The sequence below is a fragment of the Amblyomma maculatum genome, chromosome 5 (genome assembly GCF_055883805.1).
Source record: "Amblyomma maculatum isolate TAMU_Amacu chromosome 5, ASM5588380v1, whole genome shotgun sequence".
Classification (NCBI taxonomy): domain Eukaryota; kingdom Metazoa; phylum Arthropoda; class Arachnida; order Ixodida; family Ixodidae; genus Amblyomma; species Amblyomma maculatum.
Window position 1 is genome coordinate 60,305,848 of NC_139348.1, and position 72,089 is coordinate 60,377,936.

Consider the following 72,089-nt stretch of genomic DNA (forward strand, 5'->3'; position numbering starts at 1 on the left):
ACTCGACCGCCATATTGAAGCGTACACTCTAGGCCTGCACGAAAAACAATGGGAGGAAATCTGTGATAATATGAACGTTCAGCTTGGAGGCAAAAAGACGGTTCTTCCTCCGACACCCCACACAGACGAAGTGCATGCAACGAGACCTGCTCACGAAATTATTTCCCCAATACCAGGGTACGGGCGCTTAGCTACTCGCCGAACTGCGAACACTACCTGAAAACGTCCCACACAGACCTACTACCCGCGTATGAGGGTCTCCCCAACGACACCCTGGATGCCGACATTTCAGATGGCGAGATGTGGTTTGCTCTCAGTCAGCTCCGTACCACCACCGCGGCGGGACGTGACGGAGTGTCAAACAAAACGCTTAGAAACATAGACCAGACGTCTTTCGCGGCCCTGACGGAACTAATGAATACCTACTAGAGGTAAGGCGACATCCTCCAGGAATGGAGGCACGCGCGGGCAACCTTCACACCAAAGCCGGGTCCGAAACGTTAGATCGAGAATCTGCGGCCCATTTGTCTCATGTATTGCATCACAAAGTTAATGGAACATGTCATCCTTAACCGACTACAAAATTATGCGGAAGACCGCGACTTTTCCAAAAATGATTGGCTTTAGGGCAAACTTTACTAAGTAGGACGTGATGCTCCGGCTAAAGAAGGACGTGCTTGACCCTCAATGTGGAACCAGGACGAAGGCGGTACTCGGGCTACACCTGAGCAAAGCCTTCGACAACGTCTTGTACAAGGCAATCCTTACTAATCTATCTATATGGGCCCCTGGTGAACGGATACTTAATTATGTCCTATCATTCCTATCCGAGCGGACAGCAGAGCTCATTCTAGGTAGTCATAAATCAGATCCATTTCCTTCGGGAAGCCGAGGCACACTACAAGGCTCGGTCTCTCGCCTTTCCTCTTTAATCTTGCATTAATTACACTTGCCCTCAAGCCCACTGCCCTGTCAGGGCTGCAGCACACCTACTATGCATACGGCATCCCCCTGTGGGTAACCACGGGGAATGCCGTCAAAATGGAGGGTACGCCGCAGCAGGCAGTCGACATAATCGAAACTTAAGCGGTGAGAGCGAGTCTTGAATGCTCGCACGTGAAATTGGAACTGCTTGTTTTCAGGGCCAAGCCGGCGGAAGAAATGCAAACCAGCCCCCCCCCCCCCCCCCCGATCCCCTTGAATGTGCGAGGCCAACAGTCAGGGAAGTTCAAACTATGCGCATACTGGGATGTACATAGAGAAATATCACAAAAACACCGAAGCAATCAACAGACTTACTGCCACGGTCACTCAAACTGTAGGACTCATCAGATGAATCGCCAACAAACGAAAATGAATGAAATAACAAATATATCTGTCGATTAGTCCATGTTTTCGAACTGAAAAGGATTGTCTACACTATCCCATTACTGAAAGTACAATTGGCGGTGAGAATGAAGGTCGAAGGCAAAATCCGACAGGCCTACAAGGCTGCCCTTGGGCTCCCACACAGCACGTCTATGGAAAGGTTGCTGGCCTTTGGGATATGCAACACGCTATCGGAGCTGTGAGAGGCACACCTTGTCTCCCAGCTCGGATGAATCACTCGCAAGAACGCGGGTGGGGCCATTCTGTATAGACTACACTTGTGCGAGCAACTTCTAGAGAAGGACGCGAAAACAGTCACCTACACACACTAGGATAGCTCTATTCATTAAACCGTTACCCAAGAACATGCACCCCACGCATGACGAAGGTCGACGCATGGCGAGCGCTCGCGCCCTACATGCCAAGTACGGCCGACACGTCAATGCAGCGTACGTGGACGCGGCAGAATATTGCATACACAGAGACAAGCGTTTGCACTGGCCGCTGTGAATGGGAATGGTTTCCCGTTATCGGCCGCATCAATCGCAGCCATCTTCACCGAGCAAACACGTCCGATAATATTATGTTCAGTGATTCTAAAACAGCCATTCGCAATTTCGAGGGAGGCCGCATCACGTCTACCTCCCTCCGCATCCTCCAAAGCACCCCTGCCCCGATTAGAGAAATTGAACTAATCTGAGTCCCGGCCCACTCGTCTAATCCAGGAAACGAGGCGGCTTACGCGCAAGCCCGAGGTTTCGTCGACCGGGCAGTGAGCGTGCCCTCAGACCCGAATTTTACGAGGGACGGGCGAATTTCTTTACATGATATTACCCACCACTTCAGGCTAGGAGGGCGCAGATATCCGCCTCCCCACAAATCCTTAACAAAGGAACAGGAAGTTACCTGGCGCCGACTACACACGCGCTCCCTCCTAAATCCGGCGGTGCCTGCCTCGATGTACCTAGGCCAATACAACCCCAAACTGCAATAAATGCGGTGAAAGCGCGAGATACGACCACATTCTGTGGAACTGCGCAAATGATCTGCCACCGGCGGAATTAATACAGCTCCCTTCTCCCGAGCAGTGGGAAGCCGTGCTAGTCAGCTCGGACTCGAAGATTCAACTACGGGCCATCGAGCGGGCTATTGAGGTCGCCGCCAGCCATGGTCTAGTCTAGTACGTCTCTCCATGGACCTGCTTAAGCAACGAAATAAATGTTTTGCAATCCAATCCAATTCTCTTACAGCACGTTTTAGGTGTCCACAGAACACGTGTGAAATATAGTTCCCTTTTCTTTACCTGTGATTCAATTTATGAAACACCGCGGTTTAAATACCGGGTGTTAAAGAGGCTATCGCTGCAACACTTACAGGTTTAACACTCGATGAGTTGCACTATCACTAGGTTAGAGCAATGCTTAAACGCCCACAATTATTTTACAGAGGTTCCAGGCCGGTTTCGATTACTTGAGAAAGCCAATAATAATTGCTTTTTGAATCTAACTTTCTCTGTATGACAGCTTTTTTTATGCTACATAATAAAAGGTTGCTTTTTTATTAACCGAAGAACTTCGCCATTATGTATTGCAGGTGCCATAAAGTTGCAGTCCGCTTGGAACAAATGATGTGCATCCAAAATGAGTGCCGCAGCATCAATTTGAATGCAGAATTGAACTGCAGGCATTGCTTGGATAAATCACGGGGCTTGAAACAGTAGACCATTTCCCTGGCATAGATAAACCAATGCAATCAAGGCAGGAAGCTGGGCAAATTGGTGTATATTAAATAGAAAAAGACAGGACAATGCTCATCCTGTCTTTTTTGTGCCCTCGTTATATGCGGCAGTCTTTGATTAATGATGGATGAACCATCAGGCAGCGGGTACCGCCGACGTGGCCGGGATGTGACTATGATTTACCGTGCTTGAGAAAGCCATGACTCATGCATGACCAGACAGCGGGAGTAGGCTGGCAAAGTCTGCCATATTCGTCGGCCCGTGGTCGAATGCCGATTATCGGCCTTCTTAAAGAGGTCAATCCCCAACCTAGGGCCGAGCTGGGCGACCGAACTCGGCCCGATGAGTTTAGAGTGGCCATAATGGTAAGAGCGAAGCGCGGGTTGACCACAGGCTTGCCGCTTTGGAAGTCGGCCTGAAGTCTCCCAAAATGAGCTCCCTCACCCTTTCATCCGCAAGGGAGTACACAGTACACTACAAGAACGACTTAAACTTAGAGCACGGCTCAATAGACTTTCCTCCACAAATGCAGGCACCATTCTCGTCGCCTCGCTAAATGTTCAGACGACACGTGCATCCACAACAGTCACCTCATCCCATCACTAATCAGGGATAAACGCCTAGTTCACCCGCTGCCCAAAACGTTCTTCCAGTTCACAATCAAGCTAGATGCTAAACTTTTGTCAAGGCATTGCATAAAGCTCATGCAAGTGAGAACGACGTGGTCTACGTGGACGCAGCAGAATACAGCCTCAGTGTGGCCCACGTCATCATTATAGCATCTCACGACCCCAAACATAGCATTATGCTCGATAAAGATCAAAACTTCATTGTGGCCGAAGAAGCAGTCATGCCTAGTGTCATATTCTCCTTTGCTGTCACTCTCAATCTGAGTGAATCGAAAGCCAGAAATAAAATTTTTCGCAAGCAGAAAGATTATTTCTGTACCGCAAAAATTTACAATTCTTGCTCCACAGAGTTCAGAGAAATTCAAATAGTTTCAGGTAGCCCAGGCAACAAAGTGTTCTATTCTCTTTCTTGGCAATATGTCAGCACCGCAAGGTACTCCGTAGGCGAAGGCGCGATCGGGCTCGTCACCTGCAATGACATTATGCTCCAGGACAGTCAGCAAACTCTTCTATCCCCAAACAAACGTCTCCATCTGGACAGTAATATAAGCGTGCAACGAAGACGTGAAGACAACGGCAGCGCAATAATTGCAGTGTGCATTGTGTGACATTATGTTTCCTGTGCCTTTGTACAGAGGCTTGTATAATGGAGGCCCAGGTGAAGATGTATTAAAAAGGGTAAAAAGAAGGCAGGTGACGCCAGGAGCAAAAAACCTTGTTTAAATTGTATACCGAAACCTCCCCGGTAAAGCAGTTTTGTAGGAAGTGATTATTTATATTCTGGGGATCACACTTTTTAATACGCAGGAAGCCCGAAACAATCGACCACGTTTTTTACACTGCTGGAAAGGGATATATTTTTGGGAGGCATTGCAAAGAACCCTAAATAAAGATTTTCCGCTAGACCCGCATTGCATGCGGTATTTATGCGTAGAAGGTGAGGAGGGGGTACAAATTGATTTAATTATGCTCATGGGCATCCACTGTAAATGGCGCTCACGAATGGCGGGTTACCATTGCGATAAAGTTTCACTGCTGCCAGAATTTATTTTTGGAAAGCTAGGACGGGGGTTTTTGGCAATCCAGAAAGCTGGAGCAGAAGCTTCCGAATGACTCTCAAGGCTAGAGCTAATGTTGTGTATGCGTGAATTTTAGTCTGTCATATGTAAATAGCATTTGTGGCATTTTTGTTGATTTTGTTTTCGTTAAATGCAATGTGTCAAGACCGGGCAATAAAGAAAAAAAATCACGAGATAGGAGCAAAAACCGAGAGAGAGAGGTGAAGTAGTGGTGGGCTTCGGACCACCTTCCGATAGGGGCTTTCCGCTCATCACAGTTTAGGGATCCAAAGCGCCCCCTAAAATTTTTTATTTCATTCTACTATAGTTTCTCATTTGCCCGCATAAGGTAGCGGAGGTGGCTTATCTACACAGCCAGTAGCAGGCCCGTGGACTTTCTTTTTCTTCTTCCTGCAGTCGAAAAAACAAGAAAGATGGCAGTGAACGCGGAAAGAATGAAAGGTTTGCCTATAGTAGAGCGCTTCATAGCAATTTCTACCTGATGGGAATCTTTACTGTGCATTGACATCGCACAGCACACGGACGCCTCTTTGTTTCACATCCATTAAAATTTAATTAGAGCTAATTAGACTGACTGTATAGGTGGTGGCTGTAGTCAGTATATCGAATGTCTGTAAGTTTCTGTCGGTACTCTGAATGAACATGCCTAGGATTTGGATGGTGTCTACTTCTTTGATTGGTAGCCTTTGAGCTCTACCTTTGATTGCCGGAGGCGAAGATCTGTTCTTTCGATTGGGGCCTTCTCGGACTACAAGGAGTTCGGATTTAAGGTGTGAACATTCAAGACACGTCCGTAGAGCATAAGTCTCGGTGGTGTCGACTGCTTCCTAAAGCACACTTTTTTGGGCATCACTTCCCCTCTTTACCCACAGGCTAATTTCGTCCGCGTATGGCGTATGCTGTGGCCTCTGGATGGCGATGAGTCTCGACGGCAGTGTTATTAGTGCAATGAAGTGAATAGCCAACAAGAGACAGGGCACGAAAGAATGCGACACCTGTCAACTCATTCAGGCGTTCGTATTCACTAGGCTAGTCCATACCCTGCCCTATCCGCACCTTTACCAAGACGAAAAGCAGCGGGTTGAGTGTTGTATCCGGCAAGTATACAGCACTAGGACTCCCGAGAAACACCTCAACCGGTCAGCGCTTAGCGCTTGGAATGCACAACATATTTGATGAACTCAAGGAAGCGCATTTAATAACGCAGTACTCAAGACTGGAGCGCACCAAAGCCGAGAGGCTTGGCTTGCTAAAGCTAGGCATCAATTCCGAACCCACGGAGGAGGACCGCAGGCAAATACCTACAGCAATCAGGAAGGAGCGTGTTATCAAGCCCACTCCCGCTCTCCCTAAGAATATTTATTTATTTACAATACCTTACAGGCCTCCATGGAGGCATTGTGCAAGGGGGGTACAAGATGAAGTGTAGATACATATAATAGTGCCCAAAAAAGCAGCAAAATCAGCAGGAATAAACAGTGTTAAATATGAAAATATATTAAGCAATCATTGCAAATATAACAACCACGCAAAAGAAAAAGCGCAACATGAACAAATTAATTAACAAGAAAACATACATATAAATTAACCTGGCAGAAAAACAGATGCATATATTTCAGATGGGAAAATAAAAAATAGTAACAACGTAGCAACCACATGTGATGCGACAGCAAAATAAAGTGAAAACAAAGTCATGGCTGCCTGATACAGATGAGAACGTCCTAAGTACAGTTGTCGATAAAATGTTTGACTAGATGATCATGGAAAATTTCACGATTGCGCTGAGAGGCGATGTGGTTTGGAAGGTCATTCCACAGGCGTATAACACGTGGCAGGGCCGAAAAGTTAAAGGCATGAGTACTGCCATAAATTCGTGTAAAACTGTAGTTATAGTGGGATCTGGTTGACGAATAAGAGGGTCGTTGCAGGTGCGATAACGGTGAATGAGTGGCATGGATTAATTGGTGAAATAGAGATAGAAGGGCAATATCTCGACGCAGTATTAACGGAGGGAGCGAAAGTTCCACCTTTATTTGTGTTACGCTTGAATGAGAACTATAATTCCGTGTAATGAAACGACTGGCCCTGTTTTGGATCGATTCTATTATATCGACTAAGTATTTTTCATGGGGAGACCAAATGGAAGAGGCGTATTCTAGTTGAGATCTAACAAATGTATAATTGGCTTGCTTACGCACATTGGAAGGAGCGCTATGTAAGTTGCGGCGCAGGAAACCTAAAGACCGGGAAGCATTAGCTGAAATGGTAATTATGTGATTCACCCACGAGAGATTCGGTGTTAGGTGAACACCTAAGTATTTATATTCATTTTTCCGCGCCAATATGTTGTTACTAATGGTGTAAGGAAGGTGAAAAGTAGCTGGCTTACGAGTAAAAGAGATTATGTTACACTTGGAGACATTCAAGGTCATTAGCCATGTGTTACACCAATTGTTAATTATATACAACTCGCATTGAAGTGCGCTATGGTCACCAGTACTTTCTATTACTCTATATATATGGCAGTCATCAGCAAATATTCGCATTTTGGATGAAATGTTGTTCGGTAAGTCATTGATATAAATTAAGAAGAGTAACGGACCAAGGACACTTCCTTGCCGTACACCCGACGTAACATCTGAGAGAGGAGAGGAATAATGATTAACAACTGTGAATTGCTGGTGATTAGAAAGGAAGTTGCGAATCCATGACAAAGTTAGAGAGTCTAAGCTAAGAGCAGAAATCTTCGTTATTAGACGACAGTGTGCTACGCGATCAAATGCTTTTGAGAAGTCTAGAAAGGCGCAGTCAATTTGTAAGTTGTTCATATTGGAATGAAGGTCAGTAGTGAATTCGAAAAGCTGTGACTCGCAAGAAAAGTCCTTTCTAAAGCCATGTTGATTGGGAAAGAAGAAAGTATTAGATTCCAGGTGACCATAAATATTAGACGCAATAATGTGCGCAAGCATCTTGCAGCAGATGCATGTTAGTGAAATGGGGCGGTAGTTTGCGCGGGAGCGTTTATTGCCACTTTTGTAAACTGGTACTACTTTTGCTATCTTCCAATCGTCAGGGAGCATGCCCGTTAATAATGATTGCCGAAATATATGAAGTAAGAGAGTACTAGACACATAAATAGTGTTTTTTAATATTTTGGAATTGATCTCATCAATGCCACTTGAAGAGGATACCTTAAGGCTAGTGATCAAATGGACTATGCCATCTAATGTAATGTCAATCGGAGCCATATACGGGCTCCGAATATGCACCCAATTCACCACGAAGGCAGACAACGAGCGCGCGCACGAGCCCTACACAGCAAATACAAAGGAATCCAATCGGTTTCTTACGTAGATGAAGTCGAATATGAAGTGAAAGATCGAGGTTTGCAAGATTTGTGCGGTGACTGGGGCCCGTGAGTTCACGCCATTCCAAAAATCTTAGCTTTAGCTACGGTACGCACAAGAACCTCCAAATCTGCAAAGGAAGCAGCCATCGCGCTGGCTGTCGCTTCTACCGAAGCAGAGGTTATAGTCAGTGACCCCAAAACAGTCATACAGATTTTCGGGAGGGTCGTGGTGGTTAAAACATTCATTAACAATTAAATGGTCACAGAGAAGTGTTTGGGTTAGTAACGTATCAATCTCCTCCCCTAACAATACTAAGTGGAGCCCCTATTCCGGGGACCCATTGGCAAGCAACACCGCCCGCGTCCGTTGAACTAAGGCCTTTTGAGCCTTGAGGTTTTGAAAGCCGAGCAGGGCCGCCTCTCAGACCTCTCTAGTTGGATTGGGGTTGGGGCGAATGGGTGGCTTTGAATGGCACGCCCTGACCATGTGGAAGGTGTCAGCCACCTGCCTACAGTACTGGCACGTACCATCAAAGGTTGGGTTTAGATGTTTAAGCACCACCGGGCGAAGTACAGTATTGGTAAAACTTTTGATGAGGAGGCGCTCGTCAACGCGATCCAGTCCCTTACAAGGGGCCGGGTAGCGCCTGTGCTGCTCCTTGTAGTAATTGGTAATGTTTTTGAATGTAAGGGCCCGATTGTCTGATTGGGAGTAGGCATCCAAGGACAGGGAGATAGCCCGGGGAGAGAGTGCCCAGGGAGAGAGAGCCCGGGCGGCCTGATCGGCCTGCTCATTTCCCGCGAGTCCCTGGTGACCGGGTGCCCAAATGAGGTTATGCGGAGTTGGATCTATGCATCGGCAGCTAGATTGCAGTATACGCCGGGCAAGCGGGGGAGCCCACCAGCCTATAGTTCCGACAGGCCCCTCGCGAATCGGTGAGGATGTGTTTCAACTTGGGAATACTGAGAGCCAGAGCGACAGAAAAATCCTCCGCGTGCGTTGGGCTGTAGGCTTTGAAAGTTAGCCCGTTAACCGTGTTTGTGGTTTGTGCGATTGCAGCCGTATACCATCCCCTATGGTATGGGCCAGCCACATCCACATAATACTCTTGTTGCTGGTGGCTATAGTATCGCTCCAACGCTTTCATGAGTGCCTGGCGACGACCGTTAAAGTCTTATTTGGACCTGTTGCGGGGAAGGTGTCGGACCCGGAGGGCGCGTCTCCGTAGTTCTGGCACTCTCACCCCTTTCTCAATGTGGTAATCGTGTTTGATGTGTAGTCGGTCTAAGAGGCGGTGACCGGACGTGGTCTGTGTAAGACGCGTGTATTGGCTTACTAAGTAGGTTTCTCGTAGCTCCCGGAAGGTGTTCACCACGCCCACAGCCAGAAGTATCTGGTTGGACGGGCTGACCGGAAGAGCGATAGCCCGCTTGATGACATTCTGGTGGATGGCTTCCAATTGATCATCATCGTGTTTACGCAGGTACAAGTAGGGGTTCGATTAGAGGATTCTGCTCGTTACAAAGGCATAGGCAAGCTGCAGTGCATCCTTGCTTCGTAATCCGCCCGCTGTTGGAGACCCGGCGGACCATGCGAGACCCGGCCTCCCACCATGAGAAGTTTGGCCGGAGTGGTGTCAACCCTGCGTTGATGACGTATAAAGAGGCCAAGGACACGGATCAAGGCTTCCCGGATCGGTCCCGAGTTGAGACTGGTGCGAAGCTCTGTTGTGTTTCGAAAGGAGGGACGTACGTCCACAGATCCAAACTTAGCTGGGGTACCCTAAAGTCCGCAGCAGGTCACGTAGTCGTCGACTACGGTTGTCGCTGCCTGCAGGCAGGACTCCATGTCGACCAGGCTGCCTTGCAGGACCCCGATTGTGATATTGTCACGTATTAGTGACAAGGCCGTTGACATCAAAAGAAGACACAGGCTTTATGGTACTGAAATTAACTCTTTATTGGGCTAACTGGCGCCCCCAAAAGAACTTAACAACTTGGCTGCAGTGATAGCAACAAACGTGCTCGTCGATCGTCGAACAAAGAATGCCGTCACACTCCTCAACGCTACATTTAAAGACTGCTCAGAACAATCTAGATAACATCACAAACTGCTACTAGCACAACCTGGAACATTGTAGAAACATACGAAAGTGATTGGAATTTTCGAGACATACCTCGGCGCATCATTCGTGACAAAGAAAGTGATAACGCGTCGTATCGCGACAACGAGCATGAACAAACACGAAATACAGAACCGATACGCGTGCTAGAATCACAGTGCCAGCGCCGCACGCCGGCGGCGGCCAAAAAAAAGCAACAACAACAAATACAGTTTTGAAGGTTTCGCGGCATTACTCCCCCCTTACACAACATCGCCTCGATGTTCCGAAATAAGGAAAGAAACCTACATAGAAAAATTACAAAGTTTAAACACCACGGATTCTTTAACGGGCGTAATAGAGCCTCTGACGTACATGTACGATTTTTAGGGCGCGCGTCGTCGCTGTGATGCTGTTGTACCGTCGGGAATGACTTCACAGTAAAGTTGTCCGACGCGGCGAACGATTTTATATGGCCCAAAGTATCGACGCAGCAGCTTCTCACTCAGTCCACGGCGGCGAAGTGGAGTCCAGACTCACACTTGGTCTCCTGCAGTATACTCTGCGTGGCGCCGTCGTAAGCTGTATCGTCGGGTGTCGGTGCACTTTTGGTCTTTGATACGCAGCCGCGCGAGTCATCGGGCTTCCTTTGAACGCTGCAGGTAGGCGTCGTCGTCAAAGTTGTCCTCGTTGGTTACGCGTGGCAACATTGCGTCGAGCGTCGTCGTAGGCTCCCTGCCGTACACAAGTTTGAACGGGGTCGCTCTGGTCATCTCTTGGACTGCCGTGTTATACGCGAAAATCACGTACGGCAAAATGGTGTCACAGGTCTTGCGTTCAGCGTCGACATACATGGTGATCATGTCTGCGATCATTTTCTTCAGGCACTCCGTAAGGCCATTGGTCTGGGGATGGTATGCAGTTGTTCGTCGATGGCTTGTATGACTGTATTCCAGGATGGCTTGCGTCAGCTTTGCCGTAAACGCCGTTACCCTGTCCGCGATGAGCACTTCTGGGGCACTATGTCGCAAGAAAATTTGCTCGACAAAAAATTGGCAACTTCTGCCACGGTACCATTGGGCAGTGCTTTTGCTTCGGTGTAACGGGTAAGGTAGTCAGTGGCCACGATAATTTACTTGTTACCCAAACACGAAGCTGCAAAGGAGCCGAGGAGATCCGTCCCAATTTGTTGAAAGGGCAGGTCAGGGGGCGGAATTGGATTTTGTAGTTATGCTGGTCTGATCGGCGGCGTCTTGCGTCGTTGGCACGCACGACATGTCTTCACGTAGTGGGCAACTTCGGCAGGCAGTCGCGGCCGTAGTACTTCTCCTGGATTCGACGCAACGTGTGGGCGAACCCGAGGTGGCCGGCTGTGGGCTCATCGTGCAACGCCTGCAGAATTTTCATTCGGAGGATTTTCGGCACAAGAAGCTGCGCGGTCTTGTTGGGTGCGAAGTTCTTAACGAGGCGGCCATTGCTTAACGCGAACGATGACAAATGTCGCCTCAAGACAGCAAGAGGGGAAGTGGTCTTTTCTTCTAGGTAATCGGCTAGCTCTTTCAGCTCAGTGTCTGATCTATGTTGTTCTGCGAAACTGATGGCGCTTCTTCTTCTTCCTCTTCTTCTGCTTTGAATATATGGCACATACGCACGAAGGAGGATTGGCCAGGGTTCAGTGTGGACTGCGAAGTTTCCTACACAAACTAAATTAGTGTAATAAAGCAATTGCCAACTAAAAAAAGCATAAGATTTAAGGTCACAAAATTGATTGAAAGGAAAAATACGAAGCAAAAATTTGGAAGTTAGTAAATTTGGAATACAATTAGCAAGGGAATCTATCCGTAGCTGTGATGTAGTTATGTAAGTAGTGACAAATTTGAGGCAACGCAAATCCTTTCGCACTCGCACCTAAGAAGAGTAGAAGTTGACCGACAACATAAATCCCAAGCCTGCAATTGGAGTTTCTAAATGTACCATCCTCTGATGTGAAAACCTTCAGCAAGCGAGAAGGAAGGGATTATATTTTCAATCTCACCGCAAGCCTCACCAAGGTTTGTGGAGCTGATCCCGCATCTACATAAATAAAGATTTAGGCGAGGAATCCTGCATCTCATGAGCGTCATCGTTACCTCACACTGCCGTGATTTACATGGACGAACTTTCCATGAGATATGACATGCTGGTATTAGGCTGTAGAAGCAAGGGATCATTGCATGAAGCAGCTAGGTATTGATACCGCGGAAAACAGGACATTGCAAAAATAGTGATATTAGGGATGGTACATGAAACAGATGCATCAAGAGCGGATTTAGCCAGGAACTTTGCCGCTTCGTTCTGGAAAATACCGCTGTGACCGGGGATCCAGAGGAAGCGTATTTCTTTCACCCACTCCGGTATGAAATACTTTAGTGAGCGGCTCAAACGAGCATCCCGTGCCGACTCCAGTGAAAAAAAAACAGAAAGAGAGTCTGATAGAAAAATTATTTTTGATTGACTGCAGGGAACTTTTAGTAGTGCTAGTCCAATTGCCATACACTCTGCTAAAAATCAGTTCAGTTTAGTCGTTCAGTTGTGTCCGACTCTTCGTGACCCTATGGACCATGTCACGCCACGCTTTCCGGTCTCTCACTATCTTCCTAACATCACATAACTTCATCTGCAGTGCCTCGAGGACGCCATCTAACCATCGCGTTCACTGCCTACCCCTTCTCCGGCAACCCTCAACCTTTCCCAACATCAAACCTTTCTCAAGCGACTCCTCTCTTCTCATCAGATGACCAAAGTAGCTGAGCTTTAACTTTAGAATTTGACCCTCCAATGAGTAATTTGACTGAAGATGAAGCGCACGGGAAGACGCACACAAGAGAAGAAGACACAGGACACGCGCTAACTCACATCCCTCTAACCGAGCCGCGACTGGCTGACATTAAGATTCTGGGCAGAGGCCGTGACAAGACAGCGCGTGAGCTGTTGGAGGCATTCCATATCGGGAAAAGGGGAGATAGGTGTGTCAGCGATTCGTCGGTGCGGCTCTGGAAGGCAGAGATCAGTTTTCTTGATCGGGTTTTGTGATATTCCTTGATAATGTTTTGTAATATTCCTTATATTTTTTTCCTCTGTCTTTATGGGATTTTTATGTACTGCGCATGAACCCTTTTCAGCATATATTTGCTGTTATTGCTGCAATAAACCAGATGTGAGTTAGCGCGTGTCCTGTGTCTTCTTCTCTTGTGTGCGTCTTCCCGTGCGCTTCATCTTCAGTCAAATTACAATGCACCATCTAGCCCAACTTCAAGTTTTGTTAAACTACCTCCAATGAGCAGTCAGGGTTTATGGTCGACAATATCGACTGATTTGACCTACTGGCAGTCCAAGCAACTTTCAAGAGTCTTCGCCAGCACCACAATTCAAACGCGTCAATTCTTCGGCGGTCAGCCTTTTTCACAGTCCAACTCTTGCATCCATACATCACAACTGGGGAGACCATAGCACGAGTTATACGGGTCTTGATTGGCAGACTAATGTCTCTGCTCTTTACTAGGCGGTCAAGGCTAACCATTGCTCTCTTTCCCAGAAGCCGGCGTCTCCTAATTTCATGGCTGCAGTCTCCTTCAGAGGTAATCTTGGAGCCCAAGAACAGAAAATCTGTCACAGCTTCCACTTCTTGTCCATTGATGCTCCAGGACTTGATAGGGCAAGACGCCATGATCTTTGTATTTTAATGTTCAGTTTAAGCCCGAACTTCTCACTCTCTTCTTGTACGCGCATCAGAAGTCTCGTGAGTTCCACTTCACTTTCTGCCATTAAAGTGGTATCATCCGCATATCTAAGGTTGTTGATACATTTTCCAGCAATCTTCACTCCAGCTGAATACTCGTCCAGACCGGCCTTCCTCATGATGCACTCTGCATATAGGTGAAATAGGCAGGGCGACAGTATGCAGCCTTGCCTCACTCCTTTCTCGATCGGAAACCAATCAGTAAGACCATGCCCAGTTCTGACTGTGGCCTCTTGCCCTTCATACAGGTTCCTGAGGAGACAGATGAGGTGAATTGGAGCTCCCATCTCTTGGAGAGCTTGCCACAATCTGCTGTGATCTACGCAGTCAAACGCTTTCGCATAGTCAATAAAGCAGAAGTAGATGCGTTTCTGGAACTCTCTTGCTTTTTCCGTGATCCAGTGAAGATTGGCAATTTGGTCTCTAGTTCCTCTGCCCTTGCAAAACCCAGCTTGCACGTCCGGAAGCTCCCGATCCACATACTGCTGCAGCCTACCTTAGAGGATTTTCAACATCACCTTGCTAGCATGCGAAATAAGCGCGATCGTGCGGTAGTTGGAACAATCTTTGGCACTGCCTTTCTTTGGAATGGGGATGTAAACTGACCTCCTCCAGTCCTGTGACCACTGCAGGGTTGTCCAAATCTTCTGACATAATGCATGCAGAATGTTAACAGCATCATGGTTGAGGTTTTCAAGCAACTCAGCTGGAATGCCATCAATGCCGCTAGCTTTATTCTTAGCAAGGCTGGCTATGGCCCATTCAACTTCACTCTTCAGGATGCCCGGGTGCTAAAAATACAGTGTTTAATCCAGGACACGCACCGAAAAACTCCAGGAAAGAGACTGAAAAAAGTCCAATCGCTGCTTTCTGCGCAGTCACAGACTCATCAGTGACAATTACAGTGTGATCGGGGAACTTTTCAAGGTGATCACATAGGAGACTGGATATTAGACTTAAAGGTAAGTGCTTCACATTAAATAGAAATATAGAATCATAATTTAGATCGACGAAGGAAGTTGAGCAACGAATAGGACATATAGAACTGAGGTCCACACCAATGTTTGCTAAAATGCTCTGTGTGAAAACAACCTGGGGCATGCAGACCCTTGGCCACTGGTGAGTGAGAAAGAGGGCGGCGGGGTTTGACACAAACGTAGGTATAGCCACACCGGGAATAGCCTGAAATGATCGCAAGGATGATCTAACAGTTAGAAGGCGGAAACGGGAGTTAAGGTCCGGAATGCGGGCCTCCAAGTACAGAACATTGGTAGAGACTGACTGTGGAAGCCCTAAGCAGAGGCGCAGCGCCCGTCTCTCTAAAAGCAGCAAAGGATGCAGCTTATATTTTGGACACCCAGAAAAAAAGACTGCAGCCAAATTCCAGAATCGGTCTTATTTAGGCTTTCTACAATAGTAGAAGAGTATCTCGACGCATACCAAGTTTCCTATTACTTATCCTTATGAGCCTACCAAGGGCACGCTCGCTTTTCCGAACATTAGACTTGATTTGAGGCCTCCAATCCATACTAGCATCATACGTAATGCCTAAATACCGCACAGATTCCACTTGAGGTATGACATCTGAGTTGTAGTTTAACCAAACATATAAGGGGGCTTTGGTTTTAAAAACTAGCACACTACTTTTGGACACATTTAAAAGCAATTTAATTTCGTCCAGCCAGACCTCAAGTGTATTTAGGTAAGCCTGTACTGAACGATAGAGGTCATGAATATCTTTTTTCAGATGCGAAGAATGCTATGTCATCTGCATATACATATATACTGACATCTGGATGAACGAGAATATCGCACATGAATATATTAAAAAGGAGTGGTGAGAGCACAGAGCCCTGGGGCACCTCTCTTGTCTGTGCATAGGTATCTCGGATTAATGAGCCATCAGCGCAAAAGAATTCTCGTTCTTTTAAAAATTCCCTAATCCATGCATAAATGTAGAACGGAGGACGTAATAATGACAGCTTGTTTAGTAGAATGGAATGTTCAATGTTGTCATTGGCCTTAGCAATATCGAGCATCACTAACGCTGATACCTCCTTGTTGCACATTGCAAGGCGAATCCTGCTTTCTAAATCTACATGTGCAGACCATACTGAGCATCCATTGCGGAAACGAATCTGGACAGACCACAAAGCATTAACATCTGAAATATGTTTTGAGAGGCGGCCATGCACAATTCTTTCTATTAATTTTACTAGATTCGAAGTCAAAGCTATCGGCCGCATGTTTTCAGCATGAAATCCTTTACCAGGGTCTTTCAAGAGCAATATAATTTTCGCCACTTTCCATACGTGCGGCAGCCATGCAGATTCTAATGATTTGTTGACCAGATCCAGGAGTTCCTGAGTGAATTCATTTGCTAACATTTTGAGCATACGCACCGTAACCCCGTCCGGGCCTGGAGCCGAGTTTTGCATCGAAGAAATCACAGATAGGCGTTCTGACCTTTCGACCTCAACATAGTCTGAGCAATAAATGGGAGCGCGCCAGGGAACTCTGCACTGCTCCTGGAAACGTACTGCTAGCCCTTGTGCAATTTGTTCCAACTCATCATTTGCCTCCTGGGGAGACAACACTACTGAACCTAATGACTGAGAAATGTGTGAGTTTCGATTTTGTTCCATGAAACGATACAAAGCCTTCCTGTGCTTAGGATTTGCAAAAACGTATTTAAATTTTCGTTGTACCCGTCCTTTGCCTGCGCTATGGCTCTTTTAAATGACGCCGAACATACTTTGTAGTTTATCCAGTTTACTGTGCTCTGGTTATACGAAAGGCTTTTCCATGCTGCTTTCTTACGGCAGAAGGCTTTCCCAAACCCATCAATCCACCATGGGGATGGCGACTTGTTTACTGCAGACCGTACAGTGAACTGGGAATCTACAGTTGCATTCTCAATTGAGGAATATGCCTGTTGCGCTTTGTCGGTCCTACATGAACAAAGGTTTGATGTGAGAGAGGATCGTAGCGAAGCTGCATATTTGGCGTTGCCTACTAGTTTACGATCAAAAGTGCTATTTCTTGTTGGGCTCATCATGATGGTAAATGTTATTAAAAATGGTCACTAGATGTACCACTGTCTACTGTTGACCATCCTCCTATACCTATCCCACCTGCTGCCAGGGATAAATCAATGACAGATCGTGAATTTCCGTGCATGAAAGTTATCGCCCGAGAATTGCAGCAGCGCAAAGCATTTTCCGACATCCATGTCCATAACAGGTGTCCACATGAGTCAGAGTAGTTACCCCAAAGAGTATGGAGCGAGGTAAAATCGCCTGCAATAACGACCCTATTAGAATTTGTAAATAATCTGTCAAACTAGTCTGTGCTACGTACGCCTATGGGGCAGTAGAAGTTAGCGACTGTGATAGGGCCACACTGCGGTAATGTGATACCTACAGCCAAAATCTCACACTCAGGATTCATTATTGTTTTGCTTCTTTTTTCCCGGTGACATAATTTTGACGATATCAAACTCAGTAAGCCACCGCCCGCCCCTACCGTTTACACGACTGGCGCGGAAAACACAAAATTTATTTCAGGTAAATGACTTTGCGGGAGAGAGCCAAGTTTCTTGCAAGAGCACTGTCTTGCGTATGTGTTGAAAGGAGTAGATATAATTGTGGAAGGGAAGATACAATAGAACAAAAATTCCACTGAAGAAATTGTACACCTGCCATGATTATTTTCCTAAAATTGAGGCCGCAACAGCCTTTTTTAACACATCGGATTACGGTAAAACTTTGGAAAGCCCTTTTTTTAGTTTTGTTCTGGGAAATAGAGGACTTTGAAGGTGAGGTAGAAGCACAGCGCTTCTGAGTAGGGCATGCCATTTCAACATCATTAGAGCAAACACCTTTGCGAGAAATGCTTACAGGGATACTGTTGATAGGCTGCACGTGAGCCAGCACTAGAGGAGAAGCTGCATTTAAACTTTCAGCACAGGTTTGAGATGAACTAGATGCTGGAGTTAGCACAGGTTGAGGTGGGCAAGGAGACTATACCAACAATACCAGACAAAGCTCCAGTAAACCTGGTAAACATACGGTCAACCACGACAGAAAGGGCTCTTTCAACCGTTGTCACAATTGCGGTAGACAATGTGGCCTCAACGTCTGGACTAGAAGGGCGCGCACAGTTGGCATAAGTGTGCCTTTTCCGATCAAGAAGAGCATAAGCATCTGCTCGAGAGCAATAATTATCTTGATTTAGTTCCAGTAATGCCTGCTCCTGAGAATGTTTCTCACAATTGGCGTCATCAGCCGAGTGCTCGTCACTACATAGGCAACAGCTAGGTTTTGCAGCAGTACAGCTATCAGGAGAGTGTCCTTCCCCACACACCCTGCATCTAGCCGCAGACTTACACGCTCTTCCAGTGTGTCCAAATCGCCAACAGGTGGTACATTGAAGGGGCGATGAGGTACCGGGTCAATGCGATAGACAATTGGCCAAATTTTCAACTCAGATGGACACATGAGACCGGCAAATGTTGTTTTAACTGACTCTGTAGCAACACGCACCGCGGCCACCGTGCGAGAGCAGCGATACACTGAAAGAACATCAGCTACTGCGTCCTTAAATTCCTCTAAAATTTCTTGACCAGTAGATGCAGGATCCACTCAACGCACAATACCTTTAGTGCAAGCCAGCTGTTCAGAAATAAAGGCCTTGACAGGAATCGATGTAAAAGAACTGCAGTGTAGCAGATCTGACATAGAATTAATGTTTGCAAATTTGCAAACTATACCTCGTCTCCCTAAAGGTCGCACCTCAGAGATGTCAGGATAGTGATCCGTCAGACTCTCGAGTTGCTGTGAATAGTTTTTGGATTTTTCATTTTCAGCATTCCATCGCCTGCTGGTCTGGTTGTACTGCCGAGCCCGCACTGCTGTATTTCCATTGCAAATGAATGCTTACGTGTATTGCTTGATCTTTTAATCCTTTGCGGTGATATCGAGCAAAATCCCGGGCCTTTGAAGCGCGGTAGAGCCGATAGCACCGGGACCTGCGTAGGCGTCGATAGCAAAAATGATGTGTTAGCGGCACTGGACGATATCAAGTCTGGTCAAACAGCCATTCTAAGCGAAATGAAAGCGATTTGTACTCAACTGGCTAAACATGAGAAATCATTTCAAGAAATCAAATCTAGAGTTGTCGAAATTGAAAACGACTGAGCATCTTTAGGCTCGCTTGAACAACAGGTTGATAGCGTGCAGTGTCAGGCGCAGGATAATGCAAATAAAATAGAGGACATTGTGCGCCGACTAGATCACTCAGAGGATCAGCCTCGCCGCCCTAACCTTCTGCTTTTTGGTGTAAAGGATGGTGATTGTGAAACTTGGGCGGAGTTTGAAAAGTTGATTATTGACTTCTGCAATACTAACCTAAATGTCTCAGTTCGGGCGTTTCGACAGCATGAAACAGACCGACAGTGGTAAGATTAGCCCACTTTAATATAAAAGAACAGGTCCTCGCTAATGTAAAGAAATTAAAAGGCGCCAATTTCAGCATCTCCGAAGTTTATTGCCAAAACACTCACCAAGGCCGCAAAACCGAGTGCAGTTTGCAAAGGGCCAGCGTGGGAAGTTCACCCTCCGGCATGATAAGTTGACCATAGGAAACACTACATACACGTTTGCTCGAGCTTCGCAACAGGTAATTCCCCGCTCCTCATAGCTATCCACAAGTCCCTCCCACCACTCGACTTTCAACACTGTATCTTTCTTTTATACTAACATAAGAAGCCTTCTTCCTAAACGCGATGCCCTCACAAGTCTCATAGACACCACCCAAGGCAATGTCGTCGTACTAACTGAAATCTGGCTAAATGAACTAATAGATTACAGAGAAGTGCAGACCATTTTCCCGAGCTTCCAGATTTTCCGCCGCGATCGAGTAGGCAGGCGAATCGGAGGCGTGCTGATAGCCTCCCATCGTAACTTTCAATGTTTTAATCTACAGACTGACTCACCCCTTGAAATATTGTTCATCTGCTCTCGTGCCTCCTTTCCGCCCGTGATAATCTGCAGTACTTACAGCGCTCCAGACAGCGACGCCTCGTTCATTCCACTATTTCATGATGCTATTAATACCATAAACACGAAGATTCCGTATGCTGCTGTCTTTATATTAGGGGATTTTAACTTTCCCGCGATAAGCTGGTCTTGCTCTTCTGAGATCACATCAAATTCCGCAGAGAGCCATTTTGTCAACACATGTCAAATCTTTGCCTTAACCCAACTAATCTCTTCACCAACAAAAGAAAGTGCACAGTCATTTAGCACACTTGAAATGATTTTAACATCACATCCAGAGAATCTGTTATCATTTCACATCTTCCTGGACTTAGTGATCATTCAATATTTCACGCCACGTTTCTCAACCACCTACCAAAACCTAAGAAAGCAACGAAAAAAACTTACTCTTTATGATAGAGGCGATTATCTAAATATTAACCGTGAACTCGAAAATTTCTGTACTTCGTTTCTTATCGACTTTGAGCGAATGTCTACCAACACTAACTGGCTTCTTTTTAGGAATAAAATGAATAATCTTGTAAAACAATACATCCCTACAATTACTGTAAGCGAGCGCGTTAATGCCCCTTGGTTCAATAACACATTAAATAGTCTTAATAACAAGAAGAAAAGACTATTTCGAACAGCCAAACGAAATAAGAACCCTAATACATTGCAGAAGTATTACGTGGCCGAAAAACAATTTAGCGCCCATGTTTTTAAAGCTAAGCAATCATTTTTTATACCACGCTCCCTGAAATGCTACGCACAAACCCTCGTCAATTCTGGAGCTGTATCAATGCTAACCCTAGCAACCCAATAACACTTCATTATGATATGGCTACAGTTGCGGAACATGATGTTGCTGAAGTATTAAATCTGACCTTTAGTTCTATATTTACTCGTCAACCAGATTGGGACCTACCGAATTTTCCATCCATTGGTTTTCCTGCTATGCCCGATATATCATTTGAACCCCACGGCATTATTAAAATAATTATTGATGATATTAACGCAAAGGTACTAAAGAATACAAAACACGTCACAAGTGTCCTGTTGTCTCATATCTTTCAGGAATCGCTTTCATCAGGCATTGATTGTACCGCACGACTGGAAATGGGGTAAAGTCATTCCAGTACCAAAAACAGGGCCTTCATCTTCCCGTCATAATTACCGTCCTATATCCATTACTAGCGTCCCGTCTAAACTAATGGACTATATAATCTTTTCCCACATCATGAAATTTCTTTTATCTGTTCATTTCTTTCACGCTAGCCAACATAGTTTTATAAATGGCTTTTCTTGCGACACACAGTTAGCTCTATTTATTAATGACCTAAGCTCCAACCTTGATCATCACATTCTATTGGACGCCCTCTTCTTAGATTTCGAACAGGCGTTTGACAAAGTTCCCCACCGGCGGCTTTTTTTGAAACTTCCACGTCTTAATCTCCATTCCCTGGTACTTGACTGGCTTCATAACTTTCTAACTGACTGGCAACAGTTTGTTCTCGCTAATAAATGCTCTTCTTCTCACTGCTCTGTTATATCTGGGGTACCCCAGCGCAGTCCTGGGGCCCCTGCTTTTTCTTATCTATATAAACCACCTGCCAACTGACATATGCTCTAACATACGCCTATTTGCTGTAGATTGTGTTGTTTACCCTCCCATAATCACTCACAGTGGTCGCCAACTTCTTCAATCTGACATAGATCGCATTTTAACTTGGTGCAGTAAATGGCTCATGTCTCTTAACGTGAAAAAAACTTCACTTTGTTTTCACAGGCGTCCTTCTGAACCACCTTTTAAGTACCTAATAGCTAACTTAGAAATTGCAGCTATAACCACATATATATATACCTTGGCCTTCACTTAACACATGATCTTAAGTGGACATGCCACGTAAGTCATATTTCTAAAAAAGCAAATCCAGTTCTGGGGTATTTTCGGCGAACACTACGTCTAGCACCACCATCGTTAAAATCACTAGCCTATGCAACATTTCTGCGGCCCAAACTAGAATATGCATGCGCTATTTGGGACAATAATCAACTTAATCTTTCTAACACACTAGAAGCAATACAAAGCCGCGCCGCTAGATTCATCTTCTCTGCATATTCTTATCATGAAAGTGTAACCAAACGAAACTGCAATGCTCATTTATCAAATTTAGTTAACCGGCGTAGCATCGCAAGACTCTCTCTATTACATAAATTCTTTTATCATCTTTCGCACTAATCTGTTGTCATCCCTGCATACCGCACCTCTAGCCGCACGAACCGAAAAAAGACAACCCATCCTCCGCAAGCCCGTACATCTGCGCATCTATATTCGTTTTTCGTTCGCACAGCAAGACTGAAATGACTTGCCTGCCGACGTCGCGCTCCATACAGACCCATCACTGTTCAAATCATTACTTGAAGCAATATTATGCCCTGAAACCCACTCCCTCATGTAATACCCCTTCAATGGGGCCTTTGAGGTCATAAAAAATAAAAATAAAAAGTATGAGTGTGACAGAAACCACATCGACACTATTTTTAGACAACGAATTTAGAGGCAAGCTTTCAATCAGCAGACTGGCAAACCAATCTGCCGAGCCGCCTCCCGGGGAGGTGAAAGACATGCCTGTGTGCAAAGTAATGAAACCAAATTTACATTCCAAATCTTATGAAGCTAGCCTGAAACCTGACCAAAATCCCCCCGAACGTGGAAAGGCCTCACCACGAAGAAGCACAAGGCACCAAAAACCTTCAGTGAACCGCAGGATAGAATATCTTCTCAACGTCAGCACTCTTTCCTTGCGCGCCTCAAGTACCTCAAGGTCCCAAAAAAGCGTCTTCGTCGTCTTCTTTCGCTGGCGCATCAACGCGGGCACGTGACAAGCAGTCTGCATCAGAGTGCTTGCGGCCTGACTTGTAGACGACTGCGATGTGCAATTTTTGAAGACGTAGACTCCATTGGGCAAGGCGGCCGGAGGGGTCTTTCAAATTAGCCAGCTAGCAGACCGCGTTGTGGCCGCTTACCACCTTGAGTGGTCGACCGTATAGGTAAGGACGAAACTTAGAAGTGGCCCAGATGATTGCGAAGCACTCCTCGGTAGTTGAGTAGCTGACTTCGGCTTTTGTGAGGGAGCTGCTAGCGTAGGCGATTACATTTTCCCTGTCCGGCTCTCTTCTGGACGAGAACGACTCCTAGGCCGAGACTGCTCGCCTCAGTATGAATTTCGGTCTCGTCGTTTTCATCAAAGTGGCCAAGTACAGGTGGGCACCGCAGACGGTGCTTAAGTTCGTCGAAGGCTTCTTGCGGCGCTTCCCATTTAAAAGTACGTCAGCCTTTGTGAGCTATGTAAACGGTTCGGCGATGCGCGAAAAGTCCCTGGCAAATTGTCGATAATAAGCGCACAACACAAGGAACCTGCGCATGGCTTTTGTGTCAGCAGGAGGTCGAAATTGTGCGATTGCAGCTGTTTTCTCCAGGTCAGGCCGAACACCATCCTTGGTAGCGTTGTGACCTAGGAACCGCAGTTTCTTGTAAGCGAAGTGGCACTTCTCTGGTTTTAACGTTAGTCCTGGTGATTTGATGGCTTCCAAAACTGTCTGCAGCCGTTTCAAGTGGTCTTCAAAGTTTGACGGGAAGACAACGACATCATCCAAGTATACCAGGCAAATATGTTACTTCAAGCCAGCCAGCCACTGTCCATTATTCGTTAAAACATCGCTGGTGCGGAGCAGAGGCCATATCGCCTTACCTTGAACTCGAAAAGGCCGTCCGGTGTGATGAATGCGGTCTTCTCGTGACCTCTTTAGTCGGCCTCAATTTGCCAATATCCGCTCTTCATGTCCATCGATGGGAAGTCCCTTTGCAGAGCCGGTCCAGTGTGTCGTCGATGCGGGGTGTCGATGCGGGATCCAGTGTGTTCGTCGATCGTCGAACAAAGAATGCCCGTCACATTCGTCAACGCTCAATTTAAATGCTGCTCACAACAATCTATATAACATCGCAAACTGCTACTAGCACAACCTGGAACATTGTAAAAAAATACACAAATGATCGAAATCTTCGAGACAGATCTCTGCCCACCGTTCGTGAAAAAGAAAATGATAACGCGCCGTATTGCGACAGCGAGCATGAACAAACATGGAATACAGATACGATGCGCGTGCCAGAATCACAGTGACAAGGCCGCATGCCGGCGGATGCCAAAAAAAAACAACAACAAATACAGCTTTGAAGATTTCGCGGCAATATCATCCGCGTAAAGTGCATGATGTAACCCGGGAAGAGAAGCCAGTTTGGAGGGAAGGTGAAGCATGGCTAAATTGTTGAGGAGGGGAGACAAGACCGCGCCTTGAAGTGTTCCCCTCGAGCCGATGCTGTATAGCACATGTTCCGCATCTGGTATGCGTATGTAGGCTTGGCGTACTGTAGGGAATTGTTTTATATAATTGAATGTTTTGTGACCACAGTTGGTGTGACTGAGGTGATCGAGGATTACTTGTTTCATATTGTCGAATGCGCCTTTAAGGTCCAAGACCAGGACCACCTTGTCGTTATGGGGACATTCGACAGGATCTAGGATGTGGTGGTGGAGCTGAAGGAGTATATCCTGTGCAGAGTGTTGAGGGCGGAAACCGGACATGGTGTCCACGAAAATGTGCTGTGTTTCGAGAACGCGCCATTTTAGCCTCGGAAGGCGTATCTTTCCTCCCTGGCATAATTAAACAAGGCCTAGGAGGTACTCTGACGCCAGATGCAAACCCGCTCATTCCCCTGCCCCGAAGAATGTCCGTATATATTTAAAGAGCAGGTTGGCCGCAAATGCAAATAGTGTGGCGTCGACGCCACATTACATGACGTTCGTGGCCTATCCGCAACCGGCGATTTGCTGCCAACTCCGTCTCTGGAGGAGCGTTCGCACCCGGACATCCAGGCTCGGGTCACAGAGTGGGTAGAAGAGATCGTCGACAGGAAACAACTGGCGGCCATCTGGCGCGGCCAATAATGCAACCTAACCCTCAAATCTAAAACCCGATGAAAATAAAAGTTTTCCCATCCACACAGTTAATGTTTTGCAGAAAAGGAACGGCCCATAATATCTGTATTTCATGGAAGAGGAACTAGTTGGTATCGAATAATATGAAAAACAAAACGTCTGTAACTTTACAAACATATCCTGGATCTTTACCTCAATCTATCGAAAAGTGAAACAGCTGATGAGCTACGCTCAAATATCGCAGTCGGAAGTGATCCAACATCGGCAATTTTCGAGGCTCATCAATAAATTAATCTAATTACGTGACGGAACGGCGGTCGCTGAGGGCAACCAGTCCCTTTTGCTCACCCATGGCATCACCTCGGCGCTGAGTCTCATCCATTTCCGTAACGGCAGATCTGAGCTCCTGGTGACTAACTTCACGAACGAACCCAGCCATCTTTTCCGCGCTACCGCAATCGCATTCGCCGACGCCTTAGCGGACGTTTCTGAATGTTTTAAGTTCGGAGAAGTTGAAAATGTGCGCCCATCCCTTGATCGTCTGGATATTAGTACAGATCTCTCGCAAACACAGCAGCACGACCTGCGTTCTCTCCTTCTAAAATACAGTGCCTCTTTCGCGACGTCATCAAAAATTCGGCACACGCCTCTTGTGAAGCACCGTATAATTACTCCCGACGAAGCCCACCCCATACGCCAACAGCCGTACCGCATCTCAACGACGGAACGTGAGGCGATTGAGACACAAGTTCAGGTGATGCTTCGTGATGGTGTCATTCAATCCTCCAAGAGTCCGTGGTCGTCCCCTGTCGTGGTGAAAAAAAAAGGATGGCACCCTTCGCTTCTGTGCTGATTATCGAAGGTTGAACGACATTACTAAAAACGACGTCTACCAGCTGCTCCGTATCGACGATTCGCTCGACAAGCTTCTTCGCGCCCAGTACTTCTCCTTCATTGACTTGAAGAGCGGGTACTGGTAGATTGAGGTCGATAAGCGGGACCGCGAAAAAACTGCTTTTGTCACCCCAGATGGACTGTATGAGTTTAAAGTGCTGCCATTCGGCCTATGTTCAGCGCCGCCTACTTTTCAGCGCATGATGGACACCGTTCTAGCCGGCATCAAATGGCAAATCTTAGTTTATCTCGATGACGTGGTCGTATTCTCTGAAACCTTTGGAGAACACCTCGAACGCCTTCGCGCAGTATTAGATGCCCTCCGGTCAGCTGAATTGACGCTCAAGCCCGGGAAGTGCCACTTTGGCTACAAAGAGTTTCTCGTTTCTCGATGTTCTTGTGAGTGCCGCAAGCGTTAGGCTAGACCCCGACAAAACTGCCGCTGTCGCCAAATTTCCCGTTCCTGCCACGAAGAGGAGTTTAAAACGTTTCCTGGGTTTGTGTGCGTATTACCGCCGCTTCATCGCCGACTTTTCCAAGATAGCCGCACCCCTCACCCGCCTCACGCAGGATGATACACAGTTCGTGTGGGCCGCCCAGCAACAGGATACTTTTGCGGAGCTGCGCATACGACTGCAAACTACCCCTGTTCTTGCGCACTTTTATGAAGACGCTGCCGCCGAAATCCACACCGACGCCAGCAACATCGGCCTTGGCGCTGTACTCGTTCAACACCAAGCTGGCGTGGAAAGGGTCACTGCGTTTGCCAGCCGCAGGCTCTCCCGTGCTGAAACAAATAATTCCACTACGGAAAAGGAATGCCTTGCGGTTGTGGGAGCAACTATGCCATTTAGGCCTTACCTCTATGGCCGCGCGTTTGAAGTCGTTACTGACCCCCGTTCTTTGCGCTGGCTGGCCAATCACCGTGATCCATCGGGGCGCCTAGCACGATGGAGCCTTCGCCTTCAAGAATTTGATTACTTCATTGTGTATAAATCTGGGATACGAATAATAAGAGAAAGCTTGAGATTATCCGGTACCGCTCCGGTCTCTCAATAAGAATAATTAATGTCGAGAAGGGCATCCTGGGCTGCCGAGTCGAGATTGCGAAGCTCCTGCCAACTGACTCGGTCATGCCCGGGTGTGGCGCGAGCTCGGCCTCTACCGAGGGCTGCTTGCAGTTCTGCCTTTGAGAATTGGCGATGCATCTCTTCCCCCTTAGGAGATGCCAGTAGTCACACGCCTCCATCGCAGACCTAGAAACCGCGAGTTTGTCATTCCCCGAGAGCTCCTCGCTGCCCAACACCGACAAGAGCGAATCCGTGATACGACTGACATATACACCGACGCATCGATTACAAGCGAATTTGCATCTAAGGGCTGGGTATGCGAAGACAACCCTTCTTTTTCAGGCGCTTATCGGCGGCTGCGTTTCGATGGAGGCGAAACGAAGAGGCGTCCGCGTGCTGTGCGATGTCAGCGCACGTTAAAGATCCCCAGGTGGTCGAAATTACTCCATAGCCCTCCACTACGGCTCCTCTTTTCTCTCTTTCCACTTTCATTCCCACCTTCCTCCTTCCCTTACGGCGCGGTTGCGGTGTCCCCAGAAAATAAGTGAGAGAGTTACCGCGCCTTTCCCTTCCCTATTGCAAAAACCAGCATCTCCAGTGCGAAACCAGTAAGATTTTCGCGCTTGTTTTGCTCTGGATCTGCTGGGTATGCTGGAGGTCTGCGATATTCACTGGAGCAGTAACGGGAAGACACTGGCTGCACTGGTGCGATGGGAGAAAAACGCCGGGATTAGCCTTTTGACGCTGGCTGTGTCGCTGGCATCCGCGATGCACTGGGAGAAGCGCTGTATGTGCGCTGAGGCCGCACTGGTCCCAGTGCACCAGTATAGCCGGTGCGGCCTGCGGCGTCAGCGGGAGTAGCATCCCTCAGGGGCCAACAGGGAAACAGCGTACTTTCAATCGACCATCGGGGGGCATATGAAAAATATGGTTCAAGCAAGCGCTTTTTGCTGCGAAGTCGTTGCGCATTTGTAAGAAAACAAAGGCGGTATCTTTTTTCTAGAGTTTCCATGTTTCGATAGGTCGTTTCGAGCGTTTCGAGAGCGACAACGATCGCCGCGCCTCGATCTCATGACAGACTGACGATTAACGCACTACTAAAGCTGGAATTGAATAATGTGGCCTACCATGCATAACCAACTTCACAGCTGATCTTAAGGGCACTCTAACACAATGATTACTGCCAAAATGTTCAATGCGGGCTCAATCTCAGGCCAGCGTAGCCTGCACCACGGCCCAGTATCAACAGCAGAAAGAAAAACTAAAAAGAGGAAGAGAGTAGTTTACCAAGCGATGGGTCCATGAGAGAAAAAGCGCAACAACATACAGCGCTTGTAATACATAATATTTGGCGTGTTTCTCAAGCTTTTGCGCTCCTTCTTACTCTGCGTATCAAGCAGCCGAGCCCTCGATCATCGCAACGCTTCCCGCAATGTTTACATACAAATAAGGTTTAGTTACACGCAATTAGGGTCATCGCTGCGGCGCTTGCCGGTATTGAAGCTTGGTCGCACGTTTTTCCTTGAAGGTTTCTAGTAAAGCTCCGTGTTCAGCAAAAGTTACGCCCACGGTAGCAGAGCACCACCGAAGAGCCGGCGTTGGTAAATTTGCCAGCGATGTCAAACTCCACATGTTAAAATGATTCCAGTGCACAAAATAGCGCTCATAGGCACCCAGAACATTAGTTGCAAGTTGTGAGAGCAGACAGCAAGCTAAAATGATCAAGAAGTTGCAATTGTTAGAGCGGTAGCAATGGCCTGTAGACTGCGAAACATGAAGTCCCAACATTATAAATGCGGGTCATGACATAAAATGCAAAAATGTTTATAGATAATCCAGTTCTCGGCGTGGCCGAGTGGTTAGCGTGCCGAGCTAGTGATTGGTATGTACCTAGGGACTTAGTTCGAGGCACGCTTGGTGCGCTAGTTTTTTTCTTTTTTTTTACTTTCTTTTAGGTTTTTTTATGTACCTAACTTGTTTCGTTACTTTTCACTTTTTAATTTTTATCCCACGCCTTTTTTCTCCGGGCGAACAGTGCCGCCAGCGCGGAGCGTCCCAGTATGCCGCGTCCCAGTGCGCCCAGTGTCCAGCGTCATACTGGGACCATAATCAGGTATGGCGCTGGGGCGCTGGCTCCCAGTGGCACTGGTTTTTGCAATAGGGTTCCTATAAAAAAATCAGTTTTTTTTTCAGGCGCTTATGCCTGCCACTTCTCAAGGTACCCCCCTTTCTGCTGAACTCCTCGCGATTTGGGGAGCTTTGTCATGAGTGCCTTGCACCGGAACTGGATCAATACGTATTCGTACTGATTCCTATGAAGCTTACAAGGAAATAGCTACACCGGGTTCGCAAGATGCAACAGCTACGGCTATACAGCGCCTCCTTAAACGCCACCAACTCGCGACCAGAACTGTCGCTATTAACTGGACCCCAGGTCACTCGGACGAATCAGGGGGCAATGCGGCGGCACACGGCGCGGCTGCCTTGGCAGGTGGGATGTCCACATTTACTTCCCCACCCTCCTTGATTAATCCTTACTCGACCTTGGGCGGGCAACTCACCCCTTCTCTTGCCCTTATGCACTATACTCGGACCAGTCTTCGCAGCCTCAGTCAGCATCACATGCAGGTGGTCACACCAGACCCACCTTTTACGAGAAAAACCCATCTCACCCGAAGTCAAAAAGTCTTTGAATAAGCTCTTTGCCCATGCGGCTTACACGCCACGTATTATGGCCCGCTGGCGTCAGTATACAGAGAAAATGATTACGTGCCTCACTGAGCGCCTCTAACTCGCGGCGGCATATCTCATCTACTCTGGGATTGCCCTGCTTTTTCTAATGGATGCTCCGAGATCAAACCCTACCGCCTGAAATACCGTTCCCTTCTAGAAACTGATGCTAACACACAGATTATATTTGCCAAGTATGCCTCGCTTAGTGGCCTGGTTAGAGCAATGTGATTCGAGTGACGACCTAAACAATGAAGATTATGTCTACTCCCCTTTATCCCCATTCATGGCCATGAGCCTTCCCATTCAATAAAGGACATTCAATCAATCAATGCTACTTAGACATAAAACAGTTATCACAACAGTTGAGTTGTGCGGGTTTAGACAACTTTTGTTAGACGTTATGTATTGATATGTGTGATAACAAATGACCAAAACTGAAAACGCACACGGTTAAGAGCAGCGAAGCGGACACTGCACATAAGATACCTTATGTCGAGGAAATACATTCAAAGTCGAAATTTGTATTCCGGAAAAAGCTACCTGCTAGTAATGATGATATTACAATTTTGATTGACAATGAAAATGAAATTATACACAGTGTAGAATAATTTGACAAATAAATATAGGTACAGACATATATAGCAATCGCATGCACAGTGTGTATTACATTTACATATGTGTTTTGGGATGTATACAGCTGTGAAAGGCATAGATATTTACATTATATTACAAGTACGAAAGTGGACTGAAAACCACCAGCACACGTCCATCAGACACGGAAACAAAAGGGCAAGATCACTGGTGAAGAAAATCTTGCTCTCCAAGGTGTGAAGAATACGTTTTATTAGAAATTCACATTAGACATTCACATGAGCGGCGACAAATGACCAAAACCGAAATGCGCCTGAGTATCCAGGTTCGATCCCGACCGCGGCGGCTGCGTTTCGATGAAGGCGAAACTACAGTAGCGAAACGAAGAGGCGTTGTTGTTGTTGTGGCTGTAGGAAGAAGGAAAAGAAAATACACGGGCCTGCTATTGGCTCCATAGCTAAGCCACCTCCGCTGCCTGATTGATTTATAGGAAGGGAAAGACGCGGTAACTGTCTCACTTGTTTTTTTGGGGACACCTCAAGAGAAGGGAGGAAAATGGGAGTGACTGTGGAAAGAGAGAAAGAGAAGCCGTAGTGGAGGGCTATGGAATAATTTCGACTACCTCGGGATCTTTAACGTGCGCTGACATCGCACAGCACACGGAAACCTCTTCGTCTCGCCTCCATTGAAACGCAGCCGCCGAGGTCGAGTTCGAACCCGGGTACTCCGGCACAGTAGTCGGGCGTCTTACCACTCACCACCCTGGCGGGGCAACCTCCGCTGCCTCGTGCGGACAGAATAGAAAATAGAGAAGCAAGAAAACGGAGATGGAGAAAAAGACGCGTGCCGCAACGACAGCCGTAGCGGTAACAGGTGCGGTGACGGCCTACAATAGATAAACAATCGGTGGCGTGTGTGCTGTGCGATGTTGTTCCAGCTGTAGGGAGAAGGGAAAGAAATTGCACGGGCCTGCTCCAGGCTCTGTAGCTGAGCCACATCCGCTGCATCGTGCGGACATCATCATCATCAAATATGGTGAGGCAGCCAAAAAGAGGATAAAATAATATGCCTCTGCCCGTGTCACTCTAGGTATAAAAGGCTCAATCCAATCGAATATAAAAGTATTGGTCCCGAAGGACAATCTTGGTCTGTGTTTGCACCCGTAGGCGAAAGAACCCGAAGGTTAAAAAAAAATGCGGGAATCTCTACGCAGCGGCCCACAGCCGGAGAGCGGGCCCGGGGAGATCCCCCGTGATCTCCCCTGGGAAGTAGAGGGAAGGGATGGGACAAGGGAAAGGGAAATGGGATATAGGGAAAGGGTTATGGGATTGTAGGAGGGATCGGGGCAGCTTAGGGATTTCTCAAATGATCCTGATTCGATTCGAGCTCCAATTCCTTGGCCTCAGTTGAGGGCGAGCACTCGCTTTAGCCAATGCACGGCCCTCGGCCTTCAAGCGCATTTTTTAAAATTTATTTTATAGGAAGGGAAAGGCAAGGTAACTGTCTCACTTGATTTCTGTGGACACCGCAACCGCGCCGTAAGGGAAGGGAGGGAGATGAGAGTGAAAGTGGAAAGAGAGAAAGAGGAGCCGTAGTGGAGGGCCACGGAGTAATTTCGACCACCTGGGGATTTTTAACGTGCGCTGACATCGCACAGCACAAGACGCCTCTTCGTTTCGCCTCCATCGAAACGCAGCCGCCGAGGTCGGGTTCGAACCCGGGTACTCCGGCACAGTCTTTCAAGCGCATTCACATCCACTTGGGGGACGTGGAACCCCAATGTGGCCCAGCAGCCTGTCTCATGTGGCGGAGACCCGGCGAACGTGAAGCGCATTCACATCCACATCACGTTCGCCGGGTCTCCGCCACATGAGACAGGCTGCTGGGCCACATTGGGGTTCCCCGTCCCCAAGTCAGGATCCCTCGCCCCGACTGTACTAGGGCTACTGGAGGGGCGCTTTTCGCCGTACTAAGATTATTTCAGCCCTACTACAAGGTACTAAGAGAGGTGCCCAGAGTCACCTGTTGTAGACAGCCCTCCATTCACCGTTTTCTCTCCAACATAGTATGTTTGACGGCTAATATCTGGTTCTCCACGCCAGGTTCACCGTCTGATTATGTCCGCAAAGATACTCGTGCACGCACCTACAGAGGTGCGGCCCTGAGGGGTCACCACTCCACTTTTTTTTTGGCCCTGACTCAGCGAGCCGCGGTTCCCTTAGTACTTCGCGAGCAGCGCCACCTGGCCCATGGCAGCGGGCTGGGCTTTCCCTCGGCCAGCACTACCGCCCAGGACCAAGGGGTCTAGAACCCCCCGCCTTCTACCGCGGCTAGCAAGCCGCGGTTCCTTGAGATCCCCAGGTGGTCGAAATTACTCCGTAGCCCTCCACTACGGCTCCTCTTTCTCTCTTTCCACTTTCATTCCCACCTTCCTCCCTTCCCTTACGGCGCGGTTCAGGTGTCCACAGTGCAAGTGTGACAGTTACTGCGCCTTTCCCTTCCTGTGAACCAATTTAATTCCTTGCGTACTGCGCGGGCTAAGCCACCTTTAGCTGGCCAGCTGGGCTTTCCAATGGCCCGCCTACCAAACCTCGGTTCTGCGGGGGGTTGCCCCCTGGAGGAGGTCCAAGTCAAGAGTCTCGGTTCCTCTCGTACTACGCGAGCAGCGCCATTGTTCCCTTAATGGCCGGCTGAGCTTTCCCTCGGTCAGTCGTACCGACTCGGTTCCTCACAAGGGGACTTTACTTCCCCTTAAGTGCAAGCATATGAATCAGCCAGCCGCGGTTCCTCACGTACTACGCGGCTGAGCCATTATCCCCTTAACAGCCGGCTGGGCTTTCCCTCGGCCAGCCAACTGACCCTTATCATTGCGGGGTCTGACTCCCCTGAATAGTTCTGCGTGTTGGTTGAAGATACTGACAGTGAGGGACACATGTGCTTTAGCACATTGTGCGACCACCCTCTTTTCCCAAGTTTCTGGCTTACTAGAAACCATGTAGGCTACTTTGACACCGTCTTTTTCGCCTTTTCGAGCCTAAAGGCAAGTTCCCCAGAACCTGGACTTGGTTTGCCCCAGCCGCGGCCCCGCGAGGACCCGCTCCCCCTGGCAGCGGAAACCAACGTGTCTGCGGCTGGGAGATGCACTCTCTCGCAGCGAGGGGTAATTTTGATCCAACATACGGAGTCAGCTAACTGCATTTCCTCTAGTACTCTGCAGCTACGCCACCGTTCCCTAGGCGGCGGGCAGGGCTTTCAGTCGGCCTGCCGACCGCCCCGTACATTAGAAATTTTGTTCTGCTTTTAACCAGATTTCACATGCCCAGTCCGAACCCCTTCAGACTTGCCCCCGTGTTAGGCATCGGGCTACGTGGGCGCGGCACGCTCACAATGCCGCAGGGAGTAAGCTGACAACCTCCCCGGGGAATCGCAACCCCTCAGTATGGGTTCCGGCTGCTCCCATACTGACCGCTGGCCGTTGCAACTGGACAAAGCCTAGCAGCCTTAACAGCTCTGGCCCATCCAGCTGGCGGGAGGGACCGCGTGCAGGTCGCCAGATCGAATTTGCCCCCCCCCCCGCCCCCGCATCGTGCGGACAGAAGAGATAATAGAGAAGAAATAAAAAGAAGAGGGAGAGAAAGACGCGCGCCGCAACACTAGCCGTCGTCTACTACCGAAGCAGTGCCGGGTGCAATGACGGCCTACAACAGATAATGCCGGTGGCTGGCTAGCCCCAACCGCAAGCGGCGTTCACCTACTATAACAGCCCCGTAGGGCCAGGAACAGCCACCCTCCACTCACCGCTTTGCGATGTCAGCACAAGTTAAGGATCCCCAGGTCGTCGAAATTGCTCCGAAGCCCTTCACTACGCCTCCGCTTTTTCTATTTCATCTTTCACTCCCACCTTCGTCCCTTCCCTTACGGCGCGGTCAGGTGCCCACAGAAACAAGTGTGACTGATACTGCGCCTTTCCCGTAATGTGAACCAGTTTAATATTATTAATATTACAGGTGTTGGCATATTATGGCGGAATGGGTACTTTGCTTCCGTTGCAACCGAAAATCGGAGGCACCATTTCAAATTGCTTCAGTCACTGAGTACGGCTGTTATTCAAGCACAAGTCGCTAGAAAAAGTAGGTAGTTTTTAAAAAAACCTGCGCGATACTTCGGTTTCTTCGGAAACAAGTAGGGGGACAATTGGATTGGATAAATAATAATAACAATCAATCAATCAATCTTTATTTAATAATAATAATAATAATAATAATAATAATAATAATAATAATAATAATAATAATAATAATAACTGGTTCACAGGAAGGGAAAGGCGCAGTATCTGTCACACTTGTGTCTGTGGACACCTGAACCGCGCCGTAGGGGGAGAGAGAAAGGGAGGTGGGAGTGAAAGTGTAAAGAGAGAAAGAGGAGCCGTAGTGGAGGGCTACGGAGTAATTTCGACCACCTGGGGATCTTTAACGTGCGCTGACATCGCACAGCACACGCACGCCTCTTCGTTTCGCCTCCATCGAAACGCAGCCACCGAAGTCCTGGATTGGATTGCAAAGATTTATTTCGTCGCTCAAGCAGGTCTAAGGTGAGACGTACTAGATTACCGCTGGTCCATGGCTAAGGTGATCATATTAGCCCGCTCGATGACCCGCAGTAAATCTACGGGTCCGAACTGACCAGCACGGCTTCCCACTGCTCGGGAGAAGGGAGCTGTATCAATTCCACAGCAGGTGGATAATTTGCGCAGTTCGAAAAAAATGTGATCATATTGCGACATATATGCCCTGCATCGCTGGACGTTGAAGAAGACAACGATCAGCAACAATGACAGAAGACAAAGTGGTAGCAACGTTTGGTGCTAGAAGAAGGTTGATGCTGCTGTGCTTCTGTGTTTTGTGTGCTGTGTCATCCTGGACTAACCTTGCCAAGTATCATCTTGGCGGAGGTGACAAAAGAACCCCGTGTGCACACATAAATCCATTTAGGCTGCCGAAAGCTGGATTTGCGCAGTGGCCGCCACCTACCTGGGATCACAACGTCAACAACGGCCACTATGACCTCTGAGGCAGCTTCTACCACCGGAACAACATCGGCGCAGCCACTCGTCCTCTCAAACATCCACCACCCTCCCATCTTCAATGGCGAAGACAAGACAGATGTTGACGACTGGCTGGATGAATACGAGCGATGCAGCAGGAACAATCTCAGGGACGCGACAATCATGCTGGCCAATGTAATTTTCTATTTGGCGAGAACCCCTCGCACGTGGTTCCAAAATCACGAGCACGAGCTTGTTACCAAGGAAATTTCAAAGCAAAAGTTTCACAACTTGTTCGGGAAGCCCATTGGGCGGGCTCTCGCAGCCAAAACCAAACTTTTGTCTCGCGCCCAATCCACCACGGAGTCCTACATTGCCTACATTCAAAACGTGCTCGCGTTGTGTCGCAAAGCGAACAGCTCCATGCCGGAAAGTGAAAAGGTAGGGCACATCCTCAAGGGCATCGCAGATGGCGCGTTCAACATCCTCTTCTGCATGGATTGCTCTACCGTCGAATCAGTGCTTCAAGTCTGCCGAAGGTTCGAGCAGGCTAAACAACAACGCCTGGTACATCGCTTTGAGCGCCTTCCGAACACGGCCGCTAAATCATCCTGCGATGATCTGGCTCCTCTGCAACAGCCTTCTAAGTCCACAACCATGACTCAGATCGTCAGGCGAGAACTCGAGGCCTTAGCTCCTGCCCCACTCCCATCTCCACTGCCCGACACCATGGCCATGATACAGGCTGTTGTCCACCAGGAACTTGCCAACGTCGGTCTTTCCTCCAACACCCTACCGCCCTCGTCACCAGCGCATCCTGCTCCTGTAGTGGCTGCTGCAACCACTATCCGTCTCTCATAGCCTGAGTCGCTTTGAGACGTTGAACCCCACAAACCAAAACAAACCAAACCTATCCAAGCTCCCCCACGTCGCTACGTTAGTCGCAATCCTGCAAAGTGGCGCACCTCAGACGACAGGCGAATTTGTTTTATTTGCTGTCGAGCAGGCCACACTTCACGTTATTGCCGCAGTCGTACTTTCCCAGCCTCTCTTTCTTATTACAACGCTGACCGTCGGTACTATTATGGACCTCGACACTTCCCTGCACAACCTGAATAGCTCCGCCCCGCATATAATGGACCTGTACACTTCCCTCCTCACCCATGTAAACCTCACACCGAAGCCGTGTGAAGTGTCTGTCACTCCAGCCGATCTCCATCTCTACGGTCTCGTCGATCCCGTTCACCGGGGCCTCGTCACAATCTCCTCCCCATCATATGCCGGCACCTAATCGGGAAACTAGCGAGTGAAGCGGCCAGAATTGACGCTGAATTACCAACCCGAAGTGTAAACTCGGAACTGACCCTCGCACCCAGACGTAACCTCGTTGACATTTTTGTGGACGGAGTCTCAGTTTCTGCCCTTATTGACACTGGTGCCCACATTTCTGTCTTCAGTTCCTCGCTCCGTCAACACTTCAACAAAGTACTCGCACCCGCTTCCTCATCTACCATTCATGTTGCTGATGGCAACACAGCTACTGTGATTGGTGTGTACTGCGAGAATTACCACTGCCGACCGCCATATCCCTGTCCTATTTACAGTCCTCACCAGTTGCCCTCACGACGTTATATTAGGACTCGACGTTTTAACTGGACATCCTGCGCTCATTGACTGTTCTTCTGGACTGCTTCACCTGGACCTGCCACTCTGTCTTGACAAACAGACCTCTGATACTTCAACGCTTCGTCTCCGCTCCTCTACATTTACTCGCCTGCGACCAGAAGCTGCAATGTATGTGCTCATGTCGTCTTTCCGCTACATTCCTGATGGTAACTATGTTGTTTGCGCCATAACCGATGTGACACTGCAGTGTAGAATCGCTCTCCCTCATAACATCCTGCACGTAGAAAATAACAACGCTTATATTCCAGTCTTGAACTTCGGCCCTTTTGTGCACGTTCTTCTTGAGGTCATTAGTCTCACTAAACTGACCCCACTGTCTGACGTCACAGTTGCCGTTCTTTTTCCTGACCCTACTGCTAAAGTGTCGACATGACCTGCACCGTCCCCACCTCCGGAGGCCCGCATATCAGGAATGGTCGCACCTAACTTGCGCCCTGACCGTGCTACAGCACTTACGAGTCTTCTGACTTTGTACACCGATATTTTCGATTTTGGTGACCACCCCTTAGGACAAACGTCCCTCGTTACACATCGTATCGATACCGGAGACGATCGTCCAATTATCAGAAGACCTTATCGAGTCGCCATTTTGAACGTCGCGTCATACAAGATGAAGTGGACAAGATGGTAGCAAAAAGCATTACAGAGTCTTCGAGCGGTCCCTGGACGTCGCCTGTCGTGCTTTTTAAAAAGAAGGACAATACCTGGAGATTCTGCGTTTAATACCGACACATCAACAAAATTACAAAGAAGCACATTTACCTGCTACCCAGGATAGATGATGCCCTCGGCTGCTTGCATGGTGCCAGCTTTCTTTTTATTTTTCTCAACTTGTGCCTTGTGGCACAAGTTGAGAAAGGGGGAATGGGATGCAGGAGATAGAAAGTTAAAAGAAGGAGTGAAGTCCAGTTGCGCTTTCTCTCTTTCATTGATCTTCGTTCCGGTTATTGGCAGACCGCAGTCGACGAACGGGACCGAGAGAAGACCGCCTTCGTCACTCCTGATGGCCTGTATCAATTCAAGGTGATGCCTATCGGCTTCTGTAGAGCGCCCGCAACATTCGAGCGCATAATAGACTCTCTCCTGCGCGGCTTGAATTGGACGACGTGCTTGTGCTATATCGATGACGTCATTGTATTTTCTTCAACGTTCTAAAGCTATTTCTATTCTTGGCATCTTTCGAAGAGCTGGCCTTCAGTTGAACTCGAAGAAATATAGCTTCGGCCCACGTGAACTGAAGGTTCTCGGTCACGTGGTCAACGCCCGTGGTTTTCTACCCGATAGAATACGTGCTGTAAGTGCATTTCCTACACCCCGTTGTACCCGTGACGTGCGTAGTTTTTTGGGGCTTTGCTCCTATTTTCGGCGGTTTGTACCCAACTTCGCGGAGACGGCTCGTCCACTCACCACTGTTTTGAAGAACGACGCTCCATTTTGCTTGGACCAAGAACTATCCGAAGCCTTTTCTGCGCTCATTGCAGCCCTCACCAACCCGCCCGTCCTGGCGCACTTCAATCCCTCGGCACCAGCGGAGGTACGCACCGCCGCCAGTGGTCACGGTATTAGTGCCATACTCGCTCAACTGCAGATGGGTCGCACTCGCGTCATTGCTTATGCCAGTCGCCTCCTTTCTGTGGCTGAACGTAATTACTCGATCACAGAAAGTGAGTGCTTAGCCCTCGTGTGGGCCATTACAAAGTTTCGCCCGTGCTTGCTTGGCCGCCCATTCTCCGTCATCACCGGCGACCATGCCTTTTGCTGGCTTTCTACGCTGAAGGACCCTACTGGTCGCCTGGGCCGTTGGGCCCTCCGCCTTCAGGAATATACGTTTTCTGGCGTCCACGAGTCTGAACCTCGAATATTTGATGTATTCAACTGCGGAAGCCACGATGATCACGAAGACATCAAGTTTCTGGGCAAGTGAACCTTTTTCCGCCTTTTTTGGAGAGATTGTATATTCCAACTACGGGGGAGGTAACGCCTAACAATGAATAGTGAGCTGATCTCTAACTGATCTGTGCCTCCAGAGCCGCACCGACGTATCGCTGACACACTTATCTCCCCTTTTCCCGATATGGAATGCCTCCAAAAGCACACGCGCTGTCTTATCACGGCCTCTGCCCACAATCTTAATGTAGCCAGTCGCGGCTCGCACGCAGTGCAGTTCGCGCAATGCGCTGCCAAATTTGTCCCTCCACTCCTTAAAGCCCGCAAATGATCCCCTGCTCAATCATTAATACAGCGCCCGGTCTGGCCAATGTAGGCCTTCCCACAGGTCAGCGGGATCTCATAAACGACCCCCATGCAGCAGTCGACGAACCGCTTAGCATGTTTTTTCTCACAACCGCTCGGTTTTCCAACACGCGAAATGCGTGAGCACAGCTCCGCCATCTTCTTCGGAGCGGAGAACACCACCAGCACGCCACGTCTGTTCGCCACTTTCTTCACGTGGTGCGCAACCTTATGCATATATGGTACCACAACAGGTTTAGCCGTATTTCTCACCAGAGCAGTCTTTTTCCAAGCATGGCTCGCTTTGGTTTTCTGGAGCAGGGCTTCTGTCACTGACATAATGACCGCGCAAGGGTAACCAGCAGACAGCAACCTCTGTATTTGCCTATTAAAACTCAACTGCACAGTATGCGGGCACGACTTCGTGAGGGCAGACCCTAAGCATTGGCTAGCAAATTTGGCAGCGCATTGCGCGAACTGCACTGCGTGCGAGCAGCGACTGGAGGACATTAAAGGAGTATAGACACGTACATTTTCTGTTCCCGTATTTTTGCTTTATTCGATCCACAGTGGTCCAAAACAAAGGGACTGCGACCCAAAAAGCCCCAGCACAGATCAATTAATTTTTTATCAGTGCATTTATCAGGGCCAGTTTCGGTTTCGATCTCTCCGGACACGAGCGCGCGATGACGTCAAAGATACGAGAACGCCACACGAGCGCCCCCTACTGGCAAGGTTGGTGATCGCGTAAACACAAAATCTGATGACGCATTCGGGTCGTGTTTTTCGTCTGCTTGCTGTCGCACGTGCACGAAAACATATCGTCGTCAAGCAGCGCTTCAGCGTAGCATAATTAGTACTGCGACGTTGTTTCGCCCAATAGCGCGGATGTTGCTAACATTGCCGGGCAATTTAATTCCGACCCGCTCGCCTGCGACTCAAGCGACGAAGCAGAAATCAGCAGCAGCCACGAAAGCTTGGTCGGTTGACGCGCAGGAAATGTCGACTGGTAGGAATGTTGAACAAAGGAACCGTAAAGATGCTGCTTTATCAGTCCGGTTGGCCAGCACTGTGAGCCAAGCTGTTCTAAAAAATACTTTAGTAATGACGCGATCAGCCACCGTAACCCGTAAGCTCTCCCGATGGCTCCCGTGCTCACGCCTGTTCACGCGCTGATTGGTCCCGACGCGGCAGGCCTGCGTGCCGCCGTCCAAGTATGTGGCGCCATCTAGCGCAGTCAAGGCAATCTTGGTGCGTAAAGCCGTGGCCGCCGCGATCGGCTCCCAAGTCATTGCTGCCTCAGCATCCGCTATCGGTAATCTGGCTATCGCAGATCGCTGTTCATTCGCTTACATAGCTATTTGTACAAAGGACTATCAGTCACGATTAAATTGAGAGGATTATTCGGCCAATACGGAGGTCCTGTAGAAATATTTACAGTGATACAAGCGAATTTTTTTTTCCTGCTGCTGCCCGGTGCGACGCACCTGATGTCAGTGAGCTAGCTCCGCTGCTGAAGGCGTCGCGCAAAGCAAGAAATTATTTTAAGAGATGGGCTTGCCAGTAAAACGGCGCTAAACTCCGAAGTTTTTTACAGCGTTAGCTCGTTCCGAAGCGCCTTTCGTTGGCGCTTCGATGTGAAACCAGCTAGGGCTAGCGACGTCTAGGGTAGGCGGGGAGCGGCGCAGTATGTTCCCGGCGCGCCATCGACAGGCACCGTTGCCGTAAGCCCTACACTTGTGCAGGCATGCTGTTGGAGCCTGAGTTTAGCAGGCAGTCTCCATACGTACACCGGTGAGGTAATTGTAACATGCACCAACGAAGAAGCCATCGAGTAAAGCGAGCAGAAGCGGAGTTCTTTCTCAGGCACGGCCGCAAGCGGCGGCGGCGCTGTTCGAATCCGGCCATGTGTCGTCACTGCTCTTTGCTTTGCCGACTCCACGTCAGAGTTGTTTGATGACGTCATGTTGTTTACCTATGTACACGTTTTCGTCACAGAGATGTCGATGCCAATGGGTTTTGAAAAACGGAGTACTTGCCTGGCTTGTTTTTAAAATCAAATTAAAATATCTTCGCGGAAATGTGCGAGGTTGGGATTGCTTGGGGAGCATCTCTGTATAACCAGGAAAGCAATCGTATTCCTTCCGACGCTTCAAAAAATGGTGTCTATACTCCTTTAAGGTTCTGGGCAGAGGCCGTGATAAGACAGCGCGTGAGCTTTTGGAGGCATTTCATATCGGGAAAAGGGGAGATAGGTGTGTCAGCGATACGTCGGTGCGGCTCTGGAAGGCAGAGATCAGTTTTCTTGATCGTGTTTTGTGATATTCCTTGATCATGTTTTGTAATATTCCTTATTTTGACTCTGTCTTTATGTTATTGTTATGTACTGCGCATGACCCCTTTTCAGCATATATTTGCTGTTATGGCTGCAAACAAACCAGATGAGAGTTAGCGCGTGTCCTGTGTCTTCTTCTCTTGTGTGTGTCTTCCTGTGCGCTTTATCTTCAGTCAAGTTAATGAGGCAAATCGAGGAAATGCGAAAGATAATAAAAAAACAAAACGGAACCATACGTAAACTTGAAAAACAGCAGAATCCAATGCAGGCACAAGCACAGACGCAAAAACCCAAAGCTGTAGCAGGAACAGCAGCAGGAAACGTGGCGGGAGCTAATAGTGACAAGGATATGAGACCTATACAACCGCCGCCGGCAAAACCGAAAAGCAATGACATGGGGTCTTCGCAAGACCTGGAAACTAGTGTCACAAGATTGGAAGATGGCTTCACGAAGCTAGAGAGTGTGATCACAAGCTTCACATATTTTATGAAACAAATGGATGCACAAATAAATGCACCGATTCAGAAGATAAATGAAGGGATGCAAAAACCGGCAGAGAATATTAGCCTATTACAGCTGGAGTTGGCAGCTAACAAAGGGTGGCAGCGAAAAGCAGAGGAAGCGATGCTTCAGCTTCAAGATGGACAGAATGACGAATATTAACAATCAAATCTGGCAATGGAATTGCAGAGATTTTAGGAGAAAGATGCCAATGCTACAGCAGCATCTTAAACAATTAGAAAACAAACTTCTCGCAATAGCGCTGCAGGAAACAGGGGGTCCTGCGAAATTGGCAGGATACCAAGCTTTACATAGTAACAAAGGAGACAGAACGAGGGTGACAACGTTAGTAAAAAGAAATATGGCAGCTCTGGAGCATGGTATATGATCCAGGGACATAGAACACGTGTTCATGGATGTATTAGCCGGGAGCATCACAGAGCCTAATATTTTCATACTCAATATCTACAGCTCGCCAGAGCAGAAAAAGATCAGATTCCGTGCATTAATAAAAAAGGCTAAAAATATATGCGGAAGGCAACAGCTACTCATAGTAGGTGACTTCAATGTACAACATCAAGCATGGGGTTACAGTAGACAATACTCCAAAGGCAGCAACTATGGGAAGATATTCAGGAACAAGGCTTCACACCTAATAACAACCCAGACAGCCCGACGAGGATAGCAAATAGTGTCAGCAAGGACACGTTTCCGGACCTCACACTTTCAAAGCACATAGAAGGTCTACAGTAGTACAACATGGAATTAAACCAAGGCAGCGGCCATTATATCATATTAATTAATATAAAAGGAGGGCCAAAAGTGCGAAACATAAAAAGCAAAATCACTGAGTGGGACAAGTTTAGAGACTGGAGAACCGCCGAGGAAATTCCATCCACAAACAATATTGAGGAATGGTGTAGCAGGCTTAAACGAGACGTCCAAAGCACACCAAAATTGTACAGGGGGAGGATGCTCCAGAGGCGGTAGACAGTCGGCTATTGCACATGTCGGAAGCCAAGCAGAGTCTCGAAAACAGACTTAAGAAACAAAAATGGAACAGGAGTCTTATAAGGAGGATAGGGAAGCTTAACAAAGAAATAGAAGACCACGCACAAATCCTATCCGAGCAAAACTGGGAAGACAGGTGCAATCAAATGGAAAACGAAATGGGCATGGCTAAGACATGGAGTATGATGCGACACTTGCTAGACCCAAAGAAAACTAAAGCGCAAACTTCCATTAGGTTGATAAAGGCTAGGAACAATCGTGGTGGCAGCGATGATGACTTCTATAAAGAACTTAAAGACAAACACATCGGAGAAGTAAGGAAAGATAAATTAGAAACCTACAAGGGACACCCAAACAAGCGACTAGATGCCTCCATAACGGTAGCTGAAGTGGTAGCAGAAATCCGTAGACTAAAGACAAAATCGGTCCCAGGGCCCGATGAGATAACAAACAATATGCTAAGGAACATGGATAACGACTCTGTAGTGGAGCTAACTAATTTCATGCAGAGATGCTGGGAAACAGGGGAAATCCCAGAGAAATGTAAATTTGTTGAGATAGTGATAATACCCAAACCCGGAAAACCTTCGACGGTTGATAATTTGAGACCAATATCACTCACATCATGAGTAGGTAAACTATTCGAACATGTGATTCAGAGAGGACTGACCAGATACATGGAGGAGAATTAGCTGTAGCCCCGGGATGTGATATGGTTTAGGCAACATATTAGTACGCAAGATATTATGCTCAGGATACACCATGATATAGTAAAATCAAGATCAAGAGATGGTAAAGTTATCTTATAATTGGACCTGAAGAAGGCATTTGACAGTGTAAAACACGATGCTATTCTGCAGGGCCTCACGGAACTAAACGCAGGGGAAAGTATGTATGAATATATAAGAAATGTTCAAACAGACAGCAAAGCAAAAATAAGATACCAGGGGATAGAATCTCAGATATTCGAACTGGGGGGCAGGAGCACAGCACAAGGAGCGGTGCTATCGCTCACACTTTTCAACATAGCCATGCGTGGACCTCCAGAAAAGCTAAAGAAAATAGAAAACATAATATTCAGCCTATACGCGGATGACATAATCATTTGGACAAACAAAGGCAGCGATGCCGAAATCGAGCAAAACGTGCCAGAGGCAACAAACAACACTGTAAAATATGCAAATGAGAGGGGCATGAAATGTTCCTCAAAAACATCGGAGTTGTTTGTATACAATCCGAAACACCTAAGGCAAAAAGAACAAGTGGACGTAAATATAGAAGTGGAGGGACGATCAGTCCCGAAAGTCAAGAAAATGAGGATGCTAGAAATGATACTCCATACGAACGGGTACAACGGAGAAACGATAAAGAAACTGGAAGGACAAGTCATACAAACAACAAACCTTATAAGGAGAATAGCTAATAAAAAGGAGGCCTTAAGGAAAGTAACCTATTAAGGCTCATACAAGCTGTCGTAATAAGCAGGGTCGGGTATGCCACGCCCTACTTAGACCTGAAAAGGGCCGAAAAAGACAGGATCGATTGCATGATCATAAAATGCATTAAAAGAGCACTACACCTTCCGGCAGGTACCTCCACGGACAGGCTAATGATGCTGGGAATACACAACACCTTAGATCAAATAATTGAGGCAACACCAGCTACACAACAAAGAAGGCTAGAGAAAACTAAGGGTGGAAGAAACACATTGAGGGAAATAGGTTTTCCAACGAAGGAAAACTGGGACACGTCCGAGGAAATGAAAATGGAGGTCCGGAAACGGATCCATATCCCCCCATTACCAAAGAACATGCACTCTGAATATAATAAGCAAATACGAGAGAAAAGGGCTGAAATAAGGACACGGAGATTCGAGGCGGAAAATTCAGGTAGAATTGCTCATGTAGACGCTGCATACTGCGGCAAAGGAAAAATGAATGTAGCCGTACTCAATGGCAAGCGAGAAATGGTTACAGCAGTGTCTATAAAAAAAATCGATACAGACAGCGGAAGAGTGTGCAATAGCACTGGCTCTTACTCAGACCTAGGCAAAATACATAGTGACAGCAAAATCGCAATCAGGAGCTACGCCGCTGGAGTAATAGCAATAATCGCGGGTAGAATCCTAGATCAAAAGCGAATCGAAAGAGACGTCACTCTTGTTTGGACGCCAGCCCACGCAGGCGTGCCCGGAAACGAGGCGGCACACAAACTAGCCCAAGATCTCACACATCGGGCTGGAGAAGTGCCACCGGAGCAAGGCGAACAAGAGGACCTGGTTAACTATAGTGAAATAACAATGCACTACAGACTGAGCAGGACGGTCCTACCACCACCAGACCCCACATTAGGCAAAGAGGAAGCAGTAGCATGGAGAAAGCTACAGACAAATACATACCCGAACCCAGTTCTTGTCAACCATATATGGGCAGAAATACGATCGGACCTATGTTCATTATCTAAGGAAAGGGGATCTCTAATCACATAATGTGGGAATGTGCAAAGTCACCAGGCAGGGCTAAAAATACAACTGAAGACACCTGGGAGACCCATCTGCGAAACTCAGACCCAAGAGCTCAAAGAGAAATTGTTGGACTGGCCGAAGATGCCCCCAGAATCCAAAACCTACCGGCCTGCAACTAAGGCGACTGTCCACCTTCCGGGTCTAACCCCCGAAGAGCGGGATAGTCACTCTGTTGGACGAATAAAAGTTCTCTCTCTCTCTCTCTCTTCAAGAATACACTTTTTCTGTCGTCCACAAGTCTGGCCAGCTGCACGCTGATGCCGATTGACTGTCCCGCAACCCGGTAGATACGCCACCTGCGAGCGAGTGCGACGATGACACATATGTGTTGGCCATCTCGGAATTTTCAAACATTCGACATGAGCAGCGCTTAGATCCCAAGCTTTGCAGCATTATTAATCGCCTCAGCACTGATCACCTTGATGCTACCCTTGCTCTGTTTGTGCTGCACAACGGCACCTTATACCGACGGAATAAGCGATCAGATGGCGCGGAGCTTCTGCTTGTAGTCTCCGGACACCTGCATACCATCGTTCTTCAACAGCTGCACGACGCACCCACAGCGGGTCATCTTGGCGTATCTCGTACGTACGACAGCGTCCGCCGCCGCTTCCTTTGGCCAGGCTTCCATCACTTGTTCGTCGTTACGTGGCTTCTTGTGACCGGTGTCAGCGACGGAAGAAGTCCTCGGGTATGCCTGCTGGATTCCTGCAACCGGTCGGCATCCCAGTAGACCCGTTTTCCCGAGTTGGCCTTGACCTCCTCGGGACTTTCTCACTTTCTGCGTCGGGGAATAAATGGATTACGGTGGCCACGGAATATACTACGCGCTACGCTGCTACCGGATCGATACCCACCAGCTGTGCAACCGACGTGGTTGCATTTCTTCTCCACGGCGTCATCCTGCTCCATGGGGCTCCACGCCAGCTGATCACTGACCGTCGCCGTTGATTCTTGCTCGAGTAGACGAAATTCTTCGATACTGTTTCATTAAGCACTTTTTACAGCCACTTACCATCCACAAACGAACGGCCTCACCGAACGCCTCAACCGCACGCTCACGGACATGCTGTTAATGTGCGCCTTTCTAGCCTGAAGTGATGGGTAATGTCATGAAAAAGTAACCCGTCCCTCGTGAAATTCGGGTGGGAGGGCGCGCTCGCTGCCCGGTCGACGAAACCTCGGGCTTGCGCGTGAGACGCCTCGTTCCCCGGATTAGACGAGGGGGCCAGGACCCAGATTAGTTCCATTTCCCTAATCGGAGCAGTGGCGCTTTGGAGGAAGCGGAGGGAGGCAGACGTGATGCGGCCCCTAGCGAAATTGTTCTAATGTCAAGATCAGGCAATAAGAAAAAGGAAGGCCCGCTCCCGACGCGTAAGTTTCGATTATATCGACTGCCTGCTGCAGCGTATCCTCTATTTGGCCGTCATTCCCCGTGGTTACCCACAGAGTGATGTCGTCCGCGTAGAAAGTGTGCTGCAGCCCCGGCAGGGCGCGAGCTTAGGGGGAAGCATAATCAGTGCCAGATTAAATAGAAAAGGAGAAAGCACCGAGCCTTGTGGTGTACCTTGGCGTTCCAGAGGAATGGGATCCGATTTAAGGCTACCTAGAGTGAGTTCAGCTGTCTGCCAGCAACATCACGCTCTAACGCATCGACCAGTCGGTGGCACAGATCGGCGAATCTCCAACAAGCATCATGGCATGTGAGAGTTCAAACTCCTGCGCCTCGATCAAGCTTTCATCTGCTTCCGCATCACCTGCTCTGGACCTTACTTACGTCTCACTCGTGCCGAAAGCGAACGGCTAGAGGCGTCACTTCGAAAAGCATACAAAACGGCCCTAGGTCTTCCTATGTCCACAGCTACCCATCAGCGCATGGCTCTCGGAATCTCCAATACCGCGAGCGAACTGATCGAAGCAACCCTCATCGCCCAGTATGAGCGGCTCTCACACACACATGCTGCCGAGCGGTACTGCAGCAAGTTTGGGATCTCCCCGTCGAGATCGGCCCCAAGTTACGCTGAAAAACACCGGATTATCGCCTAAATCTCCGCATTCCTCCCATTCAAAACGGATTCACCCGGAACACCACGCCGAGAGGGGTCGACCGGGCTCGTCAACTCGAGAAACGATTCAGCGGACACGGACGTCACGTATACGGACGCCTCTTACCATCCATCGAGGCCAGCGATGGTGGCGGTAGCTCTCGCCCCTTATCGCAGCTGGTACACAGCCTGCAGCATTCGCAATGCAGAAACAGTCAACGCAGGTGAGGAGGTTGCCATTGCGCTAGCGCTAGCCGACCCTATTGCCAAAGTCCTCATCAGTGATTCTCAACAGGCTATTCGCAGCTACGATGCTGGCCGCATCTCTTGCCAGGCGTTACACATTCTACGTTCTACAGCACCCTCTTCAATATCTCGCTTACTTCTTTGGGTTCCAGCCCACGAGTCGCTCAGCGGAAATGCCCAGGCGCACACTCTCACTCGAGATCTCAGCTGCCGAGCCGAGAGTATGATCAGCCACCCTGCTTCTGCTGACACTAATATCTCACGCGCGTGTCTGCTAACCACTAACACTGACATACTCCAGCACTACCGACTCAAACGATGTGCATATCCTCCCACACACGGCGATCTAACAAGACGCGAGGCCGTCCAATAGCGCAAACTACAAACTGGCAGCTTCCCACACACCATCTTATACAGCAGGATCTTTCGGAACAGATAGCCCCATGTGTATACACTGCTCAACTCCAGCCACTCTCATACACATGGCGTGGACTTGTACACATTGAAACACAGACAACTCAAACACCCCAGAGACGTGAGAGTCTCTCCTGCGTACTTGCAAGCTACAGACCAACGGTGGCTTATCCAGCGTGCGGCCAGCGTGCGGTGGAGGCCGCGGCATCCCAAGGAACCCCCGCCGACCTCCTCTAAGCCAGCGCTGTCCCCTGTCTGGTCCCCTAATTTTCGACGCAATAAAAGAGTTCACCACTACCACCAACAAGAGAAGCGGCACGAAAGTACGCGACACCTGTCGACTCATTCAGGCTTTCGTCTTCACCAGGTTAGTACACACCCTGCCCTATCTGCACCTTTACCAAGACAAACAGCAACGGGTTCAGAGTCTTATCCGTCAAGCAGAAAGCACTACGAATATCGAGGAACATCTCAACCGGTAAGCGCTTAGCGCTTGTTATGGGAACATACTTGATTCAAGGAAGCGCATTTAGTATCGCAGTATTCCAAACTGGCGCTCCCCAAAGCCGGGAGGTTTGGCTTGCTAAGACTAGGCATCAAGTTCGACCCCACTGAGGATGATCGCAGGCAATGCCCGCCGCAATCAGGAAGGAGAGTGTTATCAAGCCCCCTCCCCCCTCTAAGAATATGCACCCAGTTCACCAAGAAGGCAGGCGACTAGCACGTGCACTATACAGCAAATACAAATGAATCCAGTCTGTTTATTGCGTAGATGAGGTCAATTATGAAGAGACAGACCGAGGTTTCACGATTTGTGTGGTGACTGGGGTGCGTGATTCCACGCCTTCAAAACATCTTACCTTTAGCTACTGTACGCAAAAAAAAACTTCCGAGGCTACAGAGGAAGCTTTCATCGCTCTGGCCGTCGCTTCTACAGCAGCTGATGATATATTCAGTGACTCCAAAACAGCCATACGGAATTTCGGGAGGTTCTGTCTGTCGCCTGCCGCCAGGAAATATTTTTAAAGCTACCGTCTATCCCCTGATAGGACGATAGAACTGGTATGGGTTCCGGTTCACTCGGGCAATCTCGGGAACGAGAGGGCTCATGAATACCCCAGAGGTTTCGTCTGCCAGGCGATGAGTACCTCGTTTCCCGCGGGCACGAGGGAGGACGTGCTCTCGTTCCATGACAACTCGGCATTTTAGCCTGGAAAGGCGAATCTTTCCTCCCCCGCATAATTAAATAAACGAGGCCTAGGAGATAATCTGACGCCAGCTACAAACCCGCTCATTCCCCGGCCCCAAAGAATATTCGCACATATTTAAAAAGCAGGTTCACCCCAAATGAAAAGAGTGTGGCATCGACATCACTTTAGGCCTCATTACATGGAGTTCGCGGCTTATCTGCAACCGCCAATTTGCTTCCAACTCCATCTCTGGAGGCGTGGGAGGCCGCGCTGCGCTGTTCGCACCCAGGCGTCCAGACTCGGGTCACAGAGTGGGTCGAAGATGTCGCCGACGGGACGCAACTGGTGGCTATCTGGCACGGCCAACAATGCAACCTAACCCTCAAATCTAAAACCGATAAAAATAAACGTTTTCCCATCCGTCCATAGAGTTAGTGTTTTGCAGGAAAGGAAAGGCCCACAATATTTGTATATGGTGGAAGAAAAACTGGTTGGTATCGAATAATACAAAAAAATAAATTCTATAATTTTACAAACATATCTTGAATCTTTACCTCAATCTATCGAAACGTTGAAGCAGCTGATTAGCTGCGCGCAAATATCGCATTAGAAACTAATGCAACCATCGGCAATTTTCGAGGCTCATCAGTAAATTATTCTTACTTTCATAGTGGGCATGGAAGAGAGGAAGAAAGAAGTGCATGAACACAGGGGAATTACATAGCAAGGCTGCGATGTAGGTATTCCACAAAACTACAGCCTCAAGGAGGCACATCAGCTAGAATTTGACCTGACTACCTTGTTATGCAGTTGTTGATGTCATAAATATACGTGCAAAACCCTTGCCTCTGAAAGTGCTACTCTTCCTAGAAAAAAATGTTTTGCCAAGTAACTGATGCAATCACAACAAAGATGAGCGAGTATTGTTTTTATTTATTTAGTAATACTACGGAATTGTTTGACTCCAAGCAGGGGTGAGCAAAGATACAATTAAAAAAGTTCAACAAAGTTATACGAGCTTCATGGAAGGCAAAACAGATGATTTAAAAAACAAACAAGGTTTCACATGCGTGAGGCTCTCAAGTTATCAATAAACATTTCTATATTCGGGCTGTTCACTACACACATCGGCAAATTATTCCATTCTGCAATTGTTTTGACAAAAAAAGAATGTCTAACTATATTAGACTATGCTCGAAATTCTTCTAGCATTTTTCCGTGATTAAAACGCGTACTTGCGCGCGAAACAGGAGTAATGTAATAATGGGAGTTAATTTTAATCACATCGTTGTATATTAGGCACAAAATTTAAACCTTGCTTGAAGGGATTCTAAACCTAGGGAGTTGATCATGTCTGAAACACTATCTGTGCGCTTGAATCTGTTACAGATGAAACGGGCTGGGAGCCTTTGCACTCTTTCTAATTTTGAAATATTCTTGGCTATGTAAGGGTCCCATATACAACATGCATATTCGAGACGAGGCCGCACCAAAGCCTTGTACGGTGCCAATTTCACGTTTGCTGGGGCCTTTGACAGTTTACGCTGCAAGCACCAGCGAGTCTTCAGAGCTTTCCCGCAAATGACATCGATGTGAGCGTTCCAGCATAGGTTATTGGTTATCTAGACGCCAAGGTATTTTACTGACGCGGATTCTGGAAGCTTTACGCCAGCTATACAATATGGATGTGTCAGGACAGTTTTCCTTTTACAAACTCTGAGGACCAAGCATTTATTATTGTTAAGAAACATGCCCCATTGGGTGCACCAATTAGAGATCTTCTGCAGATTACTGTTGAGCTTAATCTGGTCCACTGTGGAGTTAATTGTAGAGTATAGAACGCAGTCATCAGCAAATAATTTAACTCTAACTTCTGGGTCAACTTTATTCGTTATGTCGTTTACATAGATCAGAAATAGAATAGGACCTCGAACGGATCCTTGTGGTACACCAGATGAAACCGGTAGTGAATCAGAGTACTCATTGGTAACAATAACATATTGAAATCTGTCTTCTAGGTAGGCTTTATTAAGGTCAATAATATTACGATTGATTCCGGCAATGTAAAGTTTTTCTACGAGTTTAGTATGCGGAACCTTATGGTAGGCGTTGGCGAAATCTAGGAAATCCGCGTTCATTTCTAGCTTGTTATTACTGCGATAAATAAATTATGACAAGTGGTAATCAGTTGTGAGACGGTTTATAAGCCGCGCCTAACCTCATGTTGTTCGTTAGAAAGGAAATTGCTGGATTCCAAAAATTTTGTCAAGGCACGGCAAATCACATGTTCAAACATTTTAAAACTGATCGAGAGCAAAGAAATCGGGCGGTAATTAGATACACAAGTTGGCTCGTTTCCCTTAAAAATTGGTACGACACGTGCAGTTTTCCATTCTGACGGTACTGCGCACTGAGCCAAACAGGCATTGAAGATAACAAAGAGATAATGGGACAACCATTCTGCATAGCGGCGAAGAAAAGCTGGTGGAATGTTATCAGGCCGACTGGACTTTTTCGCGTCAAGTTTCAAAAGTAGGTTAAAAATACTTTCGTGGGAGACGACAACATATGGCATTCAAGAGGAATAGTCATCGGGCTTAGAGGGAAAACTTGAGTTTTTATCAGCATACACTGATTTAAAATACTAATTGAATACGTTAGCAATATTTTTTGGTCCTGTGACAGGTGAACCATTGGCTATTAGTGACATATTGCGTTGTTTTGTGCCATTTATGTAACGCCAGAACTTTTCTGGAGCTTCTCGGAGAAAGCGACCAAGCTTATTGGTAAAAAATGAGTCCCAGGCTTGCTTGATATTACTTCTTATTTTGTTGCCCAACATGCTCACATTTGCCTTATTCCGTGTACTAGAAAGCCGCATCCGCTTTAGTTTACGTTTAGTGCGGATTATGTCCCGAGTAATCCATGGGTTATGTTTCTTTTTCTTCCCAATATTAGGGACATACTTTGTCAAGCAATCAAGGCATAGTTTTTTAAGCATGCACAAACATGCACCTTAATGCATTTACATTCTTCTCAGCCTTAACACTGTCAAAATAAGTCTCTAGAAAATCGAGGAATCCCACATCATCAGCTTTATTAAAATTTTTCACGACAATGTGTCGTTTTTCGCATTCAACATAAGCTGACAGAGAAAAAGTACGCCAAACGAGATTATGGTCAGATACACCTTTCAAAACATCAGCAGAAATACACTTAAGGGCATGGCTAATGAACACTAAATCAAGAATGTGGGATACAGAAGTACATATTCTGGTTGGTCTCTCAACAATCTGCTTCAGATTACCTGTAAAGGCAATATGCAAAAGGAGCTCAGAATGATCAGAATTGGCACCCACAGCATTCTTGCGATACCAATCGATATCAGGCAAGCTAAAATTACCAGCTAAAATGAACTTCGAACACTCAGTCGCCACGACGGCGTTGCGCGTAATCATCACAGGTCTTCGAGAAAAGCGACATCCGCATTAGGAGGTCGATACACTACACCCAATACAATAGTGTTGCCGCAGAAATCAACCTTACAAAGCAGACTTTCATGATTGGGAATCCCAGCCAGAAGTACAACAGGTAAACTTTCCTTAAGCACTATCGCGACTCCTCCTCCGCGGGTCGGCCCATCGCGTCGCAAAATTTTGTTGGCGGGGGGAACAATTATATCATCAGTGATCTCAGAATGTAGCGAGGTTTCCGTCACAAACGTAGCGTGATGGTCCAGTTCGCAAAGGAGCGCTTCGAATTCAGCTGTTTTATTTGCGATGCTTTGTGCTTTGAGAGAAATGATTCGCAACGGTTTGCTCTTATCTGCCCATCATTTATAGTTCTTTAGTTTCTGACTTCGAGTGACTGCACGTTTCGAGAATGAGGCAGCACTGTCGCTATCACCAGTTTGCCCACCAGAATCATCATTATGTTCGTTCGATGTAGCAAGCATTCGTCTTTCTTTTCTTTCTTCGTCCAACACATACGTGTTCCCATTGATAACTAGCTTGTCAAGTTTTACGAATACCTTGTCCTCGGGATTGCAGCTATCTTTAACGGTAGACCAGAGCAGCTTTCGTACTTTTTGTATTCGAGGAGGATAGTCCTCATATAATGACATACCTGAACCTTTTAGCTTTTTCGCATTCCTAAGGAGGTTCATTTTTTCATCAGTCGGAGAACCGTATTGTCACTGGTCGGCTCTTACCCACAGATTGCCTGCCGATACGGTGTATGCGTTCAGCACTCCCAACTTTAATTCCTAGTTTTCCTTCGAACACTTCTGTTACCACAGCATCCTTTAGGCTCTTCGAAGTTTCTGAGCTGTCTTCCTTGACCCCGACGATAATCAAGTTATTACACCGAGAGCGATACTCTAGGTCTTCAACTTTGCTACACAGTGATGAAATCTGCTCCTGCAGCTCCACAATTGAACTTTCAAATTCCTCTACCCTCTTTACGGTTGGTGCATAGGATTCTATTTTTTCTTCAATGGCAGTCAACCTTCGGTTTGACTCTGATATATGGCCCTCTAACTTCTCCCTGATATATTTTAGCTCTCTAGATGACATTTTCTGATTTTCGAATATAGCTTCCAGCTGTTCAGACACATTCAAGGGGCCTAGGTTGGCCTCTACGTCTCCACTTAGCAAAAGCACCAGAAGGCAGAATGAGTCAAAAGAACCCTCCAGACACTCACATAGCACCTCTGAGCAAGGGAGCACAACCAAACATAACGAGTCACTTTTAAATTCAGGACATTGCTTATTACTGACCTGTACGAAAAAGAGGAGACGGTTTAGATGCGTCTGCATCTTGCAGCTGCTCCCTTGCTCACTGGCGAAAAAGGCTTGGGGGGCGTATTTCGATGCGCCTAACGATGTCGATATAGCTCTGGCATGATCATGACGCGCACGGAAAATTTGCGTTAGGTTCATGTCACTGGCATTTGACGCTGAGTTTTGACAATCGACGATAGGCAATACAGGCACTCACAGTCCACGATGGTAGGTGCACGATGACTCTGGCCCTGCTGTGCCTTCATGAAAAAGACCGCCGCACGCAACAAAAGCCGGCACGAAAAAGAGGAGGCGGTTTAGATGCATCTGCATCTTGCAGCTGCTCCCTTGCTCACTGGCGAAAAAGGCTTGGGGGGCGTATTTCGATGCGCCCAACGATGTCGATATAGCTCTGGCATGATCATGACGCGCACGGAAAATTTGCGTTAGGTTCATGTCACTGGCATTTGACGCTGAGTTTTGACAATCGACGATAGGCAATACAGGCACTCACAGTCCACGATGGTAGGTGCACGATGACTCTGGCCCTGCTGTGCCTTCATGGAAAAGACCGCCGCACGCAACAAAAGCCGGCACGAAAAAGAGGAGACGGTTTAGATGCATCTGCATCTTGCAGCTGCTCCCTTGCTCACTGGCGAAAAAGGCTTGGGGGGCGTATTTCAATGCGCCCAACGATGTCGATATAGCTCTGGCATGATCATGACGCGCACGGAAAATTTGCGTTAGGTTCACGTCACTGGCATTTGACGCTGAGTTTTGACAATCGACGATAGGCAATACAGGCACTCACAGTCCACGATGGGAGGTGCACGATGACTCTGGCCCTGCTGTGCCTTCATGGAAAAGACCGCCGCACGCAACAAAAGCCGACATGAAAAAGACGAGACGGTTTAGATGCGTCTGCATCTTGCAGCTGCTCCCTTGCTCATATGCATGCGGCCAATGCCCGCCATATAAATACAGCTTTGCCACAACTTCGCCATATACTAAACAATCCAGGCGCTATTGCTGTGTCCGAAATGTCATAGGATAGCGACCACGTGAAGGAAATGGAGCAACGCCCTTTCCGTGGAAATTCTCATTAATCGCGCGCCAGAAGAGGCGCGTCACGAATGAGGCGACGAATGCGTAAGGACTAACCTCCTTGAGCGGACAATTCGGCCTTGCACTGGAGGCACGGCGCTCTGTTGCTATCGGTGGTCGTTAATGGGCAGCATAGCCCAAATAAGGCGCCAAATGAAGTCATAGGTTGCTTGGCATCAATGACAATCCTGTGCGAGGCCGTTGGACGCGAAGTCTTGGTGGCGCCGATCTGCCGGTACAGGGGGGTAACAACAGTGCATAATTTCGGCTACGTGGTATTCAGTTATTCAGTATTACTGATGTTATGATAGATTCTCTCTGCGTGTCTATTTATTGCTATTAAAGCTGTGCAGAACACATACCACACCAGACATTTTGCCTCTCAATTCATTGCTACTTAGACATAAAACACTTACCGCAACAGAACAGCTGTGTGCGTTTAGAAAAAAAATGGCAAAGGCTTAGCTTGGTTACGCCCGGTAGATTACTAAAGCAATACCCATGGCTACGCCCAGCTTCAGGCATTGTTCGGCTGGTGGTGGTGCTTATGGATATGCTTGTTATGGTTAGACTGTGGTGGTTATACAATGATTTACTCTGGATACGATATGACGTCACTTTATGTTTCAATTTTATTTAAGCCAATAAAGACGCTTTGGTGGTCTGTAAAGAAGTGGCTCTTTGTTTGCACTTCTTTTATTGCATAGCGATACGCATTTCTGTACACGATCATCTGTTCTTCCGTCTCTGTAGCTCGCTGCTGTCTTACGCTCACTGCGACGAGCTTCCCTAGCGCTAGGTGGTATCATCGAAGCAGATGTTAAACCGCCGGCGGAGGCACCGCCACTACTCGCAAACGGCGCGAGATGGTCGCCCAGCTCTTCTGCGTGACGTCACAACACCTGTTGCGCTTCTGGCGGACAGCGCGGCAGTTAGGCCACCGGTGGTGGCACCGCCACTACTCGCAGACGGCGCGAGATGGTCGCCCAGCTCTACGCCGTGGCGTCACACAGAGGTCACGCGAAAGTTCAATGGTGGCACCGCCACGGTACGGCAACGGCTTGAAAGTGCAAGTAGTATTGCTTTCGCAATAAAAGTTTTCTTAGACATTATATATTGACATGTGTGATGACAAATGACCAAAACTGAAAACGTACACGGTTTGAACCCGACCGCTGCGGCTGCGTTTCGATGGAGGCGAAACGAAGAGGCGTCCGTGTGCTGTGCGATGTCAGCGCACGTTGAAGATCCGCAGGTGGTCGAAATTATTCCGTAGCCCTCCATTACGGCTCCTCTTTCTCTCTTTTCACTTTCACTCCCACCTTCCTCCTTTCCCTTACGGCGCGGTTCAGGTGTCCACAGAAACAAGTGTGACAGATACGCCTTTTCTTTCCTGTGAACCAATTATTATTTATTTTATTTACACGGTTCAGAACAGAGGACACTGCACATAAGATACATTATGTCGAAGAAATGGATTAAAATTCACAATTTATACTCTGGAAACAATTACCTGCTAGTAGTGATGATATTACAATTTTGAATGACAATGTAAATGAAATTATACACAGTGTAAAATAACTTGACAAATAAATACAGGTACACAGCAATCCCATGCACAGTGTGCAGTTGACATGTGTTTTCGGATGTATTAAATATTTACATTATATTACAAATATGAATTTGGACTTGAAACCACCTGTACACGTCCATCAGAAACGGAAACAAAAGGCATAACCATAGGCGAAAGAACTCTGCCTCCCCAAGGGATTTAGAACAAGCGACACCTTGAAACATCCCTACACCCAACCACGGCTTGAATCTCACGTGTTCCAACGCAGAAACTCGAACATAAATTTTGTCAAGTTTAAGCGGAATTGATACTTTATTTCCGTGGCAACCACAACTAGGAGGCACCTGTTCAAATTGCTTCCGTCACTGCGCACAGCTGTTATTCAGGCACAAGTCGCAAGAAAAAGTAGGTAGTTTTTAAGAACTATGGAGGACGCTTAAGCTTCCCCTTTAAGAATGGAGAGCGATAGCGTTTGCGTGTCAGGCTTTTGAGTGACACAAAGACGTAGTCTACATGACAACACTCCTTACTCCTCAACTGGTCCAAAGCATGACTGTTTGGTAATTACTTGTTCTGAAACGTGATTCTAAGCGTTCTTTCGCTTACAATGCGGTTGAGGCGTGCACTGAGAAGGGAGCCTCTGTTTTCAAATTCCTACATAGAGCAACTTGCTATACTCATTTTTATTTATTAATCCTTCCGGGACGTAGAAACGATGCCCGCCGCCTTGCCGAAACGCGCGGGCCTCAAGGTGCAGCCGTAGTTCGTCGGCAACATCGTTGCCGATCCGAGCCGACCCGATGAAGATCTCGGAGGCCATGCCCTGTCTATCTTATTCTGTGCGCCACACGCATGATGGCGCTACGTGCACGCCAAGCGAAAAGGAAGTACAGAGGAAAAGTAATTTGCCACTCGCTTAACTGCGCGTTCTCGGATTCTGCTATTTGTGTTGGATACATGCCGAGGGGCTTCATCGTTAATTAAGCAATAGCATTTCACACACGTGGAGGCTATTTATAACTTGCTTCTTTCCTTCAGTGTGGATGTTCGCGTTGCAACGGACAATGCCAAAACCGGATTTTGTTTGACAGGGGGTCCATCGCTCTCGTGTAATAACTGACGGAACATCTTCCATGCTTAGAGTGGGGACTACCCTGAACATTCCCCGTAGCTAGTGCCAGAAGCATTGAAGGACTCTGCTAGTGCCCACACGCAACATTGCTTCAATGCTTTATTCAACGTTTTAGATATTGATTGGCTTTGTTACAGCGAAGCGGTATACCTTTACCGTCAAAGGAAAGTTCCGTGTTGTCGTCAGAAAAAAATGGAAAACCACAAAAAACAACAAAATCGTGGTCTAATCGCTTGTCACCCGATGTTCGGAACGGTATTCAATGGTCATGGCCTCCGAGATCACCACTGCGCGCGTGAAAAACGTGCGCGCGGATGTGATCTCGGAGGCCATGCAATTGTTCGTCGGTTTAACGCGCTCAACAATGCTAGTCGAGGGCGTCGTACCAAGGGGCTCTACTTATTGAAACCGTAGCGGGGGTGTAGCTTACGGACTCGTGGTGATAAATTATTAAACTGGTTAGAGGAAAGAGAAGGCGCATGTATATGTCCAGATTCTCGGTGTACACATGAAGCGCACTACCAGGAAAGGGAGGTAGGCAGGAGTCGTGTGTTTCTGTGTGTGTGTGTGTGGCAGAGAGGGCGGAAAGTGGGTGATGACGGTGGTCTCTTATTTCCACAAATTCATCATCATCATCATCATCATCATCAGCCTGATTATACCCACTGCAGGGCGAAGGCCTCTCCCATATTTCTCCACTTAACCCGGTTCTGTGCTAGCTGCATCCACTTGACCCCTGCGAACTTCTTAATCTCATCCGCCCACCTAACTTTCTGCCTCCCCCTGCTACGCTTTCCTTCCCTTGGAATCCAGTTTGTTACCCTAAGCGACCATCGGTTATCCTCTCTTCGCACTACATGTCCTGCCCATGTCCATTTCTTCTTCTTAATTTCCACTAGAATGTCGGTAACTTGAGTTATTTCTCTGACCCACTCTGCACGCTTTCTATCTCTTAATGTTACCCCTACCATTTTTCGTTCCATAGCCCTCTGGGTTGTCCTCAACTTAAGTAGAACTCTCTTGGTTAGCCTCCATGTTTCAGCCCCATAGGTGCTGAAACATTCCACAAATTGCAAGGAATTAATTGGGGCTGGACGAATGTTTGCGCGGCCTAGGTCTCTTGCTCAGAGCGGGCAAGTTCATCGCAATGGCCTGCGTTCCGAGCTCGTGCAAGCCACCAACGCCGCTCACACTGGACGGGACCCTCCTGCCGGGGCGACGTTCGCTGCGGTACCTGGGGGTAGACATAGACCAGCGCCTTTCCTTCCGACCCGCGTCGACCAAGGCCGGCCTGCAGATAAAGAGAACCACTGCCGCCGTACACAGCTCACTGCTCGAGGCCAGGGAATCTCCCAGCAAGCGGTGTTACGGCTGTTCAACTCCGCGGCAGGAGGGGCAATTCTCTATGCGCTACCGCTCTTCACAATGCGCAAACCATGCTGGAAGCAGCTGGAGGTCGAGCATCGCAAAGCGCTCCGCATTTGCCTCGGCCTTCCTCAGAACTCTCAATGCGCAGCTGCTTTGGCCGAGGCAGGCTCGCGGCCAATACAACTTCAGGCCACGCGGTGGGCACTCCGACACATAGATCACCTACAGCGCGCAGCGGACGGCGGCCCGCTATTACATCGGCTGCGACATCACCACTCGCGCATGGGAGCGGCGCTGCTCGAGTACGGGTAGCTCACCAATGCAACGCCACCTTATGACCTGTGCTCTCCCTGGCCCGCTTTTCCTGAGGTTCAGAGAGATATCGTCGGCATCGCGGGGAAACGCACCACAATGCTCTGTGCATTGCAGCAGCTGACCGAAGCCGTCATCTATGAGGCATTCCAACACCACCTTCTCATTTACACCGACGGCTCTTGGCAGAGACAGCTGCTGTGGCCAAGCGCTGGCGATCTGCCATTAGAATTGAACATTAGGTTTCTGCATAAAAAGTAGGCGAAAGAACTCTGCCTCCCCAAGGGATTTAGAACAAGCGACACCTTGGAACCATCCCTACACCCAACCACGGCTTGAATCTCACGTTTTCCAACGCAGAAACTCGAACAAAAATTTTGTCAAGTTTCAGCGGAATTGATACTTTATTTCCGTGGCAACCACAACTAGGAGGCACCTGTTCAAATTGCTTCCGTCACTGCGCACAGCTGTTATCTTCACCATTAAGGTTTAGGCGCGATAGCGTTTTAAACCTAGTAAAGTATTTTCTTGTTTCTATTTGTTGTGTGTTTTCTCTCAAGGTGTGCCGAGCGATGACGTCAGCGGTAAGCGCGAGCGCCGCTTCTTAAAACTTGATTCTTCTCAGTGCACGTTTAGCGGAAGGCACTCGTTCGTGTTCGATGCGATGCCGAGGCGACTCCACAGTTAATTACGCAATAGCATTTCACGCACATGGAGGATATTTACCACATTTGTCTTTCGTTCATTGCAAATTTTAGGAAATGGACAACGCCGACACTGGCTTTTCTGCGACATGGGGTCGTTCATTCTCAGTTATAACTCGAAAGGATAGCTTCCATAATTCAAGTGTGGGGTAACCTTGCAGTTTCTCATTCACGCGTACCCACTAACACAACAATGCTTCAGTACTTTTTACTGCGAAATCGTACACCTCTATCGTAAAAGAAACTTATCGTGTCATCTTCACAAAAAAATAAAAAAACGGAAAACCACGAAAATCATAAAACAGTGGTCTAAACGCTGGTCCCCCTGGATTCAGACCGGAGCTGAAGGGTTCGTGGGTTAATGCACTCAAACTTGCTAGTCCAGTCGAGCTTTAATCTCTGTGGGAGGCGAACCGACGAGCTCTCGTCATTGAAACCATAACGTGGGTGCAACGTATGGGCCTCGTCAGGGTAGTGCAGTGGTAAGACGCCCGATTACTGCGCAGGAGTACCCCTGTTCGATCCCGACCGCGGCGGCTGCGTTTCGATGGAGGCGAAACGAAGTGGCGTCCGTGTGCTGTTGCGATGTCATTGTACGTTAAAGATCACTAGATCGTTGAAAGTGCTCCGTAACCCTCCACTACTTCTCCTCTTTCTGTATTTTCACATTCATTCTCACTTTCCTCCTTCCGTTCGGCGTGGTTCAGGCGTCCACAGAAACACGTATGACAGATACTGCGCCTTCCCCTTCCTGAGAACCAATTATTATTAATATTGTCACATTAGGCGGCGCATACGCATAAGGAAAGAAGAGGAAGACTCTCGTGAGTTTGAGAGAAGATTGGTTTGGTTGGTTCGTGGGGTTTAACGTCCCAAAGCGACTAAGGCTATGAGAGACGCCGTAGTGGAGGACTCCGGAAATTTCGACCACATGGGTTCTTTAACATGCACTGACATCGCACAGCCCACGGACGCCACTCCGTTTCGCCTCCATCGAAAGGCAGCCACCGAGGTCGGGTTCGAACCCGGGTACTCCGGCACAGTAGTCGGGCGTCTTACCACTGCACCACCCCGGCGGGGTAGTTTGATAGAAGACGACGTTCAACAGCGTCGGCTGGTGCCTGCAGAAAACGTCTGTTTGAAAGCCTTGTCTTCCGTATACGCCCTCTGCTACAAACTGAACTACCCCGTAACACATTGGTGGAGGTACTTTCGATTCCCCTTGCCACAGTTCCTTGTACTTTCGCACCAGAAGCCTGGATTTGCGCAGTGGACGTCATTTCCCTGAGCTCACCCCACCGACTACCACAGTAAGCATGGCATCCCAGGACGCATCACCCGCTACGGAAACTTCAGCTGCCCCCATGGTTTTAACCAAAATCCGTCATCCGCCTATCCTTAACGGCGAAGACAACAAGGATGTTGAAGATTGGCTCGACGAATATGAAAGGTGCAGCAAGAATAACCGCTGGGATGCGAGCGTAATGCTTGCAAACATAATCTTCTATCTGGCGGGAACGGCGAAGACATGGTTCACCAATCACGAACAGGGGTTGCCTACGTGGGACATCTGCAAACACAAACTGCAGGACTTATTCGGCAAACCAATTGGGCGAGTTCTGGCAGCCAAAAGAGACCTGGCTACGCGGACTCAATCGTCAACCGAGTCATACCTGGCCTACATACAGGACGTTCTCGCTCTGTGTCGAAAGGTGAATACCTCCATGACCGAAGATGATAAAGTGGGCCATATACTTAAGGGTATCGCTGATGACGCATTCAATATACTTCTCTGCAAAGACTGCTCTACGGTGGACTCAGTCCTGCAAGTCTGTCACCGTTTCGAACAGGCGAAGCAGCGCCGCGTTGTCCATCGGTTTCTGCGCCTTCCCAACACGGCGACTACATCCTCATGTGACGACTTGCCCACATTACAGCAGCCTTCAAGTTAGAATAACCCCACTACCATTGTCCGCAGGGAAATCGAGGCCTTGACTCCTGTTACACATACGTCACGTCCTGCACAGGCAACAATAGCTATGATACAGGCTGTTGTCTGCCAAGAATTCGCAAGTGTGGGCCTCGTTTCAAATCCTACCCCACCACACCCTGCACCACAGCCAATCCCAGTGGTTGCTGCTGCTGCCACAACCCCGCCCTACACACCGCGCTACCCTACCCGCAATCCTGCGGAGTGGCGCACATCTGACGATAGACCTATTTGCTTCGTCTGCTGTCGAGCTGGCCATACGCCGCAGCCGTACGGCTCCCCCTCTCAACCCTATTACAGCCCTGTCCGCCATAACTATTATGCACCACGATGCGTTTCTGTCACCCCAGCACATCTTCGTACTGAGAACATAGAGCAAGACCGTCGTCCTAGCCGTTCTCCATCGCCTCAAGCCCACCATTCCCGGTCACCTACTCGTCGCCGCAGCTTGTCCCCAACGTACCAAGGCACCTACTAGGGAAACTAGGTAACGCAGCGCCCGGACGTGACACTGCGTTACTAACCCGGACAGCCAACTGTGTTTCGACCATCGCACCACGCCGCAACCTGATCAATGTCCTCGTAGATCGAGTCCCTGTGCCCGCTCTTATGACACTGGAGCCCATATTTCAGTTCTTAGTTCGTCGTTCCGCCAGCGCATCAAAAAAGTTCTTACGCCCGCTAACGCCTCTACAGTTCGTGTTGCTGATGGAAACACTGCTGCCATCATTGGAATGTGCACTGCACGCGTTAGCATCGCCGGCCACCACGTCCCTGTGCTCTTCGCCCTCCTTACTACTTATCCGCAAGACGTGATTTTAGGCCTAGACTTTTTAAAAGCCCATTCCGCTCTCATTGACTGTTCCTCCGGACTTCTGCGCCTAACCCTGCCCTATTGTGTTCACGACCCCAGTGCTGACCATTCCCAGCCCCGCCTCCGCTCCAGTACATTTACTCGCCTAAATCCCGAGTCGGCAGTATACGTGCCCATGTCACCTTTTCCCTCCCTTCCTGACGGCGATTACGTCGTCGATCCCATCACCGACGTCACGCTACAGCGCAACATCGTCTTACCTCATAACATTGTACACGTCGAGAAATACCTCACCTACATTCCCGTACTCAACTTCAGCATGTCTTCACAAGTTCTCCCGGAGGGCATTTTCCTTGCCGAGCTGTCGCCTTTGTCCAGCTTTACTATTTCTGCAGTGCTGTCCGACCGTCACGCCGACGTACCTGCACAACCTGTCCCATCACATAGTCCTTAGGACCGCATCTCAGCCATGGTTGCCTCTGACCTGCGTCCCGAATATGCTAGCGCCCTTGCCGGCCTTTTGCGGTCATACAGCGACATTTTTTATTTCGGTCACGGATCCCTGGGCCAAACGTCCGTCGTCACACATCGTATTGATACTGGAGATGCCCGACCTATTCATCGACGGCCTTACAGAGTTGCTCTTTCCGAACGCAGGATCATTCAGGAAGAAGTAGAGAAAATGTTGGCAAGCAACATTATTGAGCCGTCAAGCAGCCCCTGGGCGTCTTGTTAGTGCTCGTTAAAAAGAAAGACAACAGCAGGAGGTTTTGCGTTGATTATCGACACCTAAACAAGATAACAAAGAAAGACGTGTATCCTCTTCCAAGGATCGATGACGCTCTCGACTGCCTGCATGGTGCCAACTACGTCTCCTCCATCGATCTCCGTTCTGGATATTGGCAGATCTCTGTTGACAAAAGAGATTGAGAAAAGACGGCTTCTGTCACCCCGGATGGCCTCTACCAATTCAAGGTGATGCCTTTCGGCTTATGTAATACCCCTGCGACATTCGAACGTATGATGGACTCCCTATTGCGCGGGCTCAAATGGACCACATGTCTGTGCTACCTCGATGACGTCATCGTATTCTCATCAACCTTTGAAGGCCACCTCCATCGTGTTTCGGCTATTCTTGGCGTCTTCCGACGAGCTGGCCTTCAGTTGAACTCCAAGAAGTGTACCTTTGGTCGCCGGGAACTCAGTCCTAGGACATGTAGTCAACATCCATGGCATCCAGCCGGACCCCGACAAAATTCGCGCTGTAAGGTATTTCCCTATACCGAAATCTAGCACCGACGAGCGTAGCTTCCTCGGACTTTGCTCATATTTCCGGCGATTGGCACCAAACTTCGCAGAAATAGCCCTTCCGCTCACGCAGCTTCTGAAAAAAAGCGGTCTCCTTTACCTGGGGCCGCGAACAATCGGCCGCCTTCGTAGCTCTTATTGCCCACCTGACCGGTCCGCCAGTGTTGGCTCACTTCAATCCGTCAGCGCCCACTGAAGTACGCACCGACGCAAGTGGTCATGGAATTGGTGCCGTTCTCGCACAACGTAAGCTCGGTTTACCTCGCGTCATCGCCTATGCCAGCCGACTCCTCTCTGCGGCCGAACAAAATTATTCCATCACTGAACGTGAGTGCTTAGCCCTAGTTTGGGCCATTACAAAGTTCCGCCCTTACTCGTATGGGCGGCCATTCACAGTAGTCACTGACCACCACGCACTGTGTTGGCTTTCTACACTCAGAGACCCTACTGGCCGCCTTGGACGTTGGGCCTCGCGTCTTCATGAGTACAATTTTTCATTAGTTTATAAGTCTGACCAGTTGCATCGAGACGCCGATTGCCTGTCCCGTCATCCAGTCGACCCGCCAAGTCAACCTGAATGTGACAAAGACGCTTGCGTGCTCTCTATTTCTGATTTTTTCAACATTCTCCATGAGCAACGCCGGGACCCTCAGCTTCGCGAAATTATCAATCGCCTTAGCACCGATCGCCATGACCCTTCCCTTCGTTTGTTTGTGCTCCACGACGGCACCTTATACCGGCACAATATGCGACCTGATGGCCCCGACCTTCTACTAGTAGTCCCTCAGCACCTATGGTCAGCCGTCCTTCAACAGCTTCACGACGTTCCTACAGCGGGTCATCTAGGCGTCTCTCGCACATACGACAGTGTGCGCCGTCGGTTCTTTTGACCAGGCCTATATCGCGTAGTCCGCCGCTACGTAGCTGCTTGTGACCGCTGTCAACGCCGGAAAAAGCCATCAGTTTTACCAGCTTTCGACTGTCCGCATCGGGGAGCAAATAGATTGCGGCGGCCACTGATTATACCACACGCTACGCGGTCACACGAGCAATAACAACCAGTTGTGCAACTGATGTCGCTGCTTTCCTCCTCAACGACGTTATGCTCGTTCATGGAGCTCCCCGCCAACTTCTCACCGACTGTGGCCGTTGCTTTCTGGCTCGTATAGTCGACGAGATCCTACGGCTGTGCAACGTTCGTCATTCTTTCACGACTGCCTACCATCCACAGACGAACGGGCTTACCGAACGCCTTAACCGGACACTGACTGACATGTTGTCTATGTACGTTTCTGATGACCACCGTGACTAGGACATAACACTGCCATTTGTGATATTCGCTTACAATTCGTCGCGTGACGACACTACCTGCTACTCCCCCTTCTATCTTCTATACGGCCGTGAACCTCTGCTTCCTTTTGACAGCCTGCTGCCGTCTGTCGCCACTGCCAGCTCATATACTCGTGACACCATAGCCCGAGCTGATGCTGCCCGCGTTGTTGCTCGCAACCGACTCGCAGCCTCTCAGGACTCCCAGAAACGTCGCTATGATTCCTGTCATTGCAACACCGAGTATTCTTGCGGCTCTCTCGTGCTGCCTTGGACCCCAGCTCGCCGCGTTGGCTTCTCGGAAAAACTTTTGCCCCGTTATACAGGACCCTACCGTATATTACGACAAGTGACACCAGTGACATACGAAACTGCGCCCTTGCATCCCGCCCGCCATGCCTCTACACCACGCACCAAGACGGTCCATGTTGCACGCCTAAAGCCGTACTACATGGACCCTGGTTTGGACGCTAGTACGCACCGGGATGGTGCTTTTCAGCCGGCGGGGTAGTGTCACATTAGGCGGTGCATACTCATAAGGAAAGAAGAGGAAGACTCTCATGAGTTTGAGAGAAGTCGACGTTCAACAGCGTCGGCTGGTGCCTGCAGAAAACGTCTGTTTGAAAGCCTTGTCTTCCGCGTACGCCCTCTGCTACAAGCTGAACTACCCCGTAACAATATTATTGAGATATGGCGTTGTGAATAAAATTGTCAAACTAGTTTAGAGGAAAGAAAAGGCGCATTTATCTGTCTCAAATATAGGTGGACATATAAACCGCGCTCTAAAGGAAAGGAGGGAGGCGGGATCAGAGTGAACAGTCGGAAGATTACCCGACGCGTTCCGGTAATGATTAGGTTAGCATTACTTCGAACGGTGTTGATGTCATTCAAATCCCTCGTGTGGAGTACAAACTGCATAATGTATAATAGGGGCGCCTAAAAACAAGGCGAAGCACGTTCCTTCTTGAAGCTTGTGTTGGTTGGTTGGTTCACAGAAAGGGAAAGGCGCTGTATCTGTCACACTTGTAGCTGTGGACACCTGAACCGCGCCGTAAGGGAAGGGAGGAAGGTGGGAGAGAAAGTGGATAGAGAGAAAGAGGAGCTGTAGTGGAGGGCTACGGAGTAATTTGGACCACCTGGGGATCTTTACCATGCACTGACATCGCACAGCACACGGACACCTTTTCGTTTCGCCTCTATCAAAATGCAGCCGCCGAGGTCGGGCCCAGGCAGCACAAGGCGAAACGAAGAGGCGTCCGTGTGCTCTGCGCTGTCAGCGCACGTTAAAGATCCCCAGGTGGTCGAAATTACTCCGTAGCCCTCCACTATGGCTCCTCTTTCTCTCTTACCACTTTCACTCCCACCTTCCTCCCTTCCCTTACGGCGTGGTTGAGGTGCCCACAGAGAACAAGTGAGACAGTTACCGCGCCCTTCCCCTCCTATAGATCAATCAGGCAGCACACCAGCAACGCACCAACCCCGGCCCAACGTCGACAAAAATTGGTACCAACATTGGCGTAACACTGGTTTTTTGAGAAATTACTACATTTTTATATATTGATCCGGCTTATATGCCAACATTGCACCTGTCTTGGCTCTGCCAACATAGGCTATCAGCTGGCCGTGCCCCTAGTGTCGTGTATTGGCATGCCATTAGTACTCATAGGCCCATGTGACATTGGCAATAAAGCGACCGTGCCGCTAGTTTCACATATTGGTATTTATTGGCATGCAACAAGTATTCATCGGTGCACGTGGCATTGGCACTGCCACTGTTAAGCCACCTTTAGCCATGCAGTTATTTCACCCTTGCCCTTACTGCTGCCATTTGCTTAACTGTCACTCTGACAATTGCGGTTTTCTTATGCAGTCATTTCCCAATACCACCTTGCATGTCATCTCCCTAAGGAGCCACAAAAACCATGCAATTAAATGAGGCAAGCAAAATATTTTCCGAAAACATTTTATTGAGAGATCAGAGGGCCAAAAGGAGATCAGAGGGCCAAAATGCAGTGCAGGAGGCATTGGGTACAGGGTTAATATGGGAGAGGCTAGTAGGTGCAATTGGAAACAGGGCACTAAGCAGCACATGATCAGGTAGTGCAGATAGAGGTGATGGGGTGCAGTGTGCATTGGTCATGACGGAAGGGGCTGGACATGTTGAGCTGGGTTGATGCACTATTGCCTTGTAGTGCTTGAGGTGTTGCAGGAGTAGGAGGCTGAGCATGGGTGCATTCCAGGGCAGTGTCCACCATGGATGGTAAATGGCAGTGGACTGTGTTGAGCATGATATTTGGAATTGAAGGGTCAATGGATCAAGTGATGAGGTTGAGGGGGCGGGAGAAGCGCATGGCCAAGGTAGTAAGCATGGCCCCGCAGGAAACAACCATTCAGGGACAGTTTGTTGAGAAGATTGACCCGTGGATCTTACAAATGACATCTGCACAGAAGACAAGCATATATCACCTTAAGATCTAAACTCACCTTCTCAACACTTATCTAAACACATATTTGAAGTCTTGGTGCTCTATATGATCGAGTACAAAATACAGAACCCCGCTAAAGTAAAACCTCTGATATAGTAAAGTGAAACTGAAGTCCCAGTTCATTTTGCATAGGCAACTGTACATTTTCCTCCTTTACAGTAAAGATGTTTTTGGTAGAAATCGGTTAAAGTGCCTCAGGCCATGGCGACGACTCCAGCGCACTACCTAGAGTTGCTAGGCCAAGACTTTTTGTATTTGAAAACAGACCAATAACCCCGAGTGTTCGTTTAGGTGGCTTTACTACTAGCCGTAGCAGCAGTCAGAAGAAGCGTACTTTACAGAAGTCTTGGAGCCGTGAGGGAAAGCGCGCAGCCCGAAGAGAAAAGTAAAGCTGTCTACAAACATAGCAAGGAGGCGGCGTGTTCCATTCAGAAAGTAAAGGAGTAAAAGTGCAGCAAGAAATAGGGAAGGGAAAGAAATGGGTCAACATTCACTGCAATGTGCAGTACAAATCCTGAGGCAGTGGTGGCAGAAAGTGGAGGTGCAGCGAGCAAGGTCATACAGCACTTGAGTGCCATGCGAATGTATCATTTATTGCCTTTTAAAAGACAGAGCAAAAAGGGACACTATGTTCATGCAAAGCTTTAGTTTTTGCATGAAATCGAACTTGGTTGCATTCGTAATCACGTCTTCATGTTTCAGAGGTACTTCCACAAGATGTAGAGAAATTTTATAATGAAAAAGTCACACAAAGAGATGATAAAAGCCAGATGGAAGGTATTTAGGTTTTTTTTTTCATGTTCAGTAAGTGTCTCTTTAACTACTAGCAGAGTCCTTCAATGCTTTTTTCTGGTCACGAAACTTCCGCCTCAGTTTCATATAGGGTCAGCACTGGCTGCCAGAGGCGCCGCTGGGCACTCAAGGGCACCGAGACGCGGCGGAGCCGCCTGCCCGGCCCAGCCGGCTTTAAATCACAGGAGGTATTTGCACCCGATTAGTCGAAACTTTCAGCGACAGCCGGTTTGGCTTTCCTTCCAATCTAGTCTAACAACACTATGACGACCTTCCATCAGAAAGGCGCAGGGAAGGAAATGACAACGCAACGACGTACAGATACTTCTCTGAAGCAGACGATTTGTGTACAACTGCGCAGCTTCCCGTTTATTCCGAACTCCCCCTTATACATTTTTGAACGTGATGCAGCGCACTAACGCCTTGTAGACGACGATATAACGCTGACGATGTTGCGAGAAGGAAACGATATGCGCTACGAAGACAGTTGCTTGTCTGCTGCTTTCGCATCGTCGTTTTCGATCTCAAATCTTGAAGCGCGTAACCGTTAGCTTGCAGTTGGCGAAATACGCGCAGAAACATGACCGTAGTCCCCATTCAACACCTCCTAATTGTGGTCTGACAGCTCAAGCGTGAATCCAGCTTTCAAGACGCGTATATGTAGCCGGCAGTGGAAGCGCAAGGTCGGACAGAGCGTTTGGGCTAGTCGGTGTGTGCATCAGGCAAGGATGTGATCGGCTAGCGATCGCGACACCTATCAGAACCTACCATGTCAACCCTCGTTACACCAAGGCCCCGCGGGGAGCCAACGTCAGGCTCTGGTCCCAACGTCCTCGACACTGAACCAGCCCTGCAACGACCTACCTGCAGTCATTTTTTTTTGCTCACAGCGCAACAAGAACAGGACACGAGACTAAAGACTCCCACAGACAACCGCTCTGTGTTTCGTCTCGTGTCCCGTTCTTGTTACGCTGTGTGCAAAATGATGAACACTTAGCAACTCGCCCAAAATTCCGCCTTGCTGGACCTACCTGCAGCCCTGCCCTCCTTCGAATAGGAGATCGCCATCCCAGCAGCTAAGCACCCGCTTCCCCTCTATATTGACCTCTCTTTTTTTTCCTCCCTACATACCTCTCTTCCAATTGTTTTGCCAGCTAACGCCTTCTAAGTCCTTATTGTTGTCACTAGTTCTGTAGTTATTACCATTGAAGGTTTCTGTTACTACCCTGATGTCTCATACCCCAAACTTCCCTCTTTCATTTTTTTGGAAGGAAAATAAACCTCAATACAGTACAATAAACCTCAATACAACTAGTCTGCATTTGTTCAGTTGTGTATTCATTTGTGCCCCATCTTCTGTAACTTAGGCTCCTTTTTAAGCTGCTGTAACTGCACTGTTATTAGCAAGCATCTGTGTTACTAACTGCCATATACCTCATGCACACGGTCAGCGGCTCATCAGTTAGGGGCCATATCTCTGGTCTGTGTGTCCGAACCTAATTTTTCTTCGATGCTAAGAGGAACTGTCGGTAGTTCTCCCACCGCAAAATTCTATATGATTACCACAGTAGGCGCATTGGCCTAATTAATTAGCAAAACCCTAGGTGCCAATTTACCACTGACCCAGCCTATTTTTAGTGCGCCTTGTAATGCAGTTCACAAACTAAATTTTATTTATAATGCTCACATCATCATAAAGCTATCAAGAATTACAAACATTATCTACATATTTTTGCACCATCGCATCCAATCTGCAAAAATATGGAATTATACACACTAGGCATAAGAAAACTTAATATGAATAACTTATGAAAAAGCAATAGCAAGTCGATTTTAACAGACTGCCGTGTTTATTATGTCAAGAGAGGAAAATATGATTACACAGCTGTCATCAGGCATTCTTCAACATTTACAGCAAACAGCGCACAAATACTTCTCAGAAAATTCTTTTTGAACATCAATGACGCATATTGCTGTGCATACAGTGGAACAAAATTTTTGCTAACTACACGATGAAATATTGAAGACATGAGCTTCACAAAGAGCGAAAGCACACAATAAATCAGTAAGGTGTAGTAACTATTGCAACAGGACGTGGCAATGCAGGGAAGCGATAGTCTTGTAGTAGACCTCATAAGTACAAAGCACAATAAAGCAATTATCAAAGCTGCTAGGCGACTCGTGTATGCAGGCGGAGTAAAAATATATTTTGAGTAACAGTGTAAATATAAAAGATAAAATAAACAAAAATAGTAGTACAATTAATACAGAGATGAGAGTAATGTTCAATGCACTGGCATAGAAAAAAGATTCACGATGGCAGAGCATTGAAGGACACTGGCAATGCTTTTATTGAGGTAAATATAGTGACAGGGATACCTGACCATGACAATAAAACTAGCCAAACAAGAATGAGCTGCAGGATGATTAGCCGGTAGTCTCCATTTGAACTCATTCCCCAAAAGGAAGAGCAAAGTTAGTGCTGGCACCAACTTATGACGCGGAAACTTGGAGGCTAACAAATGGGAGGATAACGTTAAGAACATTTCAATTAGTAGAATAGGAACATTTCAAATAGCAGTAGAAATTAAAATGATAGTGGTAATTACAAGACAAAACAAGGAGTTGCATGAAATGAAGAACAAACACAACCTGATGTTTATTTTACAATACTGCAAGCCGCCTTTTAGTGGCAAAAGCAGCAGTGGACAAAGTACTTAACGCTTATGCATACAGGCAAATGTGCGATACCTATACATCGAGCTGTGATAAACAATAAACGTATACATCAGCTTGCA

At 48.0% G+C, this 72,089-nt stretch overlaps 1 long non-coding RNA gene across 2 annotated transcripts; it reads right to left on the reverse strand.

The window, feature by feature from the left end:
• Positions 1 to 5,087: 5,087 nt before the first annotated feature.
• Positions 5,088 to 55,540, reverse strand: LOC146188398 (uncharacterized). Of its 2 annotated transcripts, XR_014707529.1 has the most exons (3): positions 54,377 to 55,533; positions 18,985 to 19,072; positions 5,088 to 5,204 (listed from the first exon to the last, which is right to left on the reverse strand). It is a non-coding gene; the product is annotated as an uncharacterized LOC146188398 (long non-coding RNA). The 2 variants fall into 2 exon arrangements; XR_014707528.1 differs by lacking the exon at positions 5,088 to 5,204 and having other exon boundaries at positions 18,431 to 19,072; positions 54,377 to 55,540.
• Positions 55,541 to 72,089: the final 16,549 nt, after the last annotated feature.